The 72,089-nt window shown below is 37.3% G+C and overlaps 1 non-coding gene across 1 annotated transcript; it reads right to left on the reverse strand.

Annotated features, from left to right (window-relative positions):
• Nucleotides 1–47,097: 47,097 nt before the first annotated feature.
• LOC121216346 (small nucleolar RNA R71) lies at nt 47,098–47,204 on the reverse strand. The gene has a single exon (XR_005912516.1). It is a non-coding gene; the product is annotated as a small nucleolar RNA R71 (small nucleolar RNA).
• Nucleotides 47,205–72,089: the final 24,885 nt, after the last annotated feature.

The raw sequence follows: 72,089 nt of genomic DNA on the forward strand, positions 1-72,089 counted from the left end.
TTTGGAAAAAAAAGCAAATTAAGTCTTCGATTTGTAGGGCCGTATGAGATTACCAAAAGGATTGGACCAGTAGCATATCGGTTGGCCTTGCCATCCGAGTTAGAAATAATTCTTGATGTGTTCCATGTGTCTATGTTGTGTCGTTATCGATCTGATCCCTCACATGTAATTTCACTAATAGATGTTGAGATTTACTCGGATATGACTTACAGAGAGGAACCGATTAAGATACTAGCTTGAGAGGTCAAACAACTGAGAAATAAGAATATTCCTCTCGTGAAAGTACTGTGGCAAAGGCTTCGTGTTGAAGAGGCTACATGGGAGCCTGAAGGGACCATGAGACACCAATACCCGAACCTTTTTACTGGTAAGATTTTCAGTGATGAAAATCCCTAAAAGGGGGAGAATTATAACGTCCCGATTTAGGGCCTAGGCAGAATAGTGGTTTCGAGACCACATATCCAAACTATAAATACTTATTTCTTGATTATTATGAGGTCTAGGATGAGAATGTATGCTTGAGCAAAAAATTCATGGAGAAATTCTACACCTAATATACTGAATTTGACATTAGGGACCAATTGCAAGATATGTAAAACTTGAGTTCTAGAAGCTTTTAGCATGAAATTGAGTTGGATTATAAATTAGAGGTCCTAAAATAGTTATTTGACCATGTTCTAAAAATTTGGATGAAAATGGGCATGCATGGGGTAAAATTTTAAAGAAAGGCCTTAAAGGCATTTTGGTCCTTTGGTTAATAAAAGAATAAAAAGGGAAAAATCAGGCAAAAATGTTGTCTATCTTCTTCATGGAGTGCAAAAAATTCAAGGGGGTCTATAGCTAGGGTTTTCAACATTTCAAGCTTGATTGTAAGTGCTCCCTAGCCTCGTTTTTTATGTTCTTTATATTTTTGAGATCCTTGAAGCATGTTTTAGCCATTTCTACCCTTATTTTAAGCTAGGGTTCATGCTCAAAAACTTACCCATTTATGACATGTTTCTATTTTGGTGTTTAATGGAGAAATGTGAAGGTTTGATGTGTGATAAACAGCTTTTGTCAAGTGGTTTTCTATGAAAACACCTAAAAAGGACCAAGTTGCAAAAGATGTAAAAGTGGGTAGTAGAAAAGTGAAATAAAAAAAATATGGGCTATTATAAGCTAGAATATAATTCGGCTAGGCTTGAAAAATCAAGGGAATGCATGTATTTCATTATACGAGCCTAAGGACTAAAATATAAAAATGTGTAAAGTTAGGGGTAAATAGGTAATCTTGGCGTAGAGTGAGTTTTTGGGCTGAAATTGAAGAAGTGCTGAATTAATAATTTAAATTATTTATATAGACTTGGAAAGAACAATTTCAGAAGTAGATCGTGGAAAACAAAAGGTTTTGGAATAGTCGGAATCTAAACCCGAGACATCATTCAGGTAAGTTTGTGTAACCTAATTTGGATGTTTATACATGTTGACTTTAATTGTCGTGTTGAATTGAATGTGAAATGCTTAAATACTGAATTGTATGAAAATGCCTATAATTACGAAATAGATTGAAAAATAGGTTAGAATTTGTTTGAATATGGAATTCCAATGGATAGGTCACTTCTCATGAGAAATGGGATCCTGCATGTGTTGCAGAAAGGATTTAGCCGGACGGGTAATCCATTGATCTCATTATGGAAAGCATTTAGCCCAGACGAGTAATCTGGAAATGAGCCTATTGAACTTACGTTTCAATTAGGATTTAGCCTGGATTTGTAATCCTAGTTGACTGGATTTAGCCTGGACTGGTAATCCAGATTAGACTCTGTAGGGCATTCTTTGTCATGTAAAGGATTTAGCATGGACTGGTAATCTGACAAAGCCCTTAGAGTACATGGAACAACTAGAATTTATCCTGGATTGGTAATTCTGCTGTAAGAGATGTGGCTCGAGAGTGTACCAGATAGGGTACTACTGGATACGAATTGAAGGTTAATAAAATAGTACACATAGAGCATACTAAGTAATGAAATATCCATCGGGAATTCAAGGATTCACTGGATAAAATATTTGTAAATAACATGAGAAATATGAATTTGAATATGTATATGATTTGATGAGCTCATCTATGTATCTTGAAAATTTATGTGACTAACTTGTTCATCAAGTGCATGTGTTTAGGGAAATTATTTATAATTGATCGGTAACATGGCTATTGTGATTATCTGTTAATTGACCGGTAAGTTTATTGTCCGTTACATGAACTTAGTAAGCATGTGATGCTTACCCCTCTTTTTAGTTTTCCTTGTCTTATAGAGGTCTTGGACTCGTAAAGCTTGGAAGACGGTGGGAGCTTGATCGTATTATCAACAATCTCGTTTTGGGTATAAAAGAACTATTCATTTTGATACAATGGCATGTATAGGGTAACTTATCTTTTGGTTATATGTGTCATTTAATGTAACACCCCACACCCGAGTCCAATGCCGGGACGGGATATGAGGTGTTACCTCAATTAAACACATGCATTCAAACATTATCGAAGACTTGACCAAATTTAAAACTTTTCCAAACTTTGTCTAAACTTCTTAACATGGGCCTACGAGGCCACAAAGGACCATTGGAATTCATTCGGGACTAGCTCGGGTTATTAACCGATTTTAGAACAAAAAATAACCTTTAAAATAGGGCCCATACCCCGTGTGGAAGGGCAACATGCCGGTGTGGTCATTATGACATGGCCGTGCTAATAGCCCGTATGACACACACAGCCTACGCATCGAGGGACATGCCCGTGTCCCATACTCGTGTGCATTAAATTCCAAGTTTGAACCTACAGGGGTTTTCACACAACTTGACACACACCCATGTTTATGGCCTGTGGCCTTCACATGGCCTTGACACACTCGTGCCCTAGCCCATGTCTAAAAACCTTGACATTCTGTTTCTGACGTAAGCACCCAATTAGGGGCACACGGCCAACGCACACGCCCGTGGCTAGATGCCGTGTCCTCCACACGGCTGAGACACACGACCGTGTCTCTACCTGTGTGTTTACTACCATGCATACTAACTTGTAATTTTTACGTGTAGGGGATACACAGCCAGACAACACGCCTATGGGGCTGACCGTGTGTCACACATGGCCTAGACACACGCTCGTGTGTCTACCCGTGTGGACAATATAAGGCTATCTACCAAGCCTTTTGCTACCCTGAAACACAATTTAATGCCAAACCAACATATCAAGGTCTAACTAAATATGATTTCTCAACCAAACAACCATAGTTAAAGCCTATATACATTTATTATATTCAACCATGCCAACAATTTCACAGTCATGAAAGACTATCTTACATTAATGTATAAACTTTCAATATTAGCCATTTTCCATGGCCTTATACAAAATGAATCAAATGCTAAAGTAAACCAACACATTTGGTGAATTAACAATGACACAAAACTCAAAAGTTAGGGTCCTATACATGCCGTAATCAAAATAAAAGATCTAACCATACCAAGTGCTTCGGATGATAGTGTGACTGGCTTCTCTGACATAGGCAATGATCCTTGGGCTACTTAATGGAAAGAAAATAGGGTGAGCATAAAGCTTAGTAAGTTGCATGAAAATAAACATCAACTAATCATCATAAAACAATATGCTCATAACCTTTCATAGCTTATTCATGAATACCATAAATAGATGTAAGAACAACTTACTCATCATCATCCATTATAATTCATATTTCATATATTGAACCCACATCTCATGTATTTCATATAGGTACCTGTACTGCTCATCACATGATTATAACTTTTTCATTTTGATGTACATCATAAATCTTATTGTTGAACCATTTGGAATACTACCGGATACTCAATAGCCCTAACATGGGTTAAGATGCCGACCCATGTCCCTGACATGGTCTTACACTAGCTTTCATATAGCGAGGTCAATGCCATGTCCCAGATAGGTCTTACACTGGCTCTCATCTATTGGTGTTGATGCCATGTCCCAGACAGGTCTTACACTAACACACAACAAGCTGACACCATGTCCTAGACAGGTCTTACACTAGCTTGTCTATCTCGAGGCTGATGCATGTTCCAGACATGTCTTACACTAGCTCTTGTCTCAACGCTGATGCATGTCCCAGACATGTCTTACACTGGCTCTCATATTATGTCCGATGCATGTCCTAGACATGTCTTACACTAGCACACATATCACCTAATATCAAGGTACCAATATCCAAGTTTATTCCAAATGTTCAACAAAAGTCCCTACTATGTTAATTTCTCAACATGTATACTCATACTCAAAATCAAATCAATTTATGTCATATCAATACAATTGCACATCATAAAGATATAGTTGCATTATTAACATACAACTTACCTCGGTAATTAAAAGGTAAGTGACTAGTCGGTTTTAGTCTGGTAGCTTTGCTTTTCCCTAGTCTAAGTCTGGATAGTGTAATTCTTGATCTAAAATGATAAAAATTCACAAGTTTAATCATTTTATCGATCTAGGTACTCAACAAATCATAATTGGGAAAAATAACCATTTTGCCCCTAGACTTTCACAAAATAACCATTTTACCCCAAGACCCGAAAATCAATTTTTATCACATTTCTTCACTACCCAAGCCTAGAAGATTACTTTTTATACTAGAAACAATTCAAAATTCTCAATATTTCATACGTTTATCACCTATTTTATAACTTATGCAAAATGGTCCTTTTTAGGGTTTTCATGAGAAATCTCTTCACAAAAGTTGTTTATTACACTACCATAACTCATACTCTTCCATAAAATTTTAGAAAACAACATGAAAACACTCATGGTAAAACCCTAGACTTTCATCCATTTTGCAAAATAGTCCCCTCATTTGAAAGCTCATTATACAAGGGTTCTAAAAGTACAAAAATTAACGAGACCATCAAAAACACTTGTGAGGGCCACAAGTTGCTAAAATTTTTAATCTTTCAAACCCTTAATTTTTCTAAAAATTTGATGGAGACAAACATGGGGAAAAAGATGATATCTTTTTCCTTTACTTTATTTTTATTTTAGTCAATTTAGTTACCAAACCCACCAAATTTTGACTTTTTGACCATCTTTATCTCCTATGGCCAGCCATCACTTATTCAAGGGTCTATTTTCCCTTTAAAGACACCCAATTTAGGTTCTCTATCTATTTGACACCCTTAGCTATCAAAATAGGACTTCTACACATTATGCGATTTAGTCCTTTTTCGCAATTAAGCTAACAAACGCTAAAATTAAATCATCAAAATTCTCATGCACCTTTATAAACATGCTATCACACATAAAATAACATTAAAAATAATTTCTCTGACCTCGGTTTAGTGGTTCTGAAACCACTGTTCCGATTAGGCCCAAAATCGGGCTGTTACATTTAAATTAGCCAAGTGTAATGGCTCATGATGGTTGATGAATTATTTTGTATATGGCCATGAGATATGGCTCATATTTTACTATTGGGTTGTAACCCTTATTAATCATGTATGCATGCAATGTGTTCATGTTAATGTGGTTGCTTGTGAATGATGGATGTAAGCTATGTCATTTTTATTTGGTGTATGGTCAATGATCAATGAGTATGACCACAACAATGTTATAAATGTGTGAAGTTGGAAAGAAGGATATAAAAACCTAGAGGTTATGAATTGGTATGAAAAGATTAGGAAATACATGTAAAAATTGAGATAGTGCATGGGGGTATTAGGGATATAATTTAATCATGGATTTGGATATTGGAGTAGTTCAAATGCGATTTGTTGCATGCTGAAAACATGTATAAATGAGTGAGTTTTTTAAAGGGTGGCAAAAAAAGGCTTGAAAAATAGCCTTGAAATTGTCCACACGGGTAGACACAAGGGTGTGTGTCTAGGTTGTGTTTGACACATGGTCTGGCCCACGGGCGTGTGATCCTGCCGTGTTTCCCCTGCACCCTAATTTTATAAGTTAGAATGCCCAATAGTAAACACACGGACTAAGACAGGGGTGTGTGTCTTAGCCGTGTGAGAGACACGACCTAACCATATGGGTGTGTACGCTAGAAGTGTAAAGTCTGCACGATTTTTATGAAAAATCATTTAATTTTATTTGGCCACATGGGCGTGTGGCAAGGTTGTGTGACCTTATTTTGGTCCTGACATCATAGTTAGAGAGTTACACGACCTGGGGACATGGGCGTGTCAAGAGCACACGGGCATGCCCCCTTTTCACACGGGCGTGTGACGCTGCATTTAAAAACAAATTTCTCAAGTTTCTCTAAAGTTTTCGGTTTAGTCCCGAACTATTTTCGATGTATGTTTTAGACCTCGTAGGTCCATACAAGGGACGTCTCGCATATGTTTGAATGTCTTTTGAATTAAAAGAAAATTTATAGCCCGATTTTGTTTGAACAATTATATTTATGTCCAGTAATGCCTCGTACTCTATCCTAGCCTCAGATACGGGTAAGGGGTGTTACGATTTGTAACTTGTTTGCAAGGTGCTTTGTTATCTTGTCATCAACAACGGTAGCTTAAATTTGTTTGCTAGGATGATTGCATCAATTCAATGAAGTTTGCTTAAATCATGTTTATAGTGTTTTTCCCTCAATCATTGATGTTTTTAATTAAACTCAAGCATGTATTTCATTCATACGTGATTGGATGCATTGGAATTAGCTGAACGATCCTAACCAAACGACGACTAATGGACACAGTAGTTGAAAAGTGCATGCTTAATTTAGATTTTAACGCGACTAAATTAAAGGTTCATAATAACTTTAACAAACTCTATTATCTTGCATAGTTTTTAGGTTTTTGTGATTAAATTGTTTCAACCATAATCCATCCCTATTACTTCACATGAATTCTAAGAAACCCTTAGTTTAATGATTAGTAAAATGCATGTTTTACTAAGTAAAAGATTCCAAAATGACTTAATTTTGTTTCAAATTCATGAAAGATTGAGTTGCCATAGAATATTTTTCGAACACTGTTAAATATGAGAAAATGAATTAAGTTGAATGATGTAATTATTCTAGCCTAATCATGTTATTGATTGTTGAAATTTGTGTTGTTGCTGCTAAATTCATCTCATACATTTTAGTTAATTATCATACTTAGATTAGAATTGCATTAGGGATCATCTTGCATCTAGATAATTTAATTTAGTTTAATCGTCCATCACTCAAAATATTGTGTTCTTATCACCAATTTGTAAAACTTTAATTTTGCAATTAATTGATTAACATACACAATACTTGTGGAGACAATAAATCTTTTACTTACTTATGACTTGATAACGATTGTGTACACTTGCAAAAACCTATGCGTTACAATAATATCTATGGCTGAAGAACAGAGGTGATTCGTATTCTACTCACTTAGTTTCTTTTATCCATGCTTTGAACTCTAATATAATATTTACAAGTATAAGAAATTCACGAGTTTGTGCCAATATGAGTGAGATTTCCTAAATTTCTCATATTTTTTATTTATTTAAATTTATCCACTCTTCACTCCCTTGGCTTTTAACCATTATATGCTTTTATCACATTCACTTTGATTTTAAGCTTCATAATGCTTTTGGTCCTTCATTATTTTACATTTTTAAGCACATATTTGTAAGGTTTTTGTACTTATTATACTATAGCATTTTAATCACCATGGGTTCCATTAACTAATAAAATCCAAACAACCTATAGTTTAAGCAAACATCTATGCCTACTCGTGTATACCTTTATCATTTGGTACTTTTAACTTCTTTTTCCTATTCAGAGTTTAACAAATTGAACTAACTAGTCTAAATGCAAACAACCTAAAATCATTTATTCTTAGACTAGGTTTACAATTGAAACAAACAACCTACTCACATGCTCTTGGCCAGTCACTTGTATTTCTACAAGCTCAAGCACAAACAAACACACAAGAAAAAGAAAAAAATCAACTAAAAATTATCAAAAAATTAACAAAATCCATAATAGAATCTTAGAATTTTCTATGTTACCCCCACATTTTATTTGGAAAATTGTCCCTAATGTGCACCCAAAAGATAAGAGAAGAGACTACCCAAATTTTCGTGAAAATGTTGCAAGGTTAGTCAGGTCGTTCTCCCCTTTCTGGTTCAGTTTGAAATAGTAGTGCCACCAAGGTGGGGTTCCTACATAAAAAAGAAACAAATATTTTTTCAGTGTCTTGAATAATTAAATAAGACACACTACTAACTCCTATGCACACCCATACTTTGGAACATACATCTCCCTCAATGTAAGAAAATTAGAGTGCAAACAAAAAAATTTCCCTGAAGGCTAATTCCTTGTTTTCATGATGATGTTAGGATTGTGTGTGCTCCAGTTGGGTGGAAAATACCTAAAAGAACAAAGAAAATATTAAATCCAAATAACACAAACTTAAACAAGATAAAAGACTAGAGTTGTTGAGATTGTGGGGAGAATAGAATGGCTGAAAAGAAGAACGAAAATTCAAATTCTTCGATTATTTAATTCTTCCACTTCCCACAGTCAGCAACCACTGGAGAAAACACGTAAAAAATATAATTAAAACTTTATATAAACAAAATAAAAACAATTAAATGACAAATAAAATTTCAAATTAATAGAAATTTAAAAGAAAAACCCCTTTTTTTAGACTGGGGACGATCTATATCACTTGCAAAAAAGAACTTCTAGTTGGTTCTCGACACTTTGATTCATCGTTTGTTTCATTGTTGATGTATCTGAACCATCAATTTTGGTCTATTCCAATGATATTTGGATGATTGATGACAATTTGTGTTGTAATTATTCTAATTTTTGTTTATCATAAAATTTATCATGAATAATTCACCATTACTGATTTATATGCTAAATATATGATTTCTTCAGCTTTAAAGGTAGTTGGTGCAATAGGAGGAAAAAGGGACTTAAAGTTCACATGCTAACACTCAATGTCGCAACAACATTGCAGCGTAGGACCTATGGGATTGGGTTGATATGTTGTCATATTTGAACACCTCAAAATTCCTTGTTGGAGTTTAGACTTCTTCTCAACCTAATGATGATCTAGACAAACAAGCGTGGACAGCCCAAAAGATCCTAGATCGTCCACTAAGGGAAGGAGTAGCCAAAACCGTCCACTAGAGAGGAGAAGGGAGCTCAAAACTATCCATTGACTTGGTCTTTAACAACCTCAACCACCAAATTAGTTATAGAGAGAATCAAGTAACTCCTCATTTACAAATCAAGGAAATCGTCCACCCTCTCTTTAGAATTAAGCAAACTGTTCACCAATCTTCCTCAAATCATGCTAACCATCCACCTACATGGAGAAAATGAAGTGTAAGATGCAGAAAATAGTAAAGGGAGAAGGGGGCTCACTAGTACAAATAGGGGCAAGCATTTGAGATCATTCATTTGCACACAACAAAAAATTGAGAGCAGCCAATTTTGACAAACTTGAGAGCATTTGTGCCTAGATGAAACACAAAGGAGAAGAGAGGAGGTAGAGCAATGTAAGCATTGTGTAACAGCCCGTTTTTAGTCAAATCAGAATAGTAGTTTTCAGACCACAAATATGAGGTCAAAATATTTATTTTATTATTCAATTAAGGTCTACAACATGAATATATAATTCTGTGAAAGTTTTATTTAGAAATTTTATCGTTTAAATGGTTAATTTGATAAAAAGGACTTAATCGCGTAAAGTGTAAAAGTGAGGTTCCGATAGTTAAAGGTATTAAATAGCTATGGAGCATTAAAGTAAGAGTCATTAAGTGGTAATTAAACCATTTTAATTGTTAGTGGACTATTATAGGAATGCATTTAGTGATTCTAATGTTTATTAATTAATGTTAAATAAGTAAATTTGTAAATAAGCTTAAAATAAATAAAACAAGCATAATGTCATCTTTATTTTGTTATCACCTCCACCAAAAATAGAAGAAAAATGTGTTCATGAGAGCTTTATAGGGTTTCGGCAATTGCATAGTTAAAGATTTTGAATGATACCATTGATGAATATATGTGTTCTTTGATGATTTATGGTGAATTGTGAATATTTGATGATAGTTATCCAAGTTTGGTAAAGTGATTTTGAGTAAAAATACAAAATAGGGATTAAATTGAGAAATGTTGAAACTTTGTGGTTAAAATGTTAGATAAATGGAAAATATGGGCTGCTAGGGGCATAATAGTAATTTGGCTAGCATGGGTTGTGATTAAATTGTGTTAATTTGTGTTTTTATAAAATAAGGACTAAATTGTAAAAGTGGTGAAACATTAGGAAAAAATGTGTAAATGTGCTTAAATGTGTGTTTTGGATTGAATTGAATAAATAGATGATTAAATAAGTCAATTTTGATTATATTTAGATCAAGAAAAGCGAAATTCGGATCAAGATTGAGGAAATCGAAAGTTATCAACTATTGACTTATTTCATCATTTTCACATCTGAAATAAGTTCATATGTGATAAATTTCAACAGAAATGTATTTTATATGCTTTGATTTGTATAAATTACGAATACGAGACTGTGGATATGAACGGTAGTGATTCGACGATGATTCGACGTTCGAAATCTTGGTTGAACTTTAGGAATAGTTTAGGATGCTAGTGACATGTCATTAGGGGATGAGTTAGCTTCGGGCCATGATGTAGCACTTCAGGTGTGAGTTATACCCATTTGGCTTTGGGCCATGCATATCGGCTGATTTGGCTTTGGGCCATGATATCAGTACTTCGGAGATAAGTTACCTTGATTTGGCTTTGGGCCATGGTATAGGTACTTATCGTGTGAAAACCTTGTGTATCCAACTTCTATTCTTAATGGTTCAATGGGTAAAAGAAAGACGAGAATGTGTATGAGATTGATACAAGATGGTACAGGTATGTGAATAAATCATACTAACTTTGAATCGGAGAAATTGTGAAGAAAGTATATAGTTTTGTGATTTAGAAATTGAAAGGTTTGTTAGTTGATTTGAATTTTTATATATAGTCACTTGTTGAAATATGTGTATATGATTATATCAATTTATTTTATATGAGCTTACTAAGCTTTATAGCTTACATTGTTTATTTTTTTTAATGTTTTATAGTGAATTCAAATCTAGCTCGGACTTGGGGATCATCGGAGATCGCATCACACTATCCACCTATCTTTTGGTACCTATAACTTTGGTATTTTAAGTGTATGGAATGTAGAGGGACTTTGAGTCATTTTGGTATTGAAGCTTGATCTTAGCCATTTGTGTTGGCTTGTAAATGTTAAATGTTTGGTTGTATGTTAGCCATGTAAGTTAGCTTATTTTGAAAATTATGTGATGTACATATATATGTGTTAATGTCTCTTAGTGATGTGGTTCATGTTTGCTTGGAAATGGCTTGTTTAATGCAACTTTTAAGATAGCTAATAGTTGATGAATTGGAAATGGTTATGCTTGTTAATTGGTGCAAAATGATGTATGTTTGGTAAAGGTTTAGTTAGTTGAGTTGAATATGTGTTTTTGGTAATGTTTTGATAAGTAAAACATGAGTTTACAAGCATGTTGGTTGTTGGTATTAGAAATGGAATGATTTAGCCTTGATTATGGATAAGTTAGATTTTCTTTTATGCTATGAATTGATACCACTTGGGTTGTGTAGGTACATGAAATATTTGGGTGGCAAATTGGCTTGGTAAATAAACTATTTTTGTCTATATGGGCAGAGACATGGGCGTGTGTCTCAGCCGTGTATGACATACGGTCAAATACACGGCCTAGGTCACCTGGTGTTGAATTTGAAATCAAGTTAGTATGCTCCACATGGCCTCACACACGGGTGTATGACTTGGCCGTGTGGCATAAGTCAGTATATCCTACAGGTTTGGCACGACCTAGCACTCAGTTTGGCACATGAACGTGTGTGACCATTTTTAGGGCACACGGGATAACCATACAGGCTTGTGTCTTGGCCGTGCAACCCAAGTCAAAGAGTTACACAGGGTTAGACACAGGCTGGGACACGACCATGTGCTCCCATTTTGAATGTCCATACGGCCTATGACACGGGTGTGCATGGTGGTGTGTGAGACACACGGCCATACCACACAAGGTGTGTCCCCTATTTTGAGAAAAAAATTCAAAGTTCGTGAAAGTTTCTTAAGTTATTGGTTTAGTCCCAAACCACTCCTAATGTATGTTTAGGGTCTCGTAGGCTCGTTATAACATCCTGAATTAGGGTCTAGTTGGAACAGTGGTTTCGAGACTGCAAATTCGAAATAGAAATAATTATTTTATGATTATTTGATGGTCCCTGATATGATTGCATGTTGGTGTGAAGTTTTCATGAAGAAATCCTATGCCTAAGGTGTCCAATTTGACTTTAGGGACTAAATTGAATATTGTGTTCTAGAAGCTTCAAGCATGAAATTGTATTAGATCAGTAATTAGAGGTCCTTAAATAGCAATTTGACCAAGTTTTAAAATTTTGGACAAAAATGGGTATGAATAGGAAAAATTACAAAGAAAGGCCTTAAGGCCATTTTTGTCATTTGGTTAATAAAAGAATAAAATGGGAAAATCAAGTCAAAAATGGTGTCCATCTTCTCCAAGGGGTTCCGAAAATTTCTTGCTCTTCATAGCTAGGGTTTTGAACATTTCAAGCTTGATTGTAAGTGCTCCTTAGCCCCGTTTTTAATGTTCTTTATGTTTTTAAGATCCTTGAAGCATGATCTAGCTATTTCTACCATTATTTTAAGCTAGAGTTCATGTTAAAAAACTTACCCATGTGTGACGTGCATGTATTTTGATGTTTAATGGAAGATTATGAAAGTTTGATGTGTGATGAACATCTTTTACTAAGTGATTTTTAGTGAAAACACCTAAAAAGGACTTGTTTGTAAAAGGTGTAAAAATGAATAGTAAAAATGTGAAATAAAGGAAAATGTGGGCTGATATGAGCATGGTATAGGTTCGACTAGGCTTGGGTAACCAAGAAAATGCATGCATTTCATTCTACAAGCCTAAGGACTAAACTGTAAATAAGTGAACAGTTAGGGGTAAAAAGGGTAATTTTACCAATGTATGTGTTATGGGTCGATTTGAACAATGTGTGTATTGAACAAGTTAAATTTGGCATAATAGATCAAGAAAAACATGATTCAGGTCTTGATTAGGGGAAAACAAAGTTTACGAAGATTAGGCTCGTTTCTATCATTTTGTACCGAGGTAAGTTCACTTGCAAATTATGCAACATGTACCATACTTTAAATGCTTTGATATTGCATGCATGGTAAGTATATATATAATTAATGTGATGTTGTACGATGCGTTAATGCTCAAATTTTATTATGAATTATGCTTTGATTATTCCATGAGTATGTGCTTGGTGCTATGGAGATTGAAATTGACATTACGAGCAAACTCAACAGAAATGTGGTATCGAAGAATCCCGTTTGAACCTTAGGAATAGTTTAGGATACAAGTGACATGCCACTAGGAACTATGTAATTTGAGCTCATGAGTTGTGGTGTGAGTTCATGATATATGTTACACATGTTTTGGCGTTCCGGGTACTGGTCTTGTATGTTCTACTGGTGGCTGGGTAGTCCGGCATGTGTTGCAGATACTTGACAGTTTGGGTGAGCAGCCCGTGTAGCTACATCCTGACTGTCAGCTTGTGAGAGTAGACCCGTGAGTAGCTCGAAAGCGAGCAACATGTGAAATGTGATATAAGGTAGCGTTGGCTATATATAGGGCACTTAGGTACGAGATTCCGATGTATCTGATAGTATTCCAAGTGTTCAACGGGTAGTTCAAAGAGAAATTCCATGGGTACAAGTATGTTCAAGTTGGTACAAGTATGTACATAAACTCATGATTAAAGATCTCAGTATACTATGAACATGTGGTAAGAATGCATATAAGAAAGTTATGCTTATGAGACTTGATGACATTTATGAAACTTTGCCTTATGTTAATTGTATGATTTATGTTGCTTATTATTGCATGTGAACTTACTAAGCTTTAAAGCTTACCCTTTCTTTCCTTTCCTTTCCTTTTCTTATACTGTCGCCAAGCTAGCTCGGGGATTGGAGAACGTCGGAGTTTTCGATCACACTATCAATTGGAAAATTTGGTATAGTTAGATTCAACATTTTGAATATGGCATGTAGAGGGACTTGGTCTTTTTGTTATGTGTCATATTGATTAGCCAAATGTGTTGGTTCATGATGGTATTGTGATTCATTTTGTATATGGCCATGAGAGGTGGCTCATAGTGATTATTTTGGGTTGTAACCCTAATCATTTATGCATGCATACAAATGTGTTATGCTTGATGTGGTTGCTTAATGAGTGTGATGGATGGCATGTATATTTAATGTATGAAATACGATTAGTGAGTATGACAATAAATGTGGTATAATGATGAATAGATATGAAATTGGTGTGGAATGCCATATGAAAGCCCAATGGTTTAAGTATGTGATATGTTTTATCACACTACCAAGTTATAAATTAACCATGTATGTAAATGCTTGAGTAATTAAAGGTGCCATGTTGCATGACATGAAGATGGTGTATGTAGGTGAGTGTTCAAGGGTGGCAAATGGCTTGGAAAATAGCCTAGAAATTGTCCACATAGGTGTGTGTCTAGGCTGTGTGTGACACACGGTCCACCTCATGGGCGTGTGGTCTGGCCGTGTGTCCCCTATACCCTAATTAATGCAAAATAGAATGCCGAGTAGTAAACACACGAGCAGAGACACAACTGTGTATCTCAGCCGTGTAGAGGACACGGCCTTGGGGCATGGGCATGTACCTAGGTCGTGTGAAGTTTGTACTTAAATTCGAGAATTTAATTCTCCATACGGCCTAAGCACACAGGCGTGTGCTATGGCCATGTGACCTCATTTTGCTGATGACGTAATAGTCAGAGAGTTACACGGGCTAAGGACATAGGCGTGTCCAAAGCCACACGAGCGTGTGTGACCACACGATCTACCCATACGGGCGTGTGACTCTTCAAAACAAGAAAATTTTTTAAGTGTCAAAGAAGGTTCCGAAAGTTCTCGGTTTAGTCCCAAACCGTTCCCTGTATATATTTTGGGCCTCGTTGGTCCTTTTAAGGGACAATTTGCATATGATTTGAAATGTTTTAAATTTTGATGAAATTTTATGGCTCGATTTTGTTTGTTTGTTTACGTTTAAGTTTGGTAATGCCTTGAACCCTGTCCCAGCGTTGGATACGGGTAAGGGGTTACACTTGTTTAGAGACAAATTGATTAAGATTGAATGATGATTGTATGATTTGATTAAATGTATGTGAAAAGTATGTTTAAATGTGTTGTAAGTTCGATAATGCTCTGTAACCCTATTCCGACGTTGAATATCGGTAAGGAGTGTTGCACATTTCCTTGGAGAACTATTAGAATCAACCTTATAGTTTTCCTTCCTTTAATCCTTTACTTTGTTCATAGATTGATAAACATGATTGCAACTTATTTTTTTTCATTTAATTTAATCGATATGACGTAATATTTTTGATGCTAGAATAACTATAATCCCTTAGCTTGTGATATTAATACTCTACTGTTGATGTTTTATGCATTGGTTTTTTATTCATTCAAATAATATCATGATCATGCTGGCTAATGCATAAGTTGTGTTGGGAAGTATATGAATTAATTTATCAATCTAAACAAGATGCTAATTAGTGGACACACTTTTTGAATGGTGCATGTTTGATTTCTTAATAATTGAATTAGTAATGGTATTTAGCAATATTGTTACCTTGCAAAACCCCTAGGTATGATGCTAGCATATGAACCTTGAAGTTAATTAAACATAGAAACATGTTAAAGAAACTAAAAGGTTAAAAGTGAGACTTCATAGCTTGTATATTCTGGGTTAGTAAATTGCCAAATTGCCACGGTTCACCATAGCATTCCTTAGCATTGTTTTTTATGATCATAAGTTAGGGGAAAGTAGTTATTCTAGCCCTTTATATCATTGTGATTAAAACTTGTTAATATTTGTTTATTATATTCTATGTTACATTTTAATTGTTGTGCACATTTAGTTAATTTTAATTAGGTTAATTAGTTAACTCTATTCTCTCTTTATTATTTCCATCACCAACTTGCTAGTTGTTAATTGCACAATATTTTCCTTATGTACAGTCCCTGTAGAGACAATACTCTTTACTCACTACTTTATTACTTGTTGATGACTGTGTACACTTGCACATCATTTGATAATCTCCTGATAAGTTTTTGGCTTTGTTGTCGGGGCTGTTTTAGTCATTATTTGCAAAGTAAATTATTTTGCAATTTGGTTTATTTTTCTGGTAATCTTAATTATTTTTTTTAATTTTCAGGTGTTTATGAACATAGACCGAATTATCGATCTACTTCTAGTTGATCCTAAAATTGAATGTAACTTTAGATAGAGAAGAAGGGAACAAGTAGCTCATAGACAAGCTACTAAAATGAATCCTACTCAAAATCTGGTCCTTTATGCTGATGACAGAGACTGTGCCATCTGTCAATATTTTGTGCAACTTTTTCATAAACTCAATTCGAGAATTGTGAGACCCAAAACTGTAGCACCGTAGCTATAATTGAAGCCCATGATGTTTCAAATGCTTCAAATAGTGGGCCAATTTAGTGGGATGCCTACTGAAGATCCACATCTTCATATTCTCTAATTCATGAAAGTAAGGGACTTCTTCAAATTGGTTAGAGTGATAAAAAATGCTTTGAAATTGAAGTTATTTCCATACTTGTTGAGATATAGAGCATGAGCTTGGTTGAATTCCTTACCGCTTGACTCCATAACCACATGGAAAGAATTGGTTGAAAGATTCTTGATGAAATACTTCCCACCTAGTAAGAATGTCAAGCTTCGAAATGAGATCACTACATTCCAACAACTTGATGATGAATCTCTATATGTGGCTTGAAAGTGATTCAAGCTATAACACCCCTAGCCCCTATCCGTCGTCGGAATAGGGTTACGGAGTATTACCAAAGTTTACAGAACATTTACAGATAATTTATACTAATTACTAAACATTTTTCGATATTAATCATAACGTCCCTTAGATGGACCCTCGAGGCCCAATACGAACATTAGAAATGAATCGGGACTCAATCGGGATCTCATAAAATTTTCCTTAAAATTTTAAAATTTTTGCTTATGAACAGTACCCATATGCCCATGTGGTCTAGGGACACACCCGTGTGGTTGGGCCGTGTGACTACACACGCTCGTGTCCCTAACCCGTGTAACTCTCTGACTTATAAGGCATAAAGAAATTGAAGTCACACGGCCAAGTCACACACCCTTGGACTAGGCCGTGTGGCAAATTATATTTTCGAAATTTAGGTGCAGTTTCCACACTACCGTGTAACACGACCATGTTCAAGGTCGTGTCAACCATACGGCTGAGACACATGGCCGTGTCTCTACCCTTGTGCATAATTTTGAGCATTCTGTTTCTCATTTTTAAAATGTAGGGGACATACGGCCGAGCCACATTCCCATGGGACAAGTTGTGTGTCACACACGACCAAGACACACGCCCGTGTGTCTACCCGTGTGAACAAAATAAAGCCATTTCCTAGCCTCATTTGTCACCCAAAACTTACCATTTTCCTGTACCAAAACTAACAAGCATATAACCACCAATCCAACATCATATTCACATAAAATTAGTCATCAATCATGTGGTATTATCTCATGCATCAATGGATATAAACTTATATCCTAACATATTCCATCAAACCAACAAAATAAGCATTTGTGTAATTACCAAAACATAACTTTTAAGATAACCAAGTTAAATCATCACCAGCCACTCTAATGGCTAGTTTACAAAATAACAATTACAAGCCATCATTGGCCAAATAAGCTTATACATGCCATTATACCAAAATGAGATTTCTATTTAAACCAAAATGAGATAGTGGATAGTGTGATGATTGCTCTGACCGACTTCCAACCTTCGCGAGCTTTTGAGCACTATAAACCAGGGAAAATTAAACGAAGTAAGCATTTTATGCTTTGTAAGTTCGTACAATAGAAAATAAACTTACCAATCATATTTATCAATACAAGCATACATAGTCATACTTCCCATGAATTTTGGGTGAGTTTACCTAAACATAAACACTTAATCAAACAAGTTAATCACATAACCTCATGTAAGAATCAAGTAAACATAGATGAGCTCATCACATTACCAGCATCCATTAATTTCACATTTCCACACTTCAAGAGTCTTTTCCATCGAACTATTGAAATTTCGATGGATGTCTCGTAATATACTCATGTACAAAAGTACCCATTAGGGTACATAATAAAAAGGCACACTCTTGAGTCACACATTTTATAGCATGATTACCAGTCCAGGCTAAATCCTATCCGTAGCATATGCTCTAGAGAGCTTAATTTGGATTGCCCATCTGGGCTAAATCCAATTTATAACCTAAGCTCAAGAGGGCTTACATTAGAATTACCCGTCTGGGCTAAATTCTATCTGCAACATGTGTAGTATTATTCTTATTCAAGAAATCACCTTAATCCATCGAAATTCAACATTCAACCAGAACATGACAATTTGTCCATATTTCACAACTTATGACTATTTCATTATGTATCTCATCTCATACATATCAACACAATCATACAATTCAATTCAAGCATATTAACGTACATATTTAAGTTACACGAACTTACCTTGATAATGGTTCATATTTGAATTTGAACTAATCCTAAAACTTTTGCTTTCCTCTATCTAGTTTCGTAGTTGGTTTTTCTGGATCTATATGGGTAAATTTAACTATTAATCTATCACATTTCATATACATTTGCATCCTATTACATCCTAGGCAAAATTATCATTTTTCCCTTATCTTTTTTAAAAATTCCAATTTCGTCCCTAGGCTCGGAAAATGAAATTCATGAAATTTAGCCCTCTTTCCAAGCATTTTCGAAATTTATATACTACATTTACAGCACATACATTTCACAAATTTTAAAATTTTGCATGGGTTTTACCACTTTTTCATTTTAGCCCTTAAATTAAGTTTTCATCAAAAAATACTGTGTAAAAGTTGTTTATCTATAAATAACTTTTTCATTTTCTACCATAAATTTCTAATTTTCAGCATATTCATCCATGACCAAAATTTCATACCTTGATAACTTTTCAAATAAATCCCCTAAATAGAAAGATTAGACTATCTTGATTCCAAAAATATAGAAATTACTAAAAACGGGACTTGAATTCATACATTTTGAAGCTTGAAAAGTTTTCTTCCCCTCTCCTAGGGTTTCCATTGAAAAATTGGGGAAGATGATATGAAAATAGATGATTTTTTTCTTTTTAATTAATTATCATCAATTAATTTTATTGATTTCCAATTTAGTCCCTACCCTTTTCTAATTTTTCCATGGATGAGTCATTAAAATATCTACATGCTTTTATTTAATGGTCTAATTACTATATAAGGACCTCTAGTTTTGAATTCCATAGCTATTTGATACCTATAGCTACGAGAACCCAACTTTTGCATTTTATGCAATTTAGTCATTTCCCTAATTTAACACAAAATCGGTAAAATTTTCATATCAAAATTTTCATGTGACCTTCCCATCATGATATCAACCATAAAATAAAATAAAATAAAATAAAAAATAAAATAAATTTTTATTTTTGGCTCAAATTTGTGGTCCTGAAACCACTGTTCCAACCTCACCGAAAATGAGATGTTATACAAGGAATTATTATAGAAATGCCCTCACCATGGGATTCCCTATTTCTTTCAATTGGAGAATTTTTTACAACGGTCTCAATGCACACACAAGAATAGTTGTAGATGCTTCTGTAAATGGAAGACTTTTTTATAAGTCTTACAATGAAGCTTATAAAATTCTTGAAAGAATTTCTAGCAATAATTATGTAACGCCCCAAAAATGTAGGGTCTGTAATTTTGCATGCTTTGGCATAAAAATTCATGTTTACTTTAGTGGTCAAGTAATTTGGGTATGTTTGGGGGTTTTTAGGAAGCCTAAGTTCGAGTCTGGGCCTTAGCAAAATTTTTAGTTTTGTTCTTAAGTGAAATTGGCTGTTAGTAGTTAGGACTTATGTTTAAGTGTGTGAGATTGTATGTCACAAATGAGCTTGTAGCCTGGTGGTGGTGGCTTGACATGGTTATTGTGAGAGCAAGGGTTCGAATCCCATGACAAGCAAGGAGCATTTATTTTTCTACCAGGGGACGACAAGAGTTGGTACTGGATTTGAACTCTGGTGATGGAGAGTTTGAATTGGTCTTGTGGGATGGCTGTGGAGGATATCAAGGAGGGATAAGGGGAGAGAATCTTGGAGATTTTGAAGGAGTTTGAGATCGGGAAGAGTTGTAGCCGAATTGGGTAGCTTGTTGGTGCAAAATTCAGCCAAGGAGTTTGGGATGTGCTTCTTCGGCAATTGGTGTAGGAGTAGATGCCGAATTCTCCCTATTTTATTTCGGGTTTTTGTTATTTTTGGCATTTTTGGTATCTTTCTCCCTAGTGTCGATCTCGCTGATAATCTTTCATGCCTTTTCGGGATTTAAGCTAAAATCCCTAGTCTCAACTACTTTCTTTTTATTCTACTTTGTGCCGAATCAGATTACTCTTTTCTCTCTTCCCTTTTAAGTCTTTGGCTGGCTATTGCCTTTCTCTAATACCCCAATTTTCTTTTCCCCTCTTCACACTCTTCTTTGGCCGAACCCTACTGTCGAACTTAACACTCTCTTTGCTGAAACTTCCTTCCATTTTCTTTAAACATTTCCCTGTTTCTTTTTTTCATCATTTAATTTCTGTGTTACCCGGTTAGTTTGGTTGGTTGAATTCTGTGCTTCTCTGCTATTGGTAAGTATATTGTGTAGTGATTTTCAACTCTATTTCTTCTATTACCTTCTCAAAGCCGAATATCCCTTCTCTTAATTCTCTGTATTTGTTGATTGGTGACCTCTTTTTTTCTATGATGTGTGTTCATAGATTCTAGGTATCATTGAGAAACAAAGGGCGTAGAAAGTTCTCGAACCATTGAAACCATATCTTCCAATACTTGAGTAAGGTATTCTTGGTATCTTGATTTGTTTGGGCACAGGTCAATTACTCCTAGTTTCTTAAAGTGTTATCTTTATGGATTTTAGGCTACGTTTTTGTTAGTTCTACCTATTAATATGTTGTGTGTGCAGTTAAGTGCCAAGATACGTGTGATCCACCCTAACTAATCCAGACGTAGTTGGCCACCCTCTTTTCGATCAGTGTAAGAAGAAGAGTTGGGTTAGAGATTAGTTGATTGCGATTGATTTAAGTGGAAACTAACTGAATGTTGGATCGATTGTAGGCTTTGGGACTCGTAGGAGATTCTCTCATTTTCGCAAATCCAGGTGTGTAATCACACCCCCTTATTTAATTGTGAATTGGTAAAAGCCGAAAAGCTAAAACTACGACATTTGAGGCCTCACGAGTGTGCGATCGCTCATGAGGTAAACTGAGCCCACAAATCATGGGTGACATACGGTAGAGGCCGCCACGAGCGTTCTCAGGTGCTTGGGCCGTTATGGGCCACCTTGGGCTGTGTGGGCCCAATGGGCTCGTAAGCCCCACAAGAATAAAGTTGACGGTGAGTGGAAAATGATGGATTGGGCTATGGTGATCGCATATTTGCGACTGAGGTTGGGCTAAATAGGCCACACGAGCGTGTAGGCACACTTGGACCGAGTAATTGGCTTTGGGCCCATTTATATCGTTGTTGTCATATAGGTTATCTGAGTCATTAGAGACGACTATGGACCATCTAAAGGATCGTTAGTTGTACCAAGACCCAAAGTTAGTAAAATGACCAAAATACCCCTTAAGGGTAAAATTACTATTTTACCCTTACTGGATGGGAATGACCATTATACCCCTAGATGTGGGTTGACTGATGAGTGTATGATATATGTGTGATTGTACCTAAGTATGACTTTTTGTATGCACGTTATAGTTATAACATGACATTCTACATGGGGTTTATGTAACACCCCTAGCCCGAGTCCGATTACCGGTTTAGGCTAAGAGGTATTATCGAGCTAAACATTTAATTTCTCATTCACATTAATTAACATAAACAGAGATCGAGCTGCATACATACTGATCTTTGAGTTATATATATATGCCATTTTCATACGGCCAAAATATTTACAATTACAAAACATATTTTGCCAACAGTCTAACCTATACATGCCATATCGAGACCAAAATATAAATGTACCAACAAAATCGATAGTATGATGAACTGCTGACGATCCCTGAGTCGGTGGCCAAAATCAACAATCTATAAAACAGAAAAATAAGAAATAGAGTAAGCTTTCGAAGCTTAGTAAGTTTTAAGCATTTCATACCATTAAAGCTTGTCATTTAAATCAAAAATTGGGTATCACAAAATTCTTATTCTAATTGTAATTCACTTGGCCGAATATACACAAGTACACTAGTTATAAAACCTATTGGCCGAATATATATATAAGAATACACAAGAAATTTCCAGCACATATTTCACTATATGGCTTAAGCAATTACTTTAAGTCACATACTTTCATATGATGACATACCTTGACCGAATAGGTCATTGTCTTATTCTTAAATACCGAATTTATCCACACATATATATATCGTTCTTTGATACTAATAATTTACTTTGCAATCAATTCACATATGAGTACATAATACGTACCTTATCATGTAAAATATATATATTACTTACTCGACGATGGATACCACGAATATTCAATGTTTTAATCTTACTTAACTTACTGGCATCGGTCCTGCCAAGTCTTAGAACTCGAAACACATTTCTAACATGAGCCTACGGGTCTTTAACCCGGATTCCATTCCAGCACGAAGCCTGCGGGTCTTTAAACCCGGATACAATTCTAGCATATAGCCTGCGGGTCTTTAAGCCGAGATACAATTCTAGCACGAAGCCTGCGGGTCTTTAAGACCGGATACAATTCCAGCACAAAGCCTGTGGGTCTTTAAGCCCGGATACACACACCAAATATCATACCTATTTAATCATTTACTAACACATCTTATGGAACATTTCACATTAGTAGCCATTTGCTACATTCGGACATAAGCTTTATATGAACACCATCATTTTCATTTCGGTTTAAAAATCATTCATACATATCACATATACCTCTCACCAATCAAGCTTAAGCCGAATTGGTCATTCAACAATAGATCATGTACTTAGATTATTTACCACACAACTTAATTCAAATAGAACCAAAAAGATCAAAATTCATCTAGTATATATATATCAAGGCATTACTTAAAACTTACCTCAGATATTTTGAATAGTTGCGGATAGGCTACTCGATTGGTTTCTCCTTTCCCCTATCGGATTTAGTTCCTCTTTGCTCTTAAGCTTTAATTTAAACAAATGAATTTGTTTAATTACTTACTCAACTTTAATTCTTTAATAGTCACATCTGACAATCATATAATTTCAATGCATATTATGTTGTATAAAACATGCCATGAATCGATTTCATGCTTATTTAATCTCTATCTAAATCGAATGCACAAACAAAGAATTCACCTAACTTATTATGCTACCTTATGCACGAATTCAACCATATATATACGACTATCAACTTATTGAACATTTATCACATTTCCACTTGCTATTTATCAATAATGCCGCACACACACAAATACATTCAAACTCACATGCATGCAATTCCACTAGTGATTACTATATGACCCATTCATTTCTAACTATTCAACTCAACCTTCATATTCAATTTTATAGGTAATGCCGAATGCCCAACTTAATCAAACTCAAAATTTAGTTTTCATCATTTTAATTAATTACTACTTATTCTTCAAAATTTCAAATACAAGGTAATTAGCACTTATACACTTAAACCGAATTAACAAGCACCTATAGACTTTGGCTGAATGCCATTAAACACAAGTCATCAAAGATCTTATTTTTAATCACCATATATATATAATTAGTAAAATGGATTGATTATACATGTATACTATCAAAACCGAACATAATAATTTTACCTATGCATAACATTACTCACATTCCAATACTCATATTATTCAAAATCATACTCTAAAAAAAAGAATCATGAATAATGCTGAATCCTTAGATGTTTAAACATCTAATTTACTCAATTCAAAACACCTAAACGGCATTTGTTCAAGACATTAAGCAACTCCATGTTCTGCTATTACACATATGAGCATTAACAATTCATACTTTTAACAAGATCAACTTCTTTCATCAACAAATTCTTCATCAAAACTTAAAGGCAATAATCAAATTCCTTCTTTATGAACCATAACCGAATGTTCAATTCATCCATCAAAATTCAAAATTTTGGCATGGGCTAAGTAAGAAACATGATGATTAACCTAAAACAAGCTAGAATTTCAAAAATCTAATACAATTTACTAACCTTCCTTATGATTCAAATGGCCGAATGTCTTGCTCCTCTTTTTCTTTCTTTAGATTCGGCTAAGAAGAACAAAGATGAAACTTTGTTTTCTTCACCATTCTTTCTATTATTATTTTATTTTATTCATCTATATTATAAAGTATAAAGCCATTTAACTAATAATTAATACATATATTTAATATAAAAGCATCATCATGGCCGGCCACTATAAACAAAAATGGATATTTGACATGCAAGTCCAACCTTTTTATAACATGCATTAATAGACCACTATTAAATTTACCTATCACATTTCACAATTATCTCACATAAGTCCTATTTAATAAATTTCACATACACATGACAGAATCAAAGCATGAAACTTTTACACATGCATGTACAAATACAATAAGCATAGAATATAATGGTTAATTATTTTTATGACTCGGTTTTGTGGTCCCGAAACCACTTTCTGACTAGGGTCAAATTAGGGCTGCCACAGTTGGGGTTTGATTTGGAGGAAGTTTTGTACTAGTGGCTTTGCCATATATTTGTTGTTCTGCTAGCTTAGCCACATATTCTGATATTGGTGGCTTTGCCATGATACTTTTATTAGCAGCTTTGCTACGTTACTGTTAGCAACGTCACTACGATATTGGTGTATTGGTTGAGTAGGTCCACATGGTGTGTTGGTTGCTACGGGTGGTGTGCTGGTTAGATTAGGTTAGGTTGCATATCTCTATTGTACTGTTACTGTATTAGGTTTACCCCTGTTACTGTATAGGTCCAAAGCCCAGACTATTATGATTCTGAATAGAGCTTAGGCCCAGACTGTTTTCACATGCATTGCTTTTTGTTTGACTGCTAGGGGATTACACACTGAGTTTTCATAAACTCACCTTTTTCCTTTGACTGTAGAGTAAATCCCTAGCCTTAATCAATTTAGAGTCGCGAGGGACTCGGAGGTTGCCACGTGAACATTGTTTATCTACTTTAGACTTAACGATTCTAAACTTTATTTTTGGGTTTGATTTTGTAATAAGGCCATTTGAGGTTTTAACTTTTATTTGGTTTCAACTTCTTACTACAACTACTAGATTAGGAAAAATGAGTTTTCAAAATAACAACTGTTTTCAGAGTAAATCATGCATTTCAAACTTTAAGGTTTCTAATTAGAAAAGCTTCTGTGGTTTTAATTCAGATTAACAAACTCGTAACAATTGATGGGACCAATACGTGCTCAACATGCATTGATTTTACAACACTAACATTTTCAATAGCAATTAATTAAAAGGGGATCTAAAATTCAATAACGAACCTTTTTCAAATCGACTCTTCGATGTGACACATCAGATCCGGTCGTAATGTCGAGGCTAAGTTTAAGGTGTTACATTTAGTGGTATCAAAACTAAGTTTGAAAACTCGATCGTGGAATGGGTTTGTAAAATTTTTTCTCAAATTAGGGTTTTGAAAAGCTTTTCCTAAAATTTGGTTTTGGAAAAGATGATTTCAAAAGAATTTGAATTGTTTTGAAATGATGTTACTGGAAGCGTGGCACATCGAATCTCCGGTGCCAAATCTGTAAGTTCTCTGCCATTATTTACTACTATGGACTGAAATGTTATACTAAGAAACTACTATAGATAGTACTACTATATTGAAACTCTTTAGTTAGAGTAAACTGAGACTGTAGAAGACTGAAAACTGTAGTGAGATCCCGATCTGCGAAAACAAAAACTTTAAATATTGTTTATCATAAAATATACATTAATAATTACTGGAATTATAAACTGATAACATAAAACTTCTAAAACAGATTAAGCGTATACCGATATGAGCACTAGAGGTACTCGTGGAAAGGGTACGTGAGGCCATAGTAGAGGCCAAGGAAATGCTAAGGTTGGGTCTTCAACATTGGGTAACATGCATGCTCAAGAGGCACCAGCTTCACCAGTAATTGAGATAGGGTCTCATGATCGAGTAGCTAGGGATGATGCTCTATCCCAAGTGATGTTCCGCATTATAGAGAGGGTTGTTGGAGAGAGTATTGGAATGGTGGGTCGAGGGTCAATTTCTGAGCAACTCTGGGCTAATGGAGCAAAACTTTTCAGGGGTGTTTCTGGTGTAGCCTCGAATGTGGCATAATAATGGTTAGAGGCTACCGAACAAATAATGGATGACCTTGACTGTATTGTGGAACAAAAGTTAAAAGGAGTAGTGTCTTTATTGTGAGATGATGCCTACCAATGGTGGCTCCTTGTAAGAGAAGGTACGCAGCCTGGCCGTTTGACATGGGACTTCTTCAAGGTGGCCTTCTCAAGGGAAGTACGTGGGTGCAAGTTATGTGGATGCCCGAAGGAAGGAATTTCTGAACTTGACCTAGAGGAATAAGACAGTGGCAGAGTACAAGGTAGAGTTTCTACGGCTAAGTCATTATGCACATGGTATAGTAGTGATTGAGTATGAACGCTGTTTACGTTTCGAGGATAGACTCCAAGATGAGTTACGTATGCTGATAGCTCCAAAGAGGGAGCGAGACTTTGCTGCCCTTGTTGGGAAGGTAAAAATTACTGAGGATGTAAAGCGCTCAAAGCGCTAGAACCGTGAAAAAGATAGAGGCAGAAATAAGAGGGATTTTGGGCCTTCGAGTTCTTTTGGTAGGCCTAAGAAGAAGCCTAGATTTGATGGGCCAGTCTGAGCTAGGGTTCCTGTTGTTGCTGCTAGACCGCAGCCTTACGCTGATTGTGGGGAGCTCACCAGGGTGAGTGCTGGAAACGAACTGAGGCGTGCTTCAGATGTGGGTCTATGGATCATCAGGTTAGGAACTGTACTCAGAGGCCTGCTCAGATGCAAGCTGCAGGTCAAGGCCATGTTCAGCCAGAGAGAGGTGGTCAGCAGCCACCGAGAGGCCGTGGTCAGCCCAGAGGTGGAAGCGATTTGGGATGAGGTCGTGGAACTTTAGGTAGAGGTGTTGGTAGTACTAAGGCAAGGCTGTGACAGCCCAAAATTGACCCTAGTCGGGAAGTGGTTTCGGGACCGCTAAATCGAGTCACCGAAAGGTTCGAATGTGATGTTTATTGTCTAGAATATGTAATCATGAATGTGTGAAAATTTCAAGCTTCGATTTAGTCGTTTGCATGTGAATTTTGTCAATAGGACTTATATGAGAAAATTTTAAAATGTGATAGGTCAATGCATGAGGACCTATTAGTGCATGTGAAAGAAAAAGGGGACTTGCATGTCAAATTCCCCCTCCCTAATATGTAGTGGCCGGCCATGCTATGGGTGGAAACATGTCTCCAACATGTTATGCTAGTGATGTATGTTAAGAAAAATAAAATAATGAGCATGGTGATTAAATAATGAAAGGAAGGGTGATGAAAAAAAAATAACATGGTCTCATCCATACCCCCTTGTTGCCGTGAATTGAAGAAAGAAAACAAAAAAAATAGTGTTCATTCTTGAACATCCTTGGCCGAATAGCGGAAAGAAAGGAAGGGGAAAAGCTTGAGAAAATCGGCTATGGTGGTTTGCTAGACTAAGGTATGTTTGATATTATTCTTTGAGATGCATGTATATTTTAAGTTGTAAGTGAAAATCTACCTAGCCATGGTTCAAATTTTGTTAATTGATGGAGATGATATTCGGCCATGAATGTTACATTCTTTGTTGGTATTTTGATGTCTTTGGTGATGAGGTATGAAGATGGTTGATTTTGAGTGTTTAATAAAAAGGATGCATGAATTATTGTTAAATAATGGTCGAATGTAGCATGATTAAAGATGTGAATAAATTGAAGTTAAGGAGGTTGTCAATGAAAAATATGAGTTGGATGAGGCTTAAAGAATAAAAATCTAGGTGACTAGAGGTCAAGGACATTCGGTCATAGGCTTGTGTGCTAGCAAAATCGGCCAAGTGTTTATGTGGTGGAAATTAAGTGTTAAATGGAATGAAAATGATATTATATGGGGGTATGTATTTTCGGCCATATGAGTAAATATATAGATGATGTTAAATTTGATTATGTATAATGGGCATTAAGATGTGGAACATAAGAAATGTAGTATATGTGGATTTACATGATGTTATAGTTGACATTGTGCATATACACATGCATTCGGCCATCTAATTGAGTATGAAGGTGGTGTTAAATCTAATTGTGATGCCCATTCCGAAGTATATATATATACATATATATATACATAAGTATGCCATTCGTGATGTTACCTTTAATTATGTGTGTAATCGACTAAATGGGTAATTAGTGAGGATGGTTGCCGAATATACAAACATACATAAGCATGTGTAATTGAATTATGAATGTTTAACAAGATGGTTAAACTAGTGAATTATTGATTAAGCTCAAGGAGCTAAAGAAGGAGAATCAAGCAAAGGCAAAGAAAAGATCACTGATTAGCCGAGTTGGAACCGTCTTACCCAACACAAGGTAAGTCATTAAGCATGTAGTTGGTATTATTTCAAATGGTCATAATGTTTATGTATTGATGCTGAATGGAATGAATAAATATACATATATATATATGCATGTACGTATGTGATGATGAAATTGTTGAATGAAAAGAAAAGAGGTAAGATGTACTGAGTTGTTGATCTCGGCACTAAACGTGCGGGTATAACCATTTATGACCATGAGATTGGCGCTAAGTGCGCGGGATTAAATTGTACAGCACTAAGTGTGCGATTTGACTATGTTGCACTAAGTGTGCGAAATGAATATGATGCACTAAGTGTGCGAATTGACCATGCGGCACTAAGTGTGCGAGTTTGACTATGTAGCACTAAGTGTACGATTTGATTACGTAGCACTAAGTGTGCGAGTTGATTATATAGCACTGAGTGTGCAGACTCAATATACATTCGTGAATCATTATGGACACTATGTGTGCGACACTATTGAGTCGATCGCGGACAGCGGATCGGGTAAGTGTCTTGAGTACATGGCTAATAGGTGCTATGCTTATACTTGGTGTTGAGCTCGGTAAGTTTGAACCTATGTGACAAATATACTTGAAGTCATGTACATAAAATTTATCGTAGGATGGGTGAAAGGCCGTTTAGTCGTTTGATTGTAACGAAAATAAATTGATTTATGAAAATGCTTCAATGTCCTATTGATGAGTATATGGAATGTGAATGCATGAATTGATATGAAACTGAATCGATAGGTTGGAGGAACTATGGTATGGTTCGGTATGGATGGAGTAAATTGTCTCGTTCCATTTTGTTTCCTCTTGTGATAATGTTATTGATGGATGGTAGTGCATTGCTTATGACTTACTGAGTTATAAACTCACTCGGTGTTTCCTTGTCACCCATTATAGGTTGCTTGGACTCATCTATTTTTTTGCGGGGTCAGGCCGTCATCGAAGTCATCACACCGGATAGCAAGTTTTGGTACTTTCTTCTTAGTTGGCTTAGAAGAACATTTTGGCATGTATAAGCTATTACGTTGTGTTTGAACTTTGGCATGTAAACTTTAAGCCATGCGAAAATGGCACGAATGTTCGATTGAGTTGGATCAAGGGTAGGCATGAAATGGACCTAGTTACTTTCGTAACAGATGCTGGCAGCAGTAGTGTCATGAGATTGAAAAATCACTAAAGATAGTAGGAGTGGAATTAATTGATGAATAAATTATGTAATCGAAGCTCGATGAGTCTGTTTTCATGAGGAAGCAACGAAAAGATCATATGGGCAGTATATTAAGAGATAAACAGATTTTTGTGGGACAGGGCCAGAACGGTTTCTGGATTCCCTTCTCCGACTTTGGAAATTCATTATAAATTAACCAGAGATAATTAGGAGTCATACCATATATGTATAGATTCCTCTCTGAGTCTAGTTTCTATAGAAACAAACGGCATCAGTATTGAAACTTTGTGCAGGGAGATATCGAAGTCGTAATGCACAAAGGTCAGTGTAGTCGACCCCTGCAACATGTTTGACTAATAAACTGTACTAATTGGCCCGACCAAAAATTCTAGAAAAAAATACATAGATGGGCACATGAGTCTAGTTTCTGGGAAAAATTACGAAACTTATTTTTGAGTTACGAAACTCACGATATGATTTTTAAAACGACTAGTACACAGATTGGGCAGTGTCTGGAAAATAAATTTTATAAGGGGTTAAAGTCAGTTAACACCTCGTGTTCGACTCCGGTGTCGGTTTTGGGTTCGGGGTGTTACAAAGGCAGCCTGTGCTGGTCTATGTTGCTCGTCGTCGAGAGAGTGGTGATGTTCCTAACACCATAACGGGTACGTTCCTAATTTATAATGTACAATACACTGCCTTAATTGATATTGGGTCTACACACTCGTATGTTGTATGCATAATGCCTGGGACATTGAGTATTCAGTTTGAAAGTACTATTAGTGAGATGACTGTGTTAAGTCCATTGGGACAATCAGTTAAGATAAATAAGTTATTTAGAGATGTGCCATTGGAGGTTCAAGGAGTAGCCTTTCTGGCAAATTTGATGGAATTACCGTTTGGTGAATTCGACCTTATGTTGGGTATGGATTGGCTAGTGAAACACCGTGTGAGTTTGGATTGCATTACTAAGCATATGGTGTTGAGGACTACTAAGGGTGAGGAGGTGGTGTGATAGAAGAGCGAAGGGATTACCTGTCTAATGTAATCTTAGCGTTAAAGGCCAAGAAACTGGTTCGTAAGGGTTGCGAGGAGTTTTTAGCTTATGTCAGCATTTTTGATTCTAAAAGTCCGTTTGTTGAGGATGTTAGAACTGCTAAAGAGTTTTTGGATGTATTTCCTGAGGAGCTTCCTGGGCTGCCTCCGAACCGAGAGGTTGAATTCAGTATTGAGCTCCTACCTGGAACAGCTTCGATGTCCATCACCCCTTATAGGATGGCACCGAAGAAGCTGGTTGAGTTAAAAGCTCAAATTCAAGAGCTATTAGACCAAGGATTCATTTGACCGAGTATGTCTCCGTGGGGAGCACCAGTGTTATTCGTGAAGAAGAAGGATGGATCCATGCGCATGTGTATCAACTATCGTCAACTGGATAAATTGACTATTAAGAATAAGTACCCTTAGCCGAGGATAGATGATCTATTTGATCAGTTGTGAGGAGCTTCGGTTTTCTCCAAAATAGATCTTCGATCGGGGTACCATCAGCTAAAGGTTAAGGACCATCAGCTAAAGGTTCAGGAAGTTGATGTGTATAAGACTTTGTTTAGGACTCGTTATAGTTACTATGAGTTCCTAGTGGTGCCGTTTGGGTTGATGAATGCACCAGCTGCTTTCATGGATATGATGAACTGAGTGTTTCAACCCTATCTGGATCGGTTTGTAGTAGTGTTTATAGACGATATTCTGGTGTATTCGAGAATCGAGGAGGATCACATTTTCGAACTATTTTGCAAATTCTGAGGAAGAAGTAGCTGTACGTGAAATTCAGCAAGTGTGAGTTTTGGCTGTGAGAGTGACATTTCTGGGTCACGTGGTGTCTGTCGAGGGGATTAGGGTTGATCCTCGAAAAATTGAAGCCATATTGGATTGGAAACCACCAAAGACTGTATCTGAGATTCGAAGCTTTTTGGGTCTGGCTGGGTATTACAGACGTTTTGTTGAGGGGTTTTCACTGATTGCTACACCTTTGACCAGGTTACTGCGTAAAGGGGTGCCGTTCAATTGGACTGATAAACAATAAGAGAGTTTTGAGAAATTGAAGAACGTTCTGACTGAGGCCCCTATTTTGATACAGCCAGAGTCTGGGAAGGAATTTACTATCTACAGTAACGTGTTGCACATTGGATTAGGATATGTGTTGATACAAGATGGTAAGGTGGTTGCTTATGCGTCTCGTCAGCTTAAGCCTCACGAGGTGAATTACCCCACTCATTATTTGGAGTTAGCTGCGGTGGTATTCGCACTGAAGATTTGGAGGCATTACTTATATGGTGAAAAGTCTATTATTTTCTTAGATCATAAAAGCCTCAAGTATCTCCTTACTCAGAAGGAGCTGAATCTTAGGCAACGAAGATGAATAGAGTTGTTTAAGGATTATGATTGTTCAATTGAGTAGAACCCTGGTAAAGCTAATGTAGTACCTGACGCACTGAGCCGTAAGGTTGTATCTGATTTGAGAGTAATGTTTGCTCGTTTCAGCTTGTTCGATGATGGTAGCTTGTTAGCTAAACTGCAAATGAAACCGACTTGGACTGATCAAATTAAGGAGAAACAATTGTTGGATGAGTCACTAGTTCCTCGTTTTCAACAAGTCGAGAATGGTGAGACTACAGATTTTGGGTTGAATAGTGAAGCAGTATTATGTTTCCGTGGAAGAGTTTGTATACCGAGGGATTCCGATCTGAGGCAGTCTATACTGCAAGAGGCGCATAGTAGTCCATATGCTATGCATCCTGGAGGAAACAAGTTATACCGAGATCTTCGTGAGCTGTATTGGTGGCCGGGGTTGAAACGCGAAGTTACTGATTATGTGAGTAAGTGCCTGATATGCTAGCAAGTTAAGACTAAGCATCAACTACCTTCCGGGTTACCACAGCCAATTAAAATTCCACTCTGAAAGTGGGATAGGGTAACCATGGATTTTGTTAGTGGGCTACCCTTAACGCCTACTAAGAAGGATTCGATATGGATGATTGTAGACTGATTGACTAAATCTGCCCATTTTATACCGGTCCGCACTGATTACTCGTTGCAAAAGTTGGCCAAGTTGTATGTGGCCAAGATTGTAAGACTGCATAGTGTACCGATTTCTATCATATCTGACAGAGATCCTAGATTCACATCTCGATTCTAGAAGAGGTTACACGAGGCTTTGGGTACATGATTGGATTTCAGCACTGCATTCCACCCTTAGACAGATGGGCAGTCAAAGAGGGTGATTCAGATGCTGGAAGCCATGTTAAGAAGTTGTGTAATTGATTTCAGAGACAGCTGGGAGGACTATTTGCCACTGGCAGAATTTGCGTACAACAATAGCTACCAGTCCAGTATTCAAATGGCACCGTACGAGGCGTTATATGGTCGTAGGTGTCGTACTCCTACCTGTTGGATTGAGTTGGGTGAGCGGCGAATTCTGGGGCCGAAACTAATTTCTGATACTAAAGACAAAGTAAAACTGATTCGAGACCGGCTAAAGGACTCATCTAGTAGGCAGAAGTCTTATGGAGACGTAAAGCGTAAAGAGATCGAGTACTCTGTGGGGGATTATGTCTTTCTTGAAGTCTTTGGCTGATTATTGCCTTTCTCTAATACCCCATTTTTCTTTTCCCCTCTTCACACTCTTCTTTGGCCAAACCCTGCTGTCGTACTTATCACTATCTTTGTCGAAACTTCCTTCCCTTTTCTTCAAACATTTCCCTGTTTCTTTTGTTCATCATTTAATTTATGTGTTACACGGTTAGTTTGGTTGGCCAAATTCTATGCTTCTCTGCTATTGGTAAGTATATCGTGTATTGATTGTCAACTCTGTTTCTTCTACTACCTTCTTAAAGCCGAATAACCCTTCTCTTAATTCTGTATATTTTTCAATCGGTGACCTTTTTTTATTCCATGATGTGTGTTCGTGGATTCCAGGTATCACTGAGAAACAAAGGGCATAGAACGTTCTCAAACCATCGAAACCCTATCTTCCAATACTTGAGTAAGGTATTCTCGGTAATTTAATTGGTTTGGGTGTAGGCCGATTACTCCTAGTTTCTTAAAGTGTTATCTTTATGGGTTTTAGGCTATTTTTTTAATTAGTTCTACCTATTAATTTTTCGTGTGTGTAGTTAAGTACCTAGATACGTGTGATCGATCCTAACTAATCCAGAAGCAGTTGGCCACCCTCTTTTCGATCAGGGTAAGTAGAAGAGCTGCGTTAGAGATTAGTTGATTGCGATTGATTTAAGTGGAGACTAACTGAATGTTTGATCGATTTTAGGCTTTGGGACTCGTAGAAGATTCTCTCATTTTCGTAAACCCAGGTGTGTAATCACAACCCCTTGTTTAATTGTGAATTGGTAAAAGTCGAAAAGTTAAACTACAACATTTGAGGCCTTACGATTGTGCGATCACTCGTGAGGTAAACTAAGCCCACAAATCATGGGGGACAGGCGGTAGAGGCCACCACGAGCGTTTTTGGGTGCTTGGGCCATTATGGGCCACGTTGGGCCAAAATGGGCCTTGTGGGCCCAATAAGCTCATGGGCCCCACACGAATAAAGTTTACGGTGAGTGGAAAATAATGGATTGGGCTACGGTGATTGCATAGTCGCGACTGAGGTTGGGCTAAATAGGCCACACGCGCATGTGGGCCCACTTGGTCTGAGTAATGGGCTTTGGGCATATTTACATCGTTGTGGTCATATAGGTGATCTGAGTCATTCGAGACGACTGTGGACCATCTAAAGGGTCATTAGCTGTACTGAGACCCAAATTTAGTAAAATGACTAAAGTACCCCTTAAGGGTAAAATTACTATTTTACCTCCAATGGATGGGAATGACCATTATACCCCTAGATGTGGGTTGACTGATGAGTGTATGATATAAGTGTGATTGTATCTGAGTATGAATTTTTGTATGCATGTTATAGTTATAAGATGACATCTGCACGGGGAAGGGGTTTGATTTGGAGGAAGTTTTGTACCAGTGGCTTTACCACGTATTTGCTGTTCTGGTGGCTGAGCCACATATTCTGATACTGGTGACTTTGCCACGATACTATTATTAGCAGCTTTACTACATTACTATTAGCAGCCTCACTGCTATATTGGTGTGTTGGTTGGGTAGGTCAATTTAATTCCTACATGGTGTGTTGGTTGGTACGGGTGGTGTGCTGGTTGGATTGGGTTGGGTTGTATATCTGCATTGTACTGTTACTGTATTGGGCTTGGGCCCATATTGTTACTGTATAGGGCCAAAGCCCAGACTATTATGATTCTGAATTGGGCTTAGGCCCAGGCTGTTTTCACATGCACTGCCTTTTGTTTGACCGCTAGGGGATTACACACTGAGTTTTCATAAACTCACCTTTTTCCTCTGACTGTACAATTAATCCCCAACCTTAATTGATTTGGAGTCGTAAGGGACTCGGAGGTGGCCACGTGAACATTGTTTATCTGCTTTAGACTTAACGATTTTGAACTTTATTTTTGAGTTTGATTTGGTAATAAAGCCATTTGAGGTTTTAACTTTTATTTGGTTTCAACTTCTCACTACAACTGCTAGATTAGGAAAATCAGGTTTTCAAAATAACAACTATTTTCAGAGAAAATCACACATTTCAAACTTTAAGTTTCTAATTAGGAAAGATTTCGTGGTTTTAATTCAGATTAACGAACTCGTAAAAATTGATAGGACCAATACGTGGTCAACATGCATTGATTGTACAACACTAACATTTTCAATAGCAATTAATTAAAAGGGGATCTAAAATTCAATAATGAACCTTTTTCAAATTGACTCTTCGATGTGACACGTCAGATTCATTTGTAACGTCGAGGCTGGGTTTGGGGTGTTACAAATTATTAGTTTTTGAGTAATCAAACAACAATAGGAAGAAGAGTGGCAGGAGTACATGAAGTGGTTGCACTTAATTCATTGGCAGCTCAGGTATGTTCTATGTTTTCCATGCTTAAGAACTTTACTACTAATAGTTTCAAGGGTAAATTGACAAGTTGGCAGCCAAGCCAATTTGAGAACATTTCATGTGTGTACTACGGAGACAATCATATGATAAAAAATTATCCATCAAACCCATAATCCATGTACTATATGGGAAACCAAAATCAGAATAAGAGTGGCCCAAGACCGCAGTTAAATTTCTACAATCCTTCATGGCAAAATCATCCAAATTTCTCATGGAGGAATCAAGGGGCTAGTCCTAGCAACTTTTATATGCAATCTCGACTAAATCAATTGCCAAGGTTTTCTCAACAAGTTTATAAACCTCTACAAGTTAAATCTTTCAACAATTTGAAGAATCTATTGAAAGCATATATGGAAAAGAATGATGCAACTTTGAGAAATTTGGAAAACAAGATGGGTCAGCTAACTAACAAACTTCGAAGTAGACCCCAAGATGCTTTTCTGAGCGCCACTGAAAATTCGAGAAGTGTAGGCAAAAAACATTGTAAAGTTATCACCTTGAGGAGTGGAAAGATGTTGGAACCCAAAGTTGTTGAGGCTGAAGAGAAGTCTGTTGTCTCTCAGAACGAAGAGGAAGATTAATCGAATGCTAAAATTCCCATTTTATAGAAGTCAGATTTTGCGACTCCTATTGAGGTATTGTCACAACAAGTTAGACCTGAAAGTTCAACACCCGTGACAATTGTAGAAGCATTACCGCAAAAGATTTCTTTAGTTAACACTAAGATTCCACCATCTCCTTATCTTCAAAGACTCTAGCAACAAAAGCAAGATGTTCATTCAAGAATTTCTTGGATCTACTTAAAAAACTTCACATCAATATCCCATTGGTGGAATCTTTGGAGAAAATGCCCATTTATGTAAAATTAATGAAGGATATCCTCTCCAAAAAGAAAAGATTTAGGGAAGACAATGGCATTGACAAAGGAGTGTAGCGCATTTTTAGAAAAGAAACTACCTCCCAAAATGAAAGACCCAGGGAGTTTTATTGACCACCTCCAAACGTAATAATGTCTAGAGTGTGAATATTGCATTAAAATATAAAATTACGAGGCATTATCTGGAAGTATACAAGTCTAGTTGTAATATAGTTTTACAATGGAGTGGGTGAGTACTCCGAGAATTGTACTTAAGGGATTTGAAGGCTGGATCAATAAAAGTTCTACTTAATACTTTAATTAAGTTATAATACAAAAACATAAGAGATTTTTGGGATTTTTATAGTAATTAAAAAAAACATAAAAGAAAACTAAATTTCAATAGATAGAAAAATTAGAAGAAATCAAATCTGATGATAGGTGATTAGCTTGCTTCGGCAAACCCAATCAACTGTCATTTCGGGTTCCTCGTCAACCAACTAGTCGCTACCCTAGTAGGATCTCATGATCTTCCACTAACATAACGAGTTAAGAAGGACTACTTATCTTTTGGCCTTACAGTCCAGAATAGCTTGGGGTGAAGGTGTTCACGGATGGACAATACCAATTTTGGGTTAATTCCCACCTTGATGGCTATCTAGGTTGTTAGGCCTAGGGTTTATTTCATAGTCTTCCTTTTCGAAATAGCTGATTCATTGAGTAACCCTACAAAATAGTTAATAGATCATGCCTCTACTTGCTAATCCCCAAAAAAGGATTAGTTCCCTCGTGGATTTTATAAACAACATGGAATAGATGGAAGAATAAAACATGGTGAATGAATTGAAGTGTGTAGTTCAAGAAAAGCCCGTTTTATACAAACAAAAACATGAATCCCTAGAAGTTGATCATCTTTACAAATCAGATTTCTTGAAGGAAAGCAAGGAATAAATAAACTAAAATTTGAAAATCCTAAGAAAGAAAGAAAACAAAACAAAATCTAAAGAATGAATCTAGGTTAATGGAATGGTGCCCAAAACATGTGCTAAAAGAGCCTATTTATAGGCTTTAGGTTGTTGTCGTCGTCCTTAACCTTAGGTTAGCTGACATTCCCGAGCTTTCTGTTCGATTGTGCAAACTAAAATGACCTTGCTTCATAATTATTTTCCTTCCCAGAGTTGATGTCGTGACACAACAGGATCTGTGCCGTGGCATAAAAGTCAGGATGATCCTCTTTGGGATGTCTTCAAAGTTATGTCGCGATACCCTCAGTCAGTGTTGCGACATCGAAGGAAATTTCATCTTTTCTCCATTCTTCTCTCTATGTTGTGACATTAGACTTCCTGTGTTACGATCGAGTGTCTAGTATAGACCTAAAATGCCTTCTAATGGTATTTGGAAACACGAAAATATACACACTTTTGCATGCCCTTTTTAACTCAAATTCATGCAGTTTCGGTAAAATTCTTGTTGAAAAATATATAATTATTATAAAATAATTAAATTTTACTTAAATTATTAATATTGTAAATTTTAATTAATTTTATAATAAATTTTTGATCATTTTCGACAGATCTGCACAAAGGGTGAAAAATGGCTTGGCAGACACTACTAGAAGCACAAAATCGAGAAGTAATTTCAAAGCATCAAGGCGGATTATATTTCCAGCCGAAGGTCGTCCAATTTATGAATATTAACTTATAATATAATTAATTTTAAATTTATTCCAACTTAATTGGATTAAATAAATTATAGTTAATTAATTATGAAAATGGTTCCAATTGAGCTGAACCAATAAAATCGATCCTACCGAGTACTAGGCAGCCCAAAACGTCCCACATGCTGACCCAATTAGCTTGTTTGGCTGATTATTTGGCTTACAAAATGGCCCTTAAAGACTCCTTCAATTTGCATTCAAACCCCTCCACTATTCATGCCTTTCAAGATATGCCCCTACCTAAAAATAGCATGTTTGAAATCTTGAAACATGCCACATGTGCGGCCGAACATAGGGGGAGCCTTTGGCTGCTGATTTTGGATATTTTTAGCAGCCTTCTCAACCTATAAATACCACCTTGGCTGCTCACTTCAAACACATCCCAAAACCATTCATTCTTCACTTCTCTCTTACTTTTCTCTCTTCAGTGTTCTTCAATTTCTTTGCAACATCCCTTACCCGTATCCGACGCCGGAACAGGGCACGAGGTATTACTGGACTTGAGTACTTGTAATCATTTAAAACTGAGACATAAAATTTCATCAATTTTAAACTTTTCAAACATATTCAAGACTATGTACATTAAATGACTTTATATAATAAAGACCTTCAAATAACATAGGTCAGCATTTTAGGCCAACTCCTAGCAACTTAATAATAATTAAACGAGTCCCCATACATGCCAAAGACTTAAAAATACTTTAAAACCTTTATATATCGATCAATAGTTTGATAGTGTGATTTAACCTTTGGTGACCTCCAACTCGAGCCAACATCTGCGACACTATAGGAAAAAGGAAAGGAAGGGAGTAAGCATTATAGCTTAGTAAGTAAATATGTAAATATTAATAAACAATACATTATCATACATTAAACAAAGTCACAATATGTTCCCAGAACATTACCATCACAAACACACATACTTTCACTATTACAATTATAAGCAGGTTCAAAATAAGCTATCTAGAAGAGTACCAGCTGCTAAATTATTTATTTCTAGAGCTACAAAACTCCAAATTACAAAAAGTTAATTTTACTTGAAAATAGATTCATGTATATTCTTACCATAAAATTTTTAGAATTTTTGGTCTAGCCAATTATTACAATTTATTCATTGAAGTTACCCCTATTTCACGGCTCAACTGCCCTGACCACTCTTCACTACAAATAAATTTTCTCTTAGTACAGAATTCATATGATGTTATCGTTTATTTTATTTGATACTAGACTCATTAAGGATTTCAAAAATAAAAATTATATCCCATAATTATTTTTCTAAAATTTTTAATGATTTTTCAAATTTAGAACAGAGGATCACGTAGTCATTCTGAACTAGTCTCATAAAAACTTAAATATCTCAGAATATAGAATTCATTTGCTTGCTCTGTTTCTGTTATATGAAAATAGACTCATTAAAATTTAATTTGATATCTCATTCAATCTCTAATTCAATTTTTACTATTTTTAATAAATTTTTAGATTCTTGTCACTGCAACTATCCAGAACAGTTTTATTGTCAATTCTAATCTTTCACACTTCAATTGTATTCATCACTTACCCATAACAATCTTTCCAATTTCCAATCACATATCAAGCATATTACTCAAAAGTTACACACGTATATACTTACACTTATCTTCACAAAGTCATACACAATTTCATTTAATCAATTTCCCAGTTGAACACTTCAGAATAATAACAGATACGCGATGGTATCGCACACAGTCCACCTTTAAAATCGAAGCTCTCTTGTACACATAGTGGCCTTCGCTTAGCACCACTCATGTGACCTAGCTCGATTATACACATAATTTTGGCTCTCTTGTACATATGGTGTACACATAGTATCACCCATGTGACCTAGCCACTTTATCTCGTAGCTCTCTTGTTTACATGGTGTCCTTCACCTAGAACCACACATGCAACCTAGCTACATCTATCTCGTAGCTCTCTTGTAGTATCACCCATGCGACCTCGCTACCTCATAATGTCTCGTAGCTCTCTTGTACACACAGTATACATCCCGTACTACACATGTGACCTAGCTACATACCACTTGTATCTTTCGATTCCGAAGGTTCAAACGAGAAGTATCTCACTTTCTAATACTTTATTCCATTCTTCCAATAGTCAATTATGATTCAAAAATCAGCTATAATACATAAAATATGCTGAAATATAAAAACGTAATAAGGATAATGTATTATTTACATACAAACTTACATACTTTCTCATTTCCATGTCGAATTAATATTGAACATTTAAATCATCATAATTATACTTACTTTCAACACCTCGGCAATCATAGTAAATATATTAATTTTACATTGAAACATGCATAAATTAATGCTTATTATACATATGAACTTACCTCGATACTAAAACAGCCATTTTACCAACTTTCCCGATTTTCGATTTTTCTCCCATTCTAGGTTCAAATCTCATTTTTCGGGATCTAAAACATCATATTTTACTTAGTTAATTAATGTACTATTCAAAACAGTCCTTAACTCAAACTTTGGAAAAATTACAATTTTGCCCCTAAACTTTTGCATTTTACACTTTTGCCCCTAGGCTCGGCAATTAAACTTCATCCCTTATTCTTATGTTTTATGACATGGTGATCATTTTTCCCTTCTATTGAAACATCAAATTCTCACTCTAACACATAGTTATGAACAATAACAACTTTTACCGATTAAGCCGTTTTACTCATTTTTGCTTAAAACCGCTTAGCAAAAGTTGTTTAACATAATTTTAGCCTTCATATTCTACCATAAAACATCAAAATAAACACATTTCACCTATGGGTATTTTTCCAAATATGAACCCTAGATTAAATTATTGCTAGAATAAGCTTAATCAAGTTACCATGATTCCAAAAACATAAAGAACTTGAAAACCGGGGCTAGAACGGACTTACTATTGAGCTTGGAAAGCTTGAAAACCCTAGCCATGGCTTCCCCCATGCTAATTTCGGCATCCATGAAAATGATGAGTCAATTTTGGCTTTATTTTCCCTTTTTATTTCTTTTAATTACCAAATGACTAAAATGCCCTTAAGGCCTTTCTTTAAAATTTTGTCCTATTCATGCCCATTTTTTTCCAAACAAAATATAATGGTCTAATTACCATTTAGCGACCTCCTCTTTAAAACCCCATTTCAATCAAGTACTTATGAATTAGAACACATATTTTGTAACTTTTGCAATTTAGTCCTAAAAGTCCAATTAAGCACTTTATCAGTAAAATTTCTTAACGATATTTTTACACAATATTTTAATCAATAAATAAACCTTAAAACTTAATCGAAATAAATTTTTTGACTTCGAATTCGTGGTTCTAAAACCATCATTCCGTTTAGGCCCTAAATCGGGCTGTTACAGTAACTTCTGCAAATAAGCCCTAATAGGCAAATTAAACATGCAATCTATAAAATTTCTTATCAATACTCTAACACATGCATCTAATCACTCGGTAAATCATAAAAAAAATTAATCGAAATAAACTTTTCTATCTCAGATTTGTGGTTTCGCAACCACTATTCCATTTAGGCCCTATTTCGAGATGTTACATTCTTTCCCTATTCCTTTGCCGATTTCACCACTTGAAAAAGAGTCATTTTGGAACATCCGAATTAAGGCCTAGTCGAAATAGTGGTTTTGAGACCACGAATTTGAGATAGAAATAATTATTTTATGAAAGTTATGAGGTCCATGATATAAATGCATGTCTGTGTGAAAATATCAATAAGAAATTTTACTGATAAGGTGTCCAATTGAGTTATTAGGACTAAGTTGCAATAAGTGAAAAACATGTGTTCTACTTGATTTAAGGGTTAAATTGTGATGAGATTTGAAATTTGAAGTCCTTATTTGGAAATTAGACCATTATATGTCATTATGGACAAAAATCGACATAGGAGGGATAAAATATCAAAGTTTTAATGGAAAAGCATTTTGGTCCATTGGTTATTAAAAGAATTAAAAGGGAAAAATAGTAAAAAATTATGTCCATCTTCATCTTCCTTGTCCGAATTTCACAAGAAGCCATAGCTAGGGTTTCTTTCATCTTTCAACCTCAAAGTAAGTGCATCCTAGCCCAATTTTTCATGTTCTTTATATTTTTGAAATCCTCGTTAGCTCGATTTAGTTATTTCTACCCTTAATTTAAGCTAGGGTTCATGTTCAAAAATATACCCATGAATGATATGCTTGTGCTTTGATGTCTAATGGAAGAATATGAAAGCTTGAGGTGTGATGAACAACTTTACTATGTGGTTTTTGGTGAAATTGATAAAAAGGACCTAATTGTAAAAATTGTAGAAACTATTTGTAAATGTGTGAATAAATGAAAAATGTGAGTTGGTATAGGAGATAAAATGATTTGGCTAGGCTTGAAAAATGAGGAAAATAGGTACTTTTTATTTTACGAGCCTAGGGGCAATTTTGTAATTTTATGAAATTTTAGGGGAAAATTTATTATTTTTCCATATCGTGATTTTTAGACTGAATTGAATAGTGCATGTATTAAATGAGCTAAAAGAGCTATTATAGGTCAAGAAGGACGCGGGATAGACCTTGACCGAGAAAAGGCAAGGTTGTGGACTAAATTGCAAATTTGTCATATTTTGCACCGAGGTAAGTTGTGCGTAAGTAATTTAACAATCTCATTATCATGCGTTTAATAATTGATGTTGTATGATGTTTGTTTGAATGTCTTAATGAAATTGGCTGTGATGATTTATTGAAAGATTGGTGTTAGCTTCATATCTCGAAAGTCCCGAATGACCCCAAGAAATGCCTAGGACTTGGATATCATGACACCACGATTAATGAGAGCCAGTGTAAGACCATGTCTGGGACATGGCATCAGCGTTGATATGATAGCCAGTGTAAGACCATGTTTGGGATATGGCATCGGCATTGATATGTGTGCTAGTGTAAGACCATATTGGGATATAGCATCGGCCTCGGTATGTGATTTTATGTAAGACCATATCTGGGATATGACGTTAATATAAGATTTCGTGTAAGACCATGTCTGGGACATGGCATCAGCACCGATGTGAGATTTCGTATAAGACCATATCTAGGATATGACACCGATATGTAGACCCATGTAAGACCATGTCTGGGACATGGCTTTGGCATTCTATATGGTGCATGATGATTCTGAATGTCCTTTAGTATTCCGAGTGATTCAACGAGTCGTTCAAGATTATGGTTAAGAAGTGGGGTAGAATGAGTAAGAATGTACGTAAACTTCATGAGTATTGGACTCGATTCATGTTGGGAAATTTGGTATGGTTATGATAGAGTAAAATAAGCAAGATGTTCAAAGGCATTTATTATCAATTCTCAATATGTTCAATGTGTAATATGATAATGTGTTAGTAATTGATAGCATGTTTAATCCATGAATTTCATGACTTTTGTTGTTTATTATTTTCACACGACTTACTAAGCTATATGCTTACCCCTCTCTCTTTTCCTCTTTCTTATAGCATCGTCAAGCTAGCTCGGGGATCGTGGACGTCGAAGCTCGAGTCACACTATCAACAAATCCTTGGGGGTATAATTAGTTTACTACATTTAAGTATGGCATGTATAGGGGACTTAGTATTTTGTTATATGTGTCATATTTGTTAGCCAAAATGATGGCTCATTTTGATATATTATTCCATTTTGTATATGGCCATGAAATATGGTTCATATTGATTATTGGGTAGAAATCCCTAAATATTATTACATGCATGAGATGTGTTATTACTTTTGTGGTGTGTGTCAAATGGTTGATACAATGTAGAATTTATGTTTGATGGATAAATGATGTCAATTAGCATGGTCACTATATTAATAAAGGTAAAGAATTGAATTGAATGAACTTTACCAGTCAAGGAGTCCCAATTAGGTATAATTGATATGAATTAATCATGCATGAGTTAAAGCTATGGATGTCTAAGTAACCCTTTTATGCCATGACAATCACCATTGGCATATAAGCGTGTGTAGGGGTTGTTAATGGTGACAAGAGGCTTGGAAAATAACCTTAATTTTGTCCACATGGGTAGACACACGGGCATGTGTCTAGGCCCTGTGTGACACACGATCAGCCCCATGGGTGTGTTGTCTAGTCGTGTGTCCCCTACACCCTAGTTTTGCAAGTCAGTATGCATGGTAGTAAACACACAGGTAAAGACACGGCCGTGTGTCTCAACTGTGTGGAGGACACGGCCTTAGGACATGGGTGTGTGCCCAGGCCATGTGATGTTTTCACTTTAAATGCGAAAATTAAATTCGCCACACGGCCTAGCACACGGGCATGTGACTCGGCCATGTGATCTTAAATTGATGCTGACGTCATAAACAGAGAGTTACATAGCCTGGGAACACGGGCATGCCAAGGGCACATGGGCGTGTTCTTATGTCCACATAGGCATATGACCCTATTTTATGAAAAATTTCCTAAATTTCATGGTTTAGTCCTGAACTACCCTCGATGTATGCTTTGGGCCTTGTACGCCCGTATTAGGGACAATTTGCATGTGTATGTACAGTTTTGTGTTCAAAAGAAATTTTATGGCTCAGTTCTGTGTATGTTTACATTTTAGCTCGGTAATGCCCTATTCTCGTCCTGGCAATGTATATAGGTAAGGGCTGTTACACATTCAACCACCATTTGGATTAGTATTAAAGTGTTTGTGGAAGCCTCGGTTCAACAAGAACAAGCGGAGAAGGAGGAGCGAAGCAAACTGGTCAAGCCTCGGAGAAACACCGATTTGATTCTTGTTCTTTATCCTTTTAATTTTGTTGTCGTTATGATGAACATATCTATGAATATTTGTGATGTTGATATGTTTAATTTAATTCGTGTTAGGTTGATTGCATTTTGTCTACGTGAGTTATTAAAATTGTATTCGTGTTGTTATAGGCCTCGATAAGATGTTTAATTAAGTAAAACCATGACTATGTTATTCTTGCATTACAATTGTAAGGTAATTAATGAATTAATTATTTAAATGGAATGTAATTGTAATTAATTGACACGATACTTAATCAATGCATGTTTAATCATCTAAGGTAGCTAAGGTTAAATTAGCAACAATATCTAATGATACATTAGCCTTGTATAACTTGCAAGATTATTGTGCTTAAACTGTTTCAAGGTAGAAATACATTGTTACCTCACGTAATCTTTTATGTGATTATGAGATTAAATTAATTGTTTGAATTGGCATAGAGATATGTACAAGAGATTATTTTAATTTCGTAAGTATGTATGTGCACTAACACATTTGCTTATTAAAATTTGTTTAATTGGCTGAATTGACATAGAGAAATAGTTAAGAGATAAATGGATTTTGGTAGGTAAGTATGTTCATAAGTTAGCAAATTACTGAGTTGTCGTGAATTTATTCGTAACAACATGAACATGAGTTGAATAATTCTAAGTTAAGAAATGTAATTAATCTAACACAATTATGTCATTTTGATTAAAATCATCTTTTGAAATCGTGCATTGGAACTTTTGTTTTATTTTTATTTATTTTACTTAGTTAAAACCTAGTTTTTAATCACCTCCTCAAATCAAAATATTTTTTTTTACCAAAGTGTTTTTAAAATTGCATTCATAAACAATTCTTTTCACAGTCCCTGTGGGTATGATAACTCGACATTTACTTGTCATTTTATTACTTGTTGCGATTGTGTACACTTGCACATTTTTTTTCATTCTAAGTTTTTGGCGTCGTTACCGAGGACTGTTTTAAAAAGCCATTATTTATGAATTTGTTAATTTTGTATTTTGTTTTATTTTTCTGTTCAATTTTAACTTAATTAATTTTTCTGTGTTTGTTTTAGGTGTTTATGAGTATTGATCGAATCATGGATTTACTCTCCGTAGACCCTTAGATTGAAAGAATTTTCTGACAGCAGAGAAAACAAGCAAGTCAAAGAAGGATCAAAGAGAAGAACTTTGAAAATCCAAGTCAAGGAAACATGGCAAAATCCTATCCTTATTGCTGATGATAGGGATAGAGCTTTAAGACAGTATGCTGTGCCAGTATTTCATGATCATAATCCGGGTATTAGGAGACTTGAAATCGAGGCACAACAATTCGAGTTGAAGCCAGTCATGTTCCATATGCTTCTGACAGTGGGCCAATTCAATGGAATGCCTACCGAAGATCCTCACCTGCTTAAGAATGCTGATAGAGATGAGTGATTCTTTAATGTTAGCCGGAGTACCCAAAGATGCACTACGATTGAAGTTGTTCCCATATTCGCTAAGAGACACAGCTTGAGCCTGATTGAACTGTTAAACTCATTGCCACCAAATTCAATTTCCACATAGCAAGAGTTAGCAGAAAGATTCCTCATGAAGTATTTCCTGCCTAGCAAGAATGCTAAGTTGAGGAATGAGATCATTGCTTTCCAAAAAATGGATGATGAGTCCTTGTATGAGGCATGGGAAAGGTATAAAGAACAATAACAAAAGTGCCCTTGTCACAGAATCCCACATTGTATCCAACTTGAGACATTTTATAATGGTCTCAATGCTTACACGAGGATGGCAGTGGACGTTTCAGTTCTAAGTTTTATAATGAGGCTTATGAAATCATTGAGAGGATTTCCAGCAACATTTATCAGTGGCCAACCAATCAAGTAGTGTCAGGAAGATGAGTCACTAGAATACATGAAGTAGATGCTCGCATTTCACTCGTATCTCAGGTATCCTCGATTTCCTCAATGCTTAATAATTTTACCACTAATGAGTTCAATAGTTTTACAGCACAACCACCAAATCAATTTGAAAATGTATCTTGTGTCTATTGTGGGGAAGGACATCTATTTGAAGAATGTCCATTGAACCCAGAATTCGTGTACTATATGGGTAACCAGAACCAAAACCAAGAAAGGCAAGGACTACAATCCAATTCTCATAACCCATCATGGTGAAACCACCCTAATTTCTCCTGCAGTAGCCAAGGGGCTAGACCTAGTAACACATACGCCCATCCTAGACCAACCCAGCCACCTATTTTTACCCAGCAAGTTCAAGAACAACCTCAAGTTGAACCATCCAATGGCTTAGAAAACTTGTTGAAGGCATACATAACAAAGAATAATGCTTTAATCCAAAACCAAATAGCTACATTGAAAAACATGGAAAACCAATGGGTTAGCTTGCAACTGAACTCAGAAATCAACCATAAGATGCTTTATCTAGTGATATGGAGAATCCGAGGAATCTTAAGAAGGAGCATTATAAAGCGTTGACATTAAAGAGCGAAAAAGCATTAGACCGATGTTGGTGCATGAGTATTTCCAGATTGCACCCAGAATTATCGTCGCACTTGATAGCTATCTGGATAAGAACAAAAATGTGTGAGCTGCCCAATCTGGTATAACCAACTTGTACGTACATAGGCAACATGATTCTGATGAAAGGACACCTGTGCTATTTGGAAGAATATAAATATTCACGTGAAAAGGAAAAAATGAGGCTTTTTGGGGGTTATTATCTTCTTCAACCTATTTTTTGAAGCTTTTTGGCTATGGCAGCTTAAGTCTCCTATGGCGATGTGAAAGGGACGCAGATCAGCTCCTGACGGGGAGCCTTGAGTAACAAGAGGGAATGGAGAGATTCAAGTCAAGATTGTCTAGGAATAGTATTCTCCACTTGTTTCTTTTATATTTCTTTTTTAAGCGATGGTTATTACTCTTTATTTCATGTTTGTATAGAAGTACACATGATTTCTGGGTTAAATGTTATTTTGTTCAATCTTGCTTCTATTGTTTAATCTTTGGGTTTGGATTTTTTAGCATGGAAGTGTTATTGCAGTCACTGGCACTAGAAAGTGCAACGACTGTTCAAGCTAACAATGGAAGTTGCTTAAGGATTAGAGGAATTTAATCTACTTGTTCTTAATAGTGTTCCATTGCCATCATTGGAAGGTGTGGTTAATGTGCATGTTTAAGTTTTAAATTAAATATAGAAGTTAAGCTTAGTAAGATATTCATTGCAATTTAATGTATCGACAATCACCTATCCTTTTATACCTTGTGAGCAGTTAGTATTAAGTTGAATGTTCACATTGGGGATCCCAGCTTATCATTAAAATATTTTATCTTACTGTTTTCAAGTTATTGCTTCGATAACTGCTCTCACAATTTATCTTGTTTCTATCTATTTATTACGCTAACATTGATAGATAGAAGACAACCATCATCATGGGATCAATATCAAACAGGCTTATATCTGTCTACTATACTTGCATCGAAAGTGTACGTTTGCACATTATTGCTATGGCGTTAAACAATTGATCAATTAATAATAATTCATCAAGACTAGGCAACGTATATGTAACAGCCTGATTTTGGGGGCTAGTCAAAATAGTGGTCTCAGGACCACTAATCCAAAGTCAGAGAAATTATTTTATTATTAATATAGAGTAATAGCATGGTTGTAATAGTGCATGAAAAATTTGGTGAGCTAATTTTAACGTTTGTGAGCCCAATTGCGAAAAAGGAATAAATCGCATAAAGTGAAAAATTCCTAATTTGATAGCTAAAGGTGTTATTTTATTAGAGAATCAAAATTGGGGGATTTTAAAGGGCAATTAGACCTTTTTAAAGGAGCATAGCTGGCCATAGAGTCAAAGAGGAGACAAAATTTTAAAATTTGGTGGTTTAGGTGGCTTATTTTTACCAAAAATAGAAATAGATAAAATAAGGATGATATCATCCCTTTTCATCTTCTTCCTCCATCAAAATTTTTAGCAAAGAATGGGGTTTTAAGAGCTTTAAATTTCAGCAACTTTAAGCTTTTACAAGTAAGTGATCCTAATGGCTTTTCTTAAATATTTTTGTACTTTTGTGGCCCTTGAAGCATGAGCTTTCAAATGAGTGTACTATTTTGCAAAATAATTAAGAGTCTAGGGTTTTGCCATGAAAGGATTTGTGACAGCCCAAAATTGACCCTAGTCGGGAAGTGGTTTCGGGACCGCTAAACCGAGTCACCGAAATGTTTGAATGTGATATTTATTGTTTAGAATATGTAATTATGAATGTGTGAAAATTTCAAGCTTCGATTTAGTCGATTGCATGTGAATTTAGTCAATAGGACTTATGTGCGACATTTTTGAAATGTGATAGGTCGAAGCATAAGGACCTATTAGTGCATGAAATAAAAAGGGGGGACTTGCATGTCAAATTTCCCCCCCTAATTAGTAGTGGCCGGCCATGACAAGCATGGTAGACCAAGTGTGATGGGCAAGACATGTCATAGACATGTTGTGTTGGTGCATCATGGGTGGAAAAAAAATAAAATAAGGAGAATGGGCATAAAATAATGAAAGGGAATATGATGGAAACAAAAAAAAAGTGTGTGGTTGTCTCCCCCCCCCATTTTGCCGAAACTAGAAAGAAAAACAAAAAAAAAGTGCTCATCCTTTGGTTCATCTTTGGCCAAAAATTTTAAGGAGGAAGGAAGAAGAAAGGTTGAAGAGGTTCGGCCATGCATGTAACTAGGCTAAGGTATGTTTGACGATGTTCCATGAGATGCATGCATGTTTTAGTTGTTAGCTTGAGTTCTACCTAGCCCATGGTCTAAATCTTGCTATGTGATGGAAACGACACTCGGCCATGGATGCATCATTCTTGCTTGGTGTTGATGTTGTGTCGGTGAGATACCAAGTTATTTTCGTGACCAAGTTGAGATTTGAATTTTTGGAATAAGTAAGGTTTTCGGCTATGGAGATTAATAAGGGTGATGGTTGTGTTTCATGCTAAATCTAGATGGAAAATGGTAGTTACTTACATCTTGATGATTATGAGTTTCTCTCTTGGTTCTACCTTAGATCCATGAAGTATATTTTTATTTGGTGTTGTTGGAAGTATCGGCCATGGTATATCCATGAGTGTGATTTATGCTTATTGCATGGTAGGTAAGATTTATGTTTTGGATATATGTTTAAATTTGGTTATAATCAAAATTTGGGATTCGGCTCTTGCACATAGATATATATATGATTGCACATGATGGTGCTTCGGTTATGGATTAAATGATGGATGCGTATTGAGTATAATATGGAATGCATTAGTTAGTAAAATGTATGTCATTTATGTGTGGTATTAAGTATATAATCGGCCTCAACATAGACATACATATTCGGCCATAGGAAGAAGATTGGTGTTGCATGTATTCGGTTAGAGGCAAGCATATTGATGCTTTTGTCTTGGCTTAGAAAATTCGGCCAAGGGGGAAAATTAACTAAAATGTTGAGTTTGATTCATGATTCCGTACATATGTGACTTTAATGTCTAATGTATAAATATGGGCTAAGTGCCTTGTGTTCCTCTTTTCGATGCTCAAATGATTAAATCAATTTATTTGTTTAATTAAGCTCAAAAGCAAAGGGGAACTAAATCCGATAAAGGGAAGGAAAAATTGGTCGAATAGCTATCGGAATCGTTCGACAACATCCGAGGTAAGTTCTTGAGTAAAAGAGCTTAAATTATGATTTGATTAGATCATGTTTTAAGCAAATTAAAATCATGCTCTCTGTGGGGCTATTGAGCCGAAATTGCAAGAATGATAAGTGTCTTGTGTTCGAGTCTTGCTAGCGAAAATGAAATACGAATGTGCCATGATTTATTGTTAAATGTGCATGGTTATTTGAATGATGTCCGGGCTAAGTCCCGAAGGCTTTGTGCTAAGTGACCATATCCGGACTAAGATCCGAAGGCATTTGTGCGAGATACTAATTCCGGGCTAAGCCCGAAGGCATTTGTGCGAGTTACTAAATCCGGGTTAAGTCCCAAAAGCAATTGTGCGAGTTACTATAACCGGGCTATGTCCCGAAGGCATTTGAACGAGTAGCTATATCCGGTTAAATTCCGAAGGTACGTGATTTGGGAATGAATGATCTTGCTGTAAAAATTTCAGTAAATACTCTAGAAACATCCCAACATTGAGGTATGTTTCGTATGTGCTTGAATTTAGTTGAGCCCTTACAAATAAGTATTCGCTCAGTTGATAAACGAGCTACCGGCCTTTGGCTAAGTTGATCTTTTGTGTATGTACATAAGGGTTGGTAATGTGAAGCAAGTATGATATTGAAAAATTGTGCATATGAAATTATCCGTTTAGCTATGAATGCTATACTTTTGTTGTGCTGGAATTCCTTGCTCAAAACTTACTAAGCATAAATTGCTTACTCCGTTTCTTTGATCCTCTGTTTTATAGATTTTGGTTCTCCAGCTATCGGACTCGGGATTTTGAAGTCGAAGTCGTCCACACTATCAAAGCCCCCCCCCTTTTTGGTACAATTTTGGTTGAACTTCGAAATGGCATGTATAGGACTACCCGTTTGTTGTGGGTCATGGACCCTTTGGACTTGTATAATTTTGGATAGCCATGCGAAAATGGCTTATATGTGTTTGAGTATAATGTTATAATCATTTGGTGTGGATATGCTTGACAAGGATTGGCCATGGGAATGGTTAATCACTATCATAAATTGTGCTATTTATGCAAAAAGGGCTAGTTGAATCATGGAAACCATGAAATAGGTAAAGTCTACCTTAAAGGCAGATGCTGACAGCAGCAGTGATGTAGATTTGGAAAATCACTAAAAATAGTAGAAATGGAATTAAATAGTGAATAAATTATGTAAACGAACCATGATGAATCTATTTTCATAGGAAAGTAACGAAACAATCATACGGACAGTATGTTAAGAGATATTCAGGTTCTCGTGAGACAGGGCCAGAACGGTTTCTGGATTTCCTGTTCCGACTTTGGAAATTCATTATAAATTAACCAGAGACAATTAGGAGTCAAGCCATATATGTATAGATTCCTCCCTGAGTCTAGTTTCTATAGAAACAAACGGCATCAGTATTGAAGCCCTGTACAGGGAAATATCCAAGTCGTAATGCACAAAGGTCAGTGTAGTCGATCCCTGTAACATGGGAGACTTTGACTAATAAACTGTACTAATTGGCCCAACCAAAAATTCTATAAAACAATATGTAGATGGGAATATGAGTCTAGTTTCAGGGAAAATTTACAGAACTGGATTCTGAGTTTCTGAACTCAAGATATGATTTTTAAAGCGACTATTATGCAGATTGGCAGTGTCTGGAAAATTTTTAAAGTCTGTTAACACCTCGTGTTCGACTCCGGTGACGGTCTCGGGTTCGGGGTGTTACATTTGATTGGTATCAGAGCTACGGTTTAGTCGATTCTAGGACTACCGTAATGCGTTGGGTCTAGCTATACATGCCATTTTATGTGATTATTTGATAGTGTGGTGATTTCTGACATTTGCAAATGTGTTTATTTATAGTAATGGATCCCGATCCCGACCGAGCGGTAGCTGATGATCTTGAGAGTGTAGCGCCTGCTCCTGCACAAGGGACAGCGCTGGTGGACTCTCAACCTATTGCTAGTAACCCGAATGATGAAGCTAGACAAGCTTTCTATAGCGTGATGAATGATTGGTTCAACCAATACATTTGAACTAATACGGCTGTTCCACAACCTCCATTCCCGACAAATACCACCCCCGTACGTACAATTCCTCCGGTAACTGACCAAATAAGGTCACATAAGCCCCCAGTTGACAGAATCCGAAAACATGGGGCTACTAAATTTAAAGCTACGGATAGCGACGATACCGAGCAAGCTGAATTTTGGTTGGACAACACTATCCGGGTACTCGATGAGCTATCTTGTACACCCGATGAATGCCTAAAGTGTACTATCTCCTTGCTACGTGATTCTGCCTACTATTGGTGGAGTACTCTGACTTTTTTTGTGCCCCGAGAGCAAGTAACTTGGGAGTTTTTCCAAACTGAGTTTCGGAAAAAGTATATCAGTCAGAGATTTGTTGATCAAAAACGGAAGGAATTTCTTGAGCTTAAGCAAGGTTCCATGTCGGTTACTGATTACGAGCGAAAATTTGTTAGACTTAGCAAATACACTCGGGAATGTGTTTCGTTCGAGGCTATCATGTGTAAATGCTTCGAGGATGGGCTGAATGAAGATATAAAAATGTTCGTTGGCGTTCTTGAAATACGAGAGTTCGTAGTACTTGTCGAGCGAGCTTGTAAAGCCGAAGAGCTTAGAAAAGAAAAACAAAAAGTTGATGTGGGAACTGGAGAGTTTCGTAAAAGATCCTCGGGAAAGTCTCTTCAACAGGCATCGAAGAAATTTCGAGATGATGTGGGCTGGTCTAGAGGCACTTCGGGCCTTTTTAGATGAGATCGTGATCGACCCCCTGTGGGTACACGAGGCACTTCGGTCGCCAGTGTTGGGAATGAACGTCAAGACAGAACGAAATGTCGATATTGCGGTAAATGGCATTCGGGGAGTTGTAGATTCCCTAACCGCTCCTGTTACAAGTGCGGATCAGTTGACCACTTCATTAAAGATTGCCCGAGGTTGTCTGAACAGAATGTAAATCAGAGTGGGAAACCGGGTGCTACCACTGCTCGAGGTAGACCATCTGGAAATACGGGCAATGCTAGTGGCGGTCAGAGAGGATCTAGAGATGCTACGACTAGATCCGAGGCTCTTGCGCCTGCTAGAGCTTATGCTATACGTGCCCGCGAGGATGCTTCTTCGCCTGATGTTATTATCGGTACTTTTACTCTCTTTGATACTAATGTAATTGCTTTGATTGACCCTGGTTCTACTCATTCTTACATATGTGAAACCTTAGCATCCAGTAAGACTTTACCTATTGAGTCTACTGAGTTCGTAATTCGGGTGTCAAATCCCTTGGGTCGTTACGTGCTTGTCGACAAAGTGTGTAAGGAATGTCCCCTAGTAATTCGAGGTTCCTGTTTTCCGGCGGACTTGATGCTTTTGCCATTTGATGAATTTGATGTTATTCTCGGGTTGGATTGGTTGACCGTGCATGATGCGGTTGTTAATTGCAAAGCAAGACTATTGAATTGAGGTGCGCAAATAACGAAGTAATCCGAGTTGAGTCTACGGACTTGGATGAGTTGCCAGCTGCAATATCCTCAATGTTGGCCCAGAAATATGTAAGAAAAGGGTGCGAAGCATACCTTGCGTATGTACTGGATGACAAAGAATTAGAAAAGAAACCCGAATCTGTGCCGGTGGTTTGTGAATACCCGGATGTTTTTCCTGAAGAATTACCGGGTTTACCACCTGTTCGGGAGATAGAGTTTGGTATTGAGCTTGTACCTAGGACTACGCCGATTTCGATGGCTCCGTATCGTATGGCACCAACCGAGTTAAAAGAGTTGAAAGCTCAGTTGCAAGAATTGACGGATAGAGGTTTTGCTCGACCAAGTTTCTCACCTTGGGGTGCACCAGTATTGTTCGTGAAAGAGAAGGACGGAACCATGCAGTTGTGCATTGACTATCGTCAACTGAATAAAGTGACGATAAAGAACAAATATCCGTTACCGCGTATCGATGATTTGTTCGACCAACTGAAGGGAGCCTCAGTGTTCTCAAAATAGATTTGAGATCGGGCTATTATCAGTTGCGAATTCGAGATTCGGACATACCCAAAACTACCTTCAGAACGAGATATGGTCACTACGAGTTCTTAGTGATGCCGTTTGGGCTCACTAATGCCCCTGCGGTATTTATGGATTTGATGAATCGGATCTTCAGACCATATTTGGATCGGTTCGTAGTTGTGTTCATTGATGACATCTTGGTCTATTCAAGAGATGAGACCGAACATGCTGAGCACCTGAGACTAGTGTTGCAAATTTTGCGGGATAAACAGTTATATGCTAAGTTCAGTAAGTGTGAGTTCTGGTTAAGAGAGGTTAGCTTCTTGGGTCATGTGGTATCCGCATCGGGTATTCGAGTTGACCCGAGCAAAATTTCAGCCATACTTAACTGGAAGCCTCCAAGAAATATTACCGAAGTTCGGAGCTTCCTGGGGCTCGCCGGTTATTACCGACGATTTGTCAAAGGTTTCTCGATGATAGCCACACCAATGACGAAGCTACTTCAAAAGGATGTTAAGTTCGAATGGACGAAGAAATGTCAGAAAAGTTTTGATCAACTAAAAACTTATTTGACTGAAGCTCCAATTTTAGTGCAACCCGAATCAGGCAAAGAGTTTGTCATTTATAGTGACGCATCCCTACTTGGGTTGGGTTGCGTATTGATGCAAGAAGGTCGAGTGGTGGCCTATGCGTCGAGACAATTAAAGCCACATGAGAAAAATTATCCGACCCATGATCTTGAACTAGCTGCCATCGTATTTGCTTTAAAATATGGCGACATTACTTATTTGGTGAAAAGTGCCATGTATTTTCGGATCACAAAAGTCTCAAATATTTGATGACTCAAAGAGACTTAAATCTGCGACAAAGACGTTGGCTTGAGTTGTTGAAAGATTACGAGCTTGTCATTGATTACCACCCGGGAAAGGCTAATGTGGTTGCGGACGCCTTAAGCCGGAAATCATTGTTTGCTTTACGAGCGATGAATGTGCACTTGTCTGTTCTACCCAACAATGTGTTAGTAGCTGAATTAAAAGCCAAACCATTATTGATTCATCAAATTCGTGAAGCCCAGAAAGTTGATGATGAATTGGTTGCAAAACGGGCTGAGTGTGTTCCGAACAAGGAATCGGAGTTTCAAATTGATGATGATGATTGTTTGAGGTTCAGAAGTCGTTTGTGTGTTCCAAGGAATTTGGAACTCATTTCGATGATTCTGAACGAAGCCCATTGTAGCCGAATGTCAATTCACCCAGGGAGTACGAAAATGTACAACGATTTGAAACGTTGGTTTTGGTGGCATGGTATGAAACGAGACATCTCCGACTTTGTTTCGAGATGTTTAATATGTCAACAAGTGAAAGCGGAACATCAAGTGCCTTCAGGATTACTTCAGCTGATCATGATACCCGAGTGGAAATGGGATCGAGTCACAATGGACTTTGTGTCTGGACTGCCATTGTCAGCAAGTAAGAAGGATGCGATTTGGGTTGTTGTTGATAGACTGACTAAGCCGGCTCACTTTATCCCCGTGCGTACGGATTTTTCATTGGATAAACTAGCCAAATTGTATGTTTCTCAGATTGTGAGATTACACGGGGTACCTATTTCTATCGTGTCGGATAGAGATCCGAGATCCACCTCGCGATTTTGGAGGAAATTGCAAGAAGCTTTAGGTACCAAGCTGCATTTCAGCACTGCTTTTCACCCCCAAACCGATGGTCAATCTGAGCGGATAATTCAGATACTTGAGGATATGTTGAGATGTTGCATCCTCGAGTTCAGTAGTTCATGGGAACGGTATTTACCTTTGTTTGAATTCGCTTACAACAATAGTTTTCAATCAAGTATTAAGATGGCACCTTACGAGGTTTGTACGGTCGTAAATGCCGTACACCATTGTTTTGGACCGAGCTCGGTGAAAGTAAAATTTTTGGAGTTGATTTGATTAAGGATGCCGAACAGAAAGTAAAGGTAATCCGTGAAAGTCTGAAAGCAGCCACAGATCGTCAAAATCGTATGCGGATTTGAAACAAAAAGACATTGAATATCAGGTGGGAGATAAAGTGTTTCTTAAAGTTTCGCCTTGGAAAAAGGTACTCAGATTTGGCCGTAAGGGCAAGTTGAGCCCGAGATTCATTGGGCCGTACAAATCTCTGAACGAGTTGGTCCGGTTGCGTATAGATTGATTTTGCCCCTGAACTTGAAAAGATTCACGATGTCTTTCATGTTTCGATGCTTCGACGTTATAGATCCGATCCGTCACATGTGATTAATCCCTCAGAAGTTGAAATTCAATCTGACTTGAGTTATGAAGAAGAACCGATTCGTATCCTAGCTCGTGAAGTGAAAGAGTTGCGAAACAAAAGGGTTCCGTTAGTTAAGGTGTTATGGCTCAAACACGGGATCGAGAAAGCTACTTGGGAAACCGAGAGCTCGATGAAAGAACGATACCCAAACCTATTTACCGGTAAGATTTTCAGGGACGAAAATTTCTTAAGTGGGGAGAGTTGTGACAGCCCAAAATTGACCCTAGTCGGGAAGTGATTTCGGAACCGCTAAACCGAGTCACCAAAATGTTTGAATGTGATATTTATTGTTTAGAATATGTAATTATGAATGTGTGAAATTTCAAGCTTCGATTTAGTCGATTGCATGTGAATTTAGTCAATAGGACTTATGTGCGACATTTTTGAAATGTGTTAGGTCGAAGCATAAGGACCTATTAGTGCATGAAATAAAAAGGGGGACTTGCATGTCAAATTTCCCCCCTAATTAGTAGTGGCCGGCCATGACAAGCATGGTAGACCAAGTGTGATGGGCAAGACATGTCATAGACATGTTGTGTTGGTGCATCATGGGTGGAAAAAAATAAAATAAGGAGAATGGGCATAAAATAATGAAAGGGAATATGATGGAAACAAAAAAAAGTGTGTGGTTGTCTCCCCCCCCATTTTGTCGAAACTAGAAAGAAAAACAAAAAAAAAGTGCTCATCCTTTGGTTCATCTTTGGCCAAAAATTTTAAGGAGGAAGGAAGAAGAAAGGTTGAAGAGGTTCGACCATGCATGTAACGAGGCTAAGGTATGTTTGACGATGTTCCATGAGATGCATGCATGTTTTAGTTGTTAGCTTGAGTTCTACCTAGCCCATGGTCTAAATCTTGCTATGTGATGGAAATGACACTCGGCCATGGATGCATCATTCTTGCTTGGTGTTGATGTTGTGTCGGTGAGATACCAAGTTATTTTCGTGACCAAGTTGAGATTTGAATTTTTGGAATAAGTAAGGTTTTCGGCTATGGAGATTAATAAGGGTGATGGTTGTGTTTCATGCTAAATCTAGATGGAAAATGGTAGTTACTTACATCTTGATGATTATGAGTTTCTCTCTTGGTTCTACCTTAGATCCATGAAGTATATTTTTATTTGGTATTGTTGGAAGTATCGGCCATGGTATATCCATGAGTGTGATTTATGCTTATTGCATGGTAGGTAAGATTTATGTTTTGGATATATGTTTAAATTTGGTTATAATCAAAATTTGGGATTCGGCTCTTGCACATATATATATATGATTGCACATGATGGTGCTTCGGTTATGGATTAAATGATGGATGCGTATTGAGTATAATATGGAATGCATTAGTTAGTAAAATGTATGTCATTTATGTGTGGTATTAAGTATATAATCGGCCTCAACATAGACATGCATATTCGGCCATAGGAAGAAGATTGGTGTTGCATGTATTCGGTTAGAGGCAAGCATATTGATGCTTTTGTCTTGGCTTAGAAAATTCGGCCAAGGGGGAAAATTAACTAAAATGTTGAGTTTGATTCATGATTCCGTACATATGTGACTTTAATGTATAAATATGGGCTAAGTGCCTTGTGTTCCTCTTTTCGATGCTCAAATGATTAAATCAATTTATTTGTTTAATTAAGCTCAAGAGCAAAGGGGAACTAAATCCGATAAAGGGAAGAAAAAAGTGGTCGAATAGCTATCGGAATCGTTCGACAACATCCGAGGTAAGTTCTTGAGTAAAAGAGCTTAAATTATGATTTGATTAGATCATGTTTTAAGCAAATTAAAATCATGCTCTCTGTGGGCTATTGAGCCGAAATTGCAAGAATGATAAGTGTCTTGTGTTCGAGTTTTGCTAACAAAAATGAAATACGAATGTGCCATGATTTATTGTTAAATGTGCATGGTTATTTGAATGATGTCCGGGCTAAGTCCCGAAGGCTTTGTGCTAAGTGACCATATCCGGAATAAGATCCGAAGGCATTTGTGCGAGATACTAATTCCGGGCTAAGCCCGAAGGCATTTGTGCGAGTTACTAAATCTGGGTTAAGTCCCGAAGGCAATTGTGCGAGTTACTATAACCGGGCTATGTCCCGAAGGCATTTGAACGAGTAGCTATATCCGGTTAAATTCCGAAGGTACGTGATTTGGGAATGAATGATCTTGCTGTAAAATTTCAGTAAATACTCTAGAAACATCCCAACATTGAGGTATGTTTCGTATGTGCTTGAATTTAGTTGAGCCCTTACAAATAAGTATTCGCTCAGTTGATAAAGGAGCTACCGGCCTTTGGCTAAGTTGATCTTTTGTGTATGTACATAAGGGTTGGTAATGTGAAGCAAGTATGATATTGAAAATTGTGCATATGAAATTATCCGTTTAGCTACATGAATGCTATACTTTTGTTGTGCTGGAATTCCTTGCTCAAAACTTACTAAGCATAAATTGCTTACTCCGTTTCTTTGATCCTCTGTTTTATAGATTTTGGTTCTCCAGCTATCGGACTCGGGATTTTGAAGTCGAAGTCGTCCACACTATCAAAGCCCCCCCCTTTTTGGTACAATTTTGGTTGAACTTCGAAATGGCATGTATAGGACTACCCGTTTGTTGTGGGTCATGGACCCTTTGGACTTGTATAATTTTGGATAGCCATGCGAAAATGGCTTATATGTGTTTGAGTATAATGTTATAATCATTTGGTGTGGATATGCTTGACAAGGATTGGCCATGGGAATGGTTAATCACTATCATAAATTGTGCTATTTATGCAAAAAGGGCTAGTTGAATCATGGAAACCATGAAATAGGTAAAGTCTACCTTAAAGGCAGATGCTGACAGCAGCAGTGATGTAGATTTGGAAAATCACTAAAAATAGTAAGAATGGAATTAAATAGTGAATAAATTATGTAAACGAACCTTGATGAATCTATTTTCATAGGAAAGTAACGAAACAATCATACAGACAGTATGTTAAGAGATATTCAGGTTCTCGTGAGACAGGGCGAGAACAGTTTCTGGATTTCCTGTTCCGACTTTGGAAATTCATTATAAATTAACCAGAGACAATTAGAAGTCAAGCCATATATTTATAGATTCCTATCTGAGTCTAGTTTCTATAGAAACAAACGGCATCAGTATTGAATCCCTGTACAGGGAAATATCCAAGTCGTAATGCGCAAAGGTCAGTGTAGTCGATCCCTGTAACATGGGAGACTTTGACTAATAAACTGTACTAATTGGCCCAACCAAAAATTCTATTAAAAATATGTAGATGGGAATATGAGTCTAGTTTCAGGGAAAATTTACAGAACTGGATTCCGAGTTTCTGAACTCAAGATATGATTTTTAAAGCGACTATTACGCAGATTGGCAGTGTCTGGAAAATTTTTAAAGTCTGTTAACACCTCGTGTTCGACTTCGGTGACGGTCTCAGGTTCGGGGTGTTACAGGATTTGTGATGTTTTCTGAGTTTTTATGGAAGAAAATGAGTCTTGGGTCTCTTATAAACAACTTTTGTGAAAGGAGTTAGCATGAAAACACCTAAAAGGACTAATGTGCATAAGTTGTAAAAGAGATAATAAATGTGTGAAATAGTGGGAATTTGGAGTTGCTATAAGAGTCAAAGAGGTTTGGTTAGTCTTGAGAAATAAAGAAATTCGATAAAAATTGATTTTCGAGCCTAAGGGTAAAATGATCATTTTGTCAAGGTCTAAGGGCAAAATGGTCATTTTACCAAAGAGGTGAATTTTCGATTGCCTAATTTTATTTAGTGATTAAATAAGTGTATTTTTCTATTATAGATCAAGAAATACCGAATTCAAACCTAGACCAAGGGAAAGCCAAGCAAATCGACTAAATCGACTAGTCACCACATTTTGTAGTTCGAGGTAAGTTGTATGTAAATAATACAGCTACATTGTTAATTATATGTGCTAGAATTATTACAGCATCAATTTCTTGATTGTGAATTTGAGAATGTATAATGATAAATGAGATAGTAGAATTTCTGTCGGAACCTTAGGAAGTAAATTGGATATTCATGTTATGACATTTGGGTCATTCGTGTGTGAGCTAGTGTAAGACATGTTTGGGACATGCATCGGCCATATTATGAGAGCCAGTGTAAGACCATGTCTGGGACATGGCATCGGCATTGAGTTAAGGGCTAGTGTAAGACATGTCTAGGACATGCATTGGCCTCAAGATGTAAGCTAGTGTAAGACATGTCTGGGACATACATCGGCCATGAGATGATAGTCAATGTAAGACCATGTCTGGGATATGGCATCGACTTGAGATATGAGCTAGTGTAAGACCATGTCTAGGACATGGCATCGGCATCTTACCCTATGCTTGAGGCTTATGTAATATCCACTAGTATTCCGAATGGTTCAACGGTGAAAGTTATGTTCTTAAGCTAATGAGGAAAGTATAACCGTGTTGTGAGTGGTACAGGTACCTCATTGGTACGTATGAGATATGAGCTCAATATATAATATGTGACTTGTATGGATGGTAATGAGTAAGTTATGCTTATGCCTACCTTAGTGTTATGAGCATGTTGATTATTGATAAATGGTTGTTGTATACTTACTTATATGCAACTTACTAAGCTGTTATGCTTACTCCCTTCCCTTTTCATTTCCTTACAGTGCCACCTAACTAGCTTAAGGATCACCGGAAGTCAGAGATATTGATCACACTATAAACCGAAGCATTCGGTATAGTTGGATTTATATTTTTGAATATGGCATGTACAAGACTTAGACTTTATTATTTTGTGTCATTGAGGTTTGGCCACATGTATTGGCTTGGGTTGGAAACCCTCAATTTGTATTAAGCCTTGAATGATGGCTAACATTCATTTGAATTTATAAAAGATGCATTATTATGGTTGAATAAATGTCTATTGTGGCTGATTTGGTTATAGGAACTATGCTTGTTTTGGTATTGGTTGGTATTTGTATAGAACTACATATGTAAGGGTGGCAATGGGGCTTGGTAAATAGCCTTATATTGTCCACACGAGTAGGCACACGAGCATGTGTCTAGGCCGTGTGTGACACACGGTCTACCCCATGGGCGTGTGGTCTGGTCGTGTGTCCCCTGCACGTAAAAATTTGAAGTTAGTAAACACATGGGAAGAGACACGGTCGTGTGTCTTAGCCGTGTAAAGGGAATGGTCTAGTACACGAGCATGTGCCTTGGCCATGTGACCCTTATTAAATGCTGACGTCAGAAACAAAATGTCCAGGGTTTTCAACACGAGCTAAGACACGGGCGTGTCATGGCCGTGTGAAGAACACAGGCCAGGGATACGGGCGTGTGACAGGCCATGTGAAAACCCCTGTAGGTGTGCATTTAGATTTAATTCCTCACGGATGAAGGACATGGGTGTGTCCCTATTTTTCTTAGGCCATGTAAGATACACGGGCCATCAGCATGGCCATGTTGGAATGCTCACATGGGGGTGTTGCCCCTCCCACATGGGTGTGTGCCCCTATGTCAAGTGACATTTTCCTATAGTTGTCAAAAGGACCCGGATTGGTCCCGAATGATTTTTGATGTGTGTTGTGGGCCTCGTAAGCCCATATTAAGAATATATTGATAAGTTTAAGAAAGTTTTAAATGTTCCTAGTCATGAAGACTCAGAATTGGTTGTAAGTATGATTTCAAGTTAGGTAACGCCTCGTATCCCACCCCGGCGTAGGATACGAGTATGGGGTGTTATAGCTTTAATAACTTTATAACTCTAGCTGATATATTCACATACATTCACAAGTTGAGTGGAAACGACTGAAACCACAATTACATACATGAATAAACTTATTTAGTATATTATTCACATGTTTATGCATCCATCTCACATTGTATTATCACAATATATAAGATCGCATTTAAATGATAATTTGACACTTGAGGCTATGAAATATAAAAGTAGGCTCTATCACCACACATCGGATGCACGGATCTCCAACACACCAATTGACTCATAGTGTTAAACATATCCCAAAACGTAAAGCATAAAGCTAACACTCTCTAACACACCAAACATGTCCCGTTGAATGGAGCTTAGCTCACATTCCCTTATCTCTCCAACCTGTCCTAAGGCTTTAATGCCCCAAAACACAATACATATGTGACAGCCCAAAATTGACCCTAGTCGGGAAGTGGTTCCGGGACCGTTAAACCGAGTCACCGAAATGTTTGAATGTGATATTTATTGTCTAGAATATGTAACTATGAATGTGTGAAAATTTCAAGCTTCGATTTAGTCGATTGCATGTGAATTAAGTCAATAGGACTTATGTGAGAAAATTTTAAAATGTGATAGGTCAATGCGTAAGGACCTATTAGTGCATGTGGGAAAAAAAGGGGGGACTTGCATGTCAAATTCCCCCTCCTAATAAGTAGTGGCCGGCCATTCTATGGGTGGAAACATGTTGGGAACATGTTGGCCTAGTGAGGTATGTAGGATAAAATATAATAAGAAGTATGGGGAAATAAAGAAATGGAAAAAGGAAAGGATGTGTGTAATTGTTTCTTTCCCTCCCCATTGCCGTGAAAGTAAGAAGGAAAAACAAAAAAAAAAGTGTCCATCTTCCTTCATTTCCCCTTGGCCGAATGTTCTAAGGAAGAAAGAAAAACAAGTTGTGTTTTTTTTGGTTCTTCTTGGCCGGATTGAAAGAAAGAATTGGGGCAAAAACATTCGGTCACTTGAAGCTTGAGAAGGGGGGGATGGGTGAAGAAAACTAAGTGTTCATCTTTGTTTCTTCTAAGCCGAATGTGAAGGAAGAATAGGGGAGAAACACCACTCGGTCATCCTAGGCTTAAACTAAGGTAAAAAGTTTATGTTAAAATTTGATTTTGGGAATGAATAAAGCTTTCGGCCATTGTAGTCAATAAAGAATATGGCTGTTGTTTCATATTAATTTGGACGAATCATGGTGGATGGGCGTTTGAGCCAAACAAATGATCATATGTATGCATTAGATGCTAAGTAGAAAGAATCGGCTATCATGTTGGATGCTATTGCCGAATATGAACTTGGTTATATTTGAGTAATGTATGTGTTTTGAGTTGACGGCATGAAAAGAAGGCTTAAAATGTGTTATAAACAAATTATATGTTAAACTAAGGTTTGCTAAATTACCATTTTTCCTTGCCGAATATGTGCTTAATTAAAGAAGAGTTTGTGTTGAATGTTTAAATAATTTAGATAATTATTAATCTAAGTCTAAGCTAGGTAAAGTAAATGATTGTGGCTTAATTGTTTTAGGGCAAGTGGCTAGTATGGTGAAATGCAAATTCGGTCATGGAATTTAATGTATTTCTTATTGAATTTTGATAAATTTTGTTATAAGAAATATTAAGGATGAAATTGAGTTGGCTTTTTAAATGGCATTAATTTTTGGTATTAAGTTTAATTGGAAAGTTGATAAATGTGTAAATATGACTTAGGGCTTATATAAGCATTCGGCATTAGCTAAGGAGTGAGAATTTGATAGTTGATGTATATGTAAATGGGTAGTGTTAATTGAATGTGATTTATTTGGTGATAATCGTAGTGGTTAAACTAGTTAAATTATTGATTTAGCTCAAGGAGTTAAAGGAGGTGAATCGAGCAAAGGCAAAGAAAAGGTCATCGAGTAGCCGAGTTGGAACCGTCTTACCCAACACGAGGTAAGTCGTTAAGCATGTAGTTGGTATTATTTCAAATGGTCATAATGTTTATGTATTGATGCTGAATGGAATGAATAAATATACATATATATATATGCATGTACGTATGTGATGATGAAATTGTTGAATGAAAAGAAAAGAGGTAAGATGTACTGAGTTGTTGATCTCGGCACTAAACGTGCGGGTATAACCATTTATGACCATGAGATTGGCGCTAAGTGCGCGGGATTAAATTGTACAGCACTAAGTGTGCGATTTGACTATGTTGCACTAAGTGTGCGAAACGAATATGATGCACTAAGTGTGCGAATTGACCATGCGGCACTAAGTGTGCGAGTTTGACTATGTAGCACTAAGTGTGCGATTTGATTACGTAGCACTAAGTGTGCGAGTTGATTATATAGCACTGAGTGTGCGGACTCAATATACATTCGTGAATCATTATGGACACTATGTGTGCGACACCATTGAGTCGATCGTGGACAGCGGATCGGGTAAGTGTCCTGAGTACATGGCTAATAGGTGCTATGCTTATACTTGGTGTTGAGCCCGGTAAGTTTGAACCTATGTGACAAATATACTTGAAGTCACGTACATAAAATTTATCGTAGGATGGGTGAAAGGCCGTTTAGTCGTTTGATTGTAACGAAAATAAATTGATTTATGAAAATGCTTCAATGTCCTATTGATGAGTATATGGAATGTGAATGCATGAATTGATATGAAATTGAATCGATAGGTGGGAGGAACTATGGTATGGTTCGGTATGGATGGAGTAAATTGTCTCGTTCCATTCCGTTTCCTCTTGTGATAATGTTATTGATGGATGATAGTACATTGCTTATGACTTACTGAGTTATAAACTCACTCGGTGTTTCCTTGTCACCCATTATAGGTTGCTTGGACTCATCTATTTTTGCGGGGTCAGGTCGTCATCGAAGTCATCACACCGGATAGCAAGTTTTGGTACTTTCTTCTTAGTTGGCTTAGAAGAACATTTTGGCATGTATAAGCTATTACGTTGTGTTTGAACTTTGGCATGTAAACTTTAAGCCATGCGAAAATGGCACGAATGTTCGATTGAGTTGGATCAAGGGTAGGCATGAAATGGACCTAGTTACTTTCGTAACAGATGCTGGCAGCAGCAGTGTCATGAGATTGAAAAATCACTAAAAATAGTAGGAGTGTAATTAATTGATGAATAAATTATGTAATCGAAGCTCGATGAGTCTGTTTTCATGAGGAAGTAACGAAAAGATCATATGGGCAGTATATTAAGAGATAATCAGATTTTTGTGGGACAGGGCCAGAACGGTTTCTGGATTCCCTGCTCCGACTTTGGAAATTCATTATAAATTAACCAGAGATAATTAGGGGTCATACCATATATTTATAGATTCCTCTCTGAGTCTAGTTTTCATAGAAACAAACGGCGTCAGTATTGAAGCCCCGTGCAGGGAGATATTCAAGTCGTAATGGGCAAAGGTCAGTGTAGTCGACCCCTGCAACATGGGAGACTTTGACTAATAAACTGTACTAATTGGCCCGACCAAAAATTCTAGAAAAAAATACATAGATGGGCACATGAGTCTAGTTTCTGGGAAAAATTACAAAACTGATTTTCGAGTTACGAAACTCAAGATATGATTTTTAAAACGACTAGTACACAGATTGGGCAGTGTCTGGAAAATAAATTTTATAAGGGGTTAAAGTCAGTTAACACCTCGTGTTCGACTCCGGTGTCGGTTTCGGGTTCGGGGTGTTACATTTGATTGGTATCAGAGCTATGGTTTAGTCGGTTCTAGGACTACCATAGCACGTATGAGTCTAGCTATACATGGCTTAATGTTAATGTTTAAAAGGGTGATGACTTCTGACGGTTGAAATGTTTTTGTTTTGATTAGTAAATGGATCCCGGTGTAGAAAGAACCCTAGCGGATGACGTTGAGAGCGTAGCGGCTGCTCCTGCACAAGGGACGCCACCTGTTGAACCTCAGTCATCTGCGAATAATCAAGGTGAGGGGGCTAAACAAGCCTTCTTTACCATGATGAATGAGTGGGTCGCGCAATATGCCCGAACCAACCCGGCTGTCCAACAATTCCCAAATTTGAATAATCCTCCCCAAGAGCCTGTAATGCCATCAGTCGCTGATCCTGTGAGGTTGAGTAAGCCACCTGTAGACTTGATTAGGAAGCGTGGGGCCGAGGAGTTCAAGGCCATAGTAACTGATGATGCCGAAAGGGCCGAGTTCTGGCTTGATAACACCATTCGGGTGTTTGATGAATTGTCATGCACACCTGACGAATGTCTAAAATGTGATGTATCTCTGTTGTGAGACTCAGCCTACTATTGGTGGAGGACCTTGATTTCCATAGTCCCGAACGAGCGAGTAACTTGGGACTTCTTTCAAACGGAATTCCGAAAGAAATTTATTAGCCAACGGTTCATTGATCAGAAGCGTAAGGAGTTCTTGGAACTCAAGCAAGGCCGTATGACTGTATCTGAATACGAACATGAATTCGTAAGACTCAGTAGGTATGCCCGGGAGTGTGTAGCTGATGAGGTTGCTATGTGCAAAAGGTTCGAGGAAGGATTGAATGAAGATTTAAAGCTACTAATGGGTATTTTGGAAATAAAAGAATTCGTAACACTAGTCGAACGAGCCTGCAAGGTGGAAGAACTTGGAAAGGAGAAGAGGAAGGCTGAATTTGAAGCTAGAGATTATCGTAAAAGATCGACGGGTAAAGCTCCGTTCTCAGCTGTAAAGAAGTTCAGGGAGGACATTAATAAGTCGAGGGCGACTGCGGGAATTTCCATCAGGGCAAGACCATCGATGGGCTCCCGAGCTACTTCGGTAGCTAGTGTGGGCAATAATCGTCACGAGAAACCTGAATGTCCCCAATGTGGAAGACGACACCTAGGTGAATGTTGGGGCAAGTCTACTAGCAGGGCCTGTTACGGATGCGGTTCGAAGGACCACTTCATTAGAGATTGCACGGAGCTGGATGAGAAGAATAAGATTCAAGGTGCAAGACCTAGTGGAGTGACATCTAGAGGTAGACCACCGAGAATTTTAGGAGGCAGGGGTGGTAGTCAGAGGGGGGCCTCTGATACGGCCGATCGCGCCGAGAACCGTACTCCTGCTAGAGCATATGCCATTCGCGCACGAGAGGAGGCATCCTCCCCCGACGTCATCACTGGTACCTTCACTCTCTTTGATACTAATGTGATTGCATTGATTGACCCTGGTTCTACTCATTCATATGTATGCGAAACCTTAACAACCAGTAAGACTCTACCTGTTGAGTCTACTGAGCTCGTAATTCGAGTATCAAACCCTTTGGGTCAATGCGTACTTGTTGATAAAGTGTGTAAGAGATGCCCTCTAATAATCCGAGAATCCTGTTTTCCGGCAGATTTGATGCTTTTTCCGTTCGACGAGTTTGATGTTATTCTTGGTTTGGATTGGTTAACCGCGCATGATGCGGTTGTGAATTGCAAAAGCAAGACTATCGATTTGAGGTGCACAAATAACGAAATAATCCGAGTTGAGTCTGCGGACTTAAGGGGGTTGCCAGCTGTAATATCAGCAATGTTGGCCCAGAAATATGTAAGGAAAGGGTGCGAAGCATACCTCGCGTATGTACTTGATGACAAGGAGTTAGAAAAGAAACCCGAATCGGTGCCGGTGGTTTGTGAATACCCGGATGTTTTTCCTGAAGAGTTACCGGGTTTGCCACCTGTTCGGGAGGTAGAGTTTGGTATTGAGCTTGTACCTGGAACTACGCCAATTTCAATCGCTCCGTATCGTATGGCACTAACCGAGTTAAAAGAGTTGAAAGCTCAGTTGCAAGAATTGACGGATAGAGGTTTCGCTCGACCGAGTTTCTCACCTTGGGGTGCACCAGTATTGTTCGTGAAAAAGAAGGACAGAACCATGAGGTTGTGCATTGACTATCGTCAACTGAATAAAGTGACGATAAAGAATAAGTATCCGTTACCGCGTATTGATGATCTGTTCGATCAATTAAAGGGAGCATCGGTGTTTTCAAAGATAGATTTGAGATCGGGTTATTATTAGTTACGGATTCGAGATTCGGACGTACCCAAAACTGCTTTCAGAACGAGGTACGGTCACTACGAGTTCTTAGTGATGCCGTTTGGGCTCACTAATGCCCCTGCGGTGTTTATGGATTTGATGAATCGGATCTTCAGGCCGTATTTGGATCGGTTCGTAGTTGTGTTTATTGATGACATCTTGGTCTATTCAAGAGATGAGACCGAACATGCTGAGCATCTGAGGCTAGTGTTGCAAATTTTGCGGGATAAGCAGTTATATGCTAAGTTCAGTAAGTGTGAGTTCTGGTTAAGAGAGGTTAGCTTCTTAGGTCATGTGGTATCCGCATCGGGTATTCGAGTTGACCCGAGCAAAAATTTCAGCCATACTTAACTGGAAGCCTCCGAGAAATGTTACCGAAGTCCGGAGCTTTCTAGGGCTCGCCGGTTATTACCGACGATTTGTCAAAGGTTTCTCGATGATAGCCACACCAATGACGAAGCTACTTCAGAAGGATGTTAAGTTCGAATGGACGGAGAAATGTCAGAAAAGCTTCGATCAACTGAAAACTCATTTGACTGAAGCTCCAATTTTGGGTGCAACCCGAATCGGGTAAAGAGTTTGTCATTTATAGTGATGCATCCCTACTTGGGTTGGGTTGCGTATTGATGCAAGAAGGTCGAGTTGTGGCCTATGCGTCGAGACAATTGAAGCCACACGAGAGAAATTATCCGACCCATGATCTCGAACTAGCCGCCATTGTGTTTGCATTGAAAATATGGCGACATTATTTGTTTGGTGAGAAGTGCCATGTGTTTTCGGATCACAAAAGTCTCAAATATTTGATGACTCAACGAGACTTGAATCTGCGACAAAGACGTTGGCTTGAGTTGTTGAAAGATTACGAGCTTGTCATTGATTACCACCCGGGAAAGGCTAATGTGGTTGCGGACGCCTTAAGCCGAAAATCACTGTTTGCTTTGCGAGCGATGAATGTACACTTGTCTGTTCTACCTGACAATGTGTTAGTAGCTGAATTAAAAGCCAAACCATTATTGACTCATCAAATTCGTGAAGCTTAGAAGGTCGATGATGAATTGGTTGCAAAACGAGCTGAGTGTGTTCCGAACAAGGAATCGGAGTTTCAGATTGATGATGATGGTTGTTTGAGGTTTAGAAGTCGTTTGTGTGTTCCAAGGAATTCGGAACTCGTTCCGATGATTCTGAACGAAGCCCATTGTAGCCGAATGTCAATTCACCCCGGGAGCACGAAAATGTACGACGACTTGAAACGTCGGTTTTGGTGGCGTGGTATGAAACGAGACATCTCCGACTTTGTTTCGAGATGTTTAATATGTCAACAAGTGAAAGCGGAACATCAAGTGCCTTCAGGGTTACTTCAGCCGATCATGATACCCGAGTGGAAATGGGACCGAGTCACAATGGACTTTGTGTCCGGACTGCCATTGTCCGCAAGTAAGAAGGATGCGATTTGGGTTGTTGTTGATAGGCTGACTAAGTCGGCTCACTTTATCCCCGTGCGTACGGATCTTTCATTGGATAAACTAGCCGAATTGTATGTCTCTCAGATTGTGAGATTACATGGAGTACCTATTTCTATCGTGTCGGATAGAGATCCGAGATTCACCTCACGATTTTGGAAGAAATTGCAAGAAGCTTTGGGTACCAAGCTGCATTTTAGCATCGCTTTTCACCCCCAAACCGATGGACAATCCGAGCGGATAATTCAGATACTCGAGGATATGCTGAGATGCTGCATCCTTGAGTTTAGTGGTTCATGGGAACGGTATGTACCTTTGATTGAATTCGCTTACAACAATAGTTTTCAATCAAGTATTAAGATGGCACCTTATGAGGCTTTGTACGGTCGTAAATGCCGTACGCCATTGTTTTGGACCGAGCTTGGTGAAAGTAAAATTTTCGGAGTTGATTTGATTAAAGATGCCGAACAAAAAGTAAAGGTGATCCGCGAAAGTCTAAAGGCAGCCACGGATCGTCAGAAATCGTATGCGGATTTGAAACGAAAAGACATTGAATATCAGGCGGGAGATAAAGTGTTTCTTAAAGTTTCGCCTTGGAAAAAGGTACTCAGATTTGGCCGAAAGGGCAAGTTGAGTCCGAGATTCATTGGGCCATACGAAATATCCGAACGAGTCGGTCCAGTTGCGTATCGATTGATTTTACCCCATGAACTTGAAAAGATTCACGATGTCTTTCATGTTTCAATGCTTCGACGTTATAGATCCGATCCGTCACATGTGATTAATCCCTCAGAAGTTGAAATTCAATCTGACTTGAGCTATGAAGAAGAACCGATTCGTATCCTAGCTCGTGAAGTGAAAGAGTTGCGAAATAAAAGGGTTCCGTTGGTTAAGGTGTTGTGGCTCAAACACGGGATCGAGGAAGCAACCTGGGAACCCGAGAGCTCGATGAAAGAATGATATCCAAACCTATTTACCGGTAAGATTTTCGAGGACGAAAATTTCTTAAGTGGGGGAGAGTTGTGACAGCCCAAAATTGACCCTAGTCGGGAAGTGGTTTCGGGACCGTTAAACCGAGTCACCGAAATGTTTGAATGTGATATTTATTGTCTAGAATATGTAACTATGAATGTGTGAAAATTTCAAGCTTCGATTTAGTCGATTGCATGTGAATTAAGTCAATAGGACTTATGTGAGAAAATTTTAAAATGTGATAGGTCAATGCGTAAGGACCTATTAGTGCATGTGGGAAAAAAAGGGGGGACTTGCATGTCAAATTCCCCCTCCTAATAAGTAGTGGCCGGCCATGCTATGGGTGGAAACATGTTGGGAACATGTTGGCCTA

This window comes from Gossypium hirsutum, chromosome A02 (genome assembly GCF_007990345.1).
Source record: "Gossypium hirsutum isolate 1008001.06 chromosome A02, Gossypium_hirsutum_v2.1, whole genome shotgun sequence".
NCBI lineage: Eukaryota > Viridiplantae > Streptophyta > Magnoliopsida > Malvales > Malvaceae > Gossypium > Gossypium hirsutum.